The sequence below is a fragment of the Meleagris gallopavo genome, chromosome 10 (assembly GCF_000146605.3).
Source record: "Meleagris gallopavo isolate NT-WF06-2002-E0010 breed Aviagen turkey brand Nicholas breeding stock chromosome 10, Turkey_5.1, whole genome shotgun sequence".
NCBI lineage: Eukaryota > Metazoa > Chordata > Aves > Galliformes > Phasianidae > Meleagris > Meleagris gallopavo.
Window position 1 is genome coordinate 27378762 of NC_015020.2, and position 71910 is coordinate 27450671.

General features: G+C 42.9%; 1 long non-coding RNA gene across 1 annotated transcript; it reads left to right on the plus strand.

The window, feature by feature from the left end:
- Positions 1-11324: 11324 nt before the first annotated feature.
- Positions 11325-52633, plus strand: LOC109369345. Its single transcript, XR_004160827.1, has 2 exons — positions 11325-11426; positions 52463-52633. It is a non-coding gene; the product is annotated as an uncharacterized LOC109369345 (long non-coding RNA).
- Positions 52634-71910: the final 19277 nt, after the last annotated feature.

Genomic DNA, 71910 nt, shown 5'->3' on the forward strand with positions numbered 1-71910 from the left:
CACAGATGAGAATTTCAATCTTTCTGTATGTGCTCACATCTAAAATACCTATCTAATTTTGTCACAGTGTAGATTTAATAGAACTTGAAAAGGCTAAAAACAAAGTTCTTATAGATGTTGCCACTGTGTTTTGAAAATCTTTTTACTTTAAATGCAACAGAAGAACAGTATTTAGGTGGATATCTGGATTTAAAGGGCTCAGCAAAGTGCATTAATTTTAGCTTTTGAAATGGAAAATCCTTTCATCAAAAACAGTATGATAAATGCCAGACCCCATTTAACTGAAGAATCATATTTATGTAACTATCTGTGTATGAAGACCTAAGAACTGTTTTTATATTCTTGTATTTTAGATCTGCTACCAAGAACAATTAAATGTTGCGTCAGTTTTAAGTTGGGAAAGAATTCTGCACCTGTAGTAAGTGAGACATTTGTCATTTTTCTTCTTTTTTCTTTCTTTTTTTGACAGCTTTTTGGAAACTGCAGCCTATTTCTGTATGAAACCAAAAATGGGAGAGAAAGAGGTATCCCCGCATTCTTTCTTCAATATTTGGCATGAATTCAGTTCTGACTTTAAAGACTTCTGGAAGAAAGAAAACAAACTTATTCTTCAAGAAAGGTAAGTTTGTTTGTTTGTTCAAAGGCTTTTCTCAGGGAATGTTATTAGGAGCAATCACATGGAAACCAGTCACCATCACTTCATTAGTGCAGGGACATTCTCACTTTTTTTTTTCCCTAACAGAACTTTTTTTCCTTATAATTTTTTGAACATTAATATCAATTTGTGATAAAGTTTTTCAAGTCTGCTAACTGATGGTTATGGTAGACCACCAGGTAACTGCTATGCCTCTGTGAATCTAAGCAATAGGAAACTTCTTTCAGGTTTGAGAATTGATATTTCCCATTCACATATTTCCTGAAAACAAGTCAAGGCATTGAGACATGAAGCATTGTAAATATTTGTCCAATTAAGTTGGAGAAAATGGGGGGAAAAGCAGAGGAGAGAAGAAAAAATCACTTTGACCCCGCCTTAAGAGAAAAATCAAACTAAACAATATTGTAAATCACAGCCTTGTGATCATATGTTCTTGTAGCATAACTGATGTAAAGAAATATAAACATAGTTTTGAAAAATTAGCCACCCTGTCTGTCCCATATATTTAAAGAGCTATGAAGTTTGCTCTCATCTGCATGAAATATTACATTGTGATCATTCTTTGTATATAAAGATAATGCCACAAATTAATCAGTTCTTAAAAAAGTAATATATGCTATAAAAGAACAATTTAAACACGAACACAAAACCTGTAGACAGTCTTACATAATTCTGCATCTGTTAGCAGCTTGAGTGATCTCAGTGTACAGATAATGAAGCTACTGTTGTGCCTTCACATTAGCAGGACTGAAGCTTTAGGTTCTGTAAATGATTGATATCAGTTCGTGTGTAGGTAACTTAACAAGAATAGGTCTTTTTTCTTTTTCTTTTTTCTTTTTTCTTTTTTCTTTTTTCTTTTTCTTTTTTCTTTTTTCTTTTTCTTTTTCTTTTTCTTTTTCTTTTTCTTTTTCTTTTTCTTTTTCTTTTTCTTTTTCTTTTTCTTTGCTACTTTGTAATACTTTGTAAATATTTCATTCTCTAAAACATGATTTAAATAATGATTTAAATAATAATCGAGCAGAAACTTTGATGTAAATCAGTCACTTTAATCTTGCTTTGTTACTTTTCTCAAAGGAGAGGTTAATTATTAGTAGTTTAGTAATTATTAGATTGCCTTGATTTCCTGCTAAGTACAGCTTTTATAGTAAGGTAATACCTTTTGTCAACCAATCTGCATTATAAGCATGTGTTAGGATTGTCTAAATATGCCAAGTAAGCATTCAAATACTTCATGCTTGTAATTTTGGGAGTAAAACGTTTGCTTAACGTACATTGATTGCTGAAAGCAATTGCAGTGATATCAAATTCTTATGATTCAAAATTAGAATTCAGTTTCATTATATGAAATTGTATTAAATTGTTAACTTCGTTTCTCTTGAATGTACTAAATGTTGATATCAAAGGCCAACTTGCTGCATTTCACTTCTAGTAGTGCTTTCAAGGCTAAGAAAAACTTTAGTATTCACTCTGAATAATGACTGAGAAATGGTTTTGGCCCTTGAAGTTATCCTAAAGACTAGATTTCATCCTCTTGCTCTTACTGCTTGCTCTTAGACAGCGAAGTCTTCATGCTGTGTAATTTCTTAATTGATTTCTTATTTTGAGCAAATCAAATGATTGAATTGAATTAACTGAATAAGCTGAAATTAGGGAAAACGCTGTTTCTGTGTCAGCCAAAAGGTCAATCACCATTTAGAGTTGGTTTAGTGTGTTACTTTCAGATGGCTGGCTCGGTGATTGGGCTCTCTCGAAGGCAATGAATGTATGTTTTTAAATAAGTAAATGCTTCAATATTTTAGAAACGTAGAGTTCTTTCCTAATAAAATTAGCCTTAACGACATATTTAAATGCTGTAAAAGTAAATGTTTATTCTGATTCTCAAGGAAAAACTTTCAACAATGTGGAAAGACAAATTCATGCATGTGAGTAGTTTTTTTTGTTCTATGTCTGTTGTATAAATACATTCTGAGACTACAAGAAGTTTCTTTTTCTTATAATTGTGATGACAAAAAATAAGAGATTTGGCTGTCCAAATCTGATCACTGTGATTCTTGCACTGTTATTACTTGGTCAAAGAGCTTTTATAATTAAAATGGAAATGTGTTGTAGTGTGTTGGTTATATTTTGTTTCGCATTCAGTTTTCAGAAAGCAAATATTTCAGTGTGGGGTGTTATAAAGGTGGAGATGCAGAGCAATATGGATATGCAATGCATTTGTTTTACTATTATGAATGTATTTTTTTGCTGCTTTATTCACGTATTAAAAAAAATAGAGGCAGCTCTGAGACAGGAAAATAAGCCAAAACATATCCTAAGCAAAACAGGGAGCGTTTGTGTGGTAAATAACCTTTGAAAGTGCTCTTTTATTTTAACAGTTTCTGTTACAGCAAATCACTCATCGGGGATTATAATTCATGATAATTCTGATATGGAAGTGGAGAAAGCTGTTTCTTTGCTTAAAAATGTGCTTGTCTAGATTCTGTGAGTATATCCATCTCTGTTTAATATGCGTCTACAGTAGATGCTGTGTGTTAATGGTTGTGTGATTTAAACACCTGAGCGTTTTATTTTTAAACATCAGCTTACCTTTAGTCACTTGGCAGAGCTTGCTTCACTTCTTTTTTCCTTAGCTTTTTAAAGAACAAAATAGGTTTCATAGAGCTGTCAACAAAGCTTGATCATATTTAGGATGTGGATTTGCTGGTGATAATTGTTTATCAGTTCAAATGTTGCCACTAATTCTCCAATGTTAATGCATTCGTATGGTTCTTTGGGCTTTGTGTCGAGAGCCTTGTAGAGAGACAGATAAACATCAGCTCCTTGGTGTAACGGAGGACACGTTTCAGGCAATGCTAATGTGAACCTAATCTAATAGTTCCTCTGAATTTTTCTTTCACGCTGTTTATTGCTTGTCTTGGATTTATGCGGTTGCAAGATTTTAGCAATAGCTACTTGGAGATTATCCTGTTGTGGGAGAGTGTGATAGAACAAATTGCATTGGGTTGAAAAGAAAAAACTGTCCGCTGTATATTTTCATGTTAATTTTGTAACATCTAATTCTCATAACATAAAAGCCCCCTTTTTTTTTCCTGTTACAGTCCGAATTATGCTGTCCCATGGAGTAAGCCACTGGTCAACCAAAGAAGGCTGGGAGCCCCTGATCCTCAGTAGGGCAATCCTAGTCCTGACTTCATGGTCTCTTTTGTACTTGTGGTACTCCTACAGGCTCTGGAGTGTAGCTGTTTGGATATTTTGTTATCTCAGAGTTGCTTCTGTACTTTTAGAGGAGTTCTGCTTCTCTTGTATTGGCCTGGTACTGATCTGGGCTTTGTTCTAGAAAACTTCTAAGTCCTGTGGACTCTCTTAGTACACGAGTCTACTTAATGTGGAGTTAGAATTTTGCAAAAGAGGAGTTGGGGAACCACTGGGCAGGGCTCTCAGTGCTCCTTTCCAATTCATCCTTTGTAAATGTGTTCTGCTCCTTTACTCTTTTCCAAGCTAGCAGAGTATCAGCACAGATTTTTCTCAGACAACACTGTTAGCGTGTGTTTATAAAATGTGGAGAGCGCGCATCTTGAGATCTTCTCTTTAGAATGAAAAATTCCTTTTGCTTTGTGCTTGGCAAATTCAAAAGTTGGGGTAGCTGTTGAGGTAGGGATGCTTTGGATGAGACTTGAGAAGCATTGCTCTATCATCCTGTCCCCAGCAGTAGCTATTATAAAGGCAATAAAGACATATTAGACTGATGTGTGGTAATTTTTCTTCTTAAAAGAATAACTCTAATCCTAATTCATAATAATTAGATACTCTTAATTCCTAAAACATATATATCTTTATCCCTTTGATTACTCATGAGCTAATAGCAATTTGTATGCCTGTCAGCCTCACCTCCTCATTCCTTAAACCTCAGTTAAGCTTTGGAGAGAGACTTCATTCACATTGTGTTTGTTTAAAAGCTCAGTCTTTGTGGAGGGGGAAGCAGAGGTGCAATGTGGCAGCCTTGATTAGAAGGGTGGTTTCTAGTTTATCTCTTGATTATTTTAGCACTGTAATGAAGATGGTAATTGGATGAGTCTTTGGGGGAGTGGAGTATGGTGAGAAATGAAATTTCTAGTGAAAATGAGTCTTTTCAAGGGATGTTGTTCATTTTGCTCGAAGCCAGAATTTTGTTTTGCTATACATCCTCTCTCTTGGGGAAACAACCAAAGAGAAATAGTCATTGAGTAACACAGTGAAGGCATCTAGGCAGCAAGATGTTGATTATAGCCTACACGTGCTTGGCTGCTGGAAATCCACTCTAGTCTCTCTGAAGTCTGACAGACTTCAGTGGTTTGGTCATGAATCTGTATCCATGTATTCATGAGAAGCCTCACTCATATCTTGTTCCATCAAGATAGTGCCTGTATGAGCCTACAAGGGGTCCCCGTGTCAGTGTGGGGAGTGCAGGTGATGCATTCAGTCCGGTGGTCCTGTTTTGGCTAAGAAAGGCTTGGGTGTTGGTGATCTTTCAGATGTTGCTGAGTGCTCATCTGCCTTCATCTCAAAGGCACCTATACCTAAAAAAGTCACTGGCACACCAATATGCAGATTTTTCATGTGCTTCCAGTTGAGCCTTATTTGCTGAAGCCAAGCAAGAAATACCAACTCCTCCAGCTGTAGAAATGCTTATATGGCTCAGCATGGTGAAGGGCCTCATGATTACTGATCCGGTGGGGCTAAAAGAAAGGATTGTTGTTTCTGTCTTGATATTGTACATTTTCTAACTTCTCATAGTGTGTTGTGATGCTGCACTGTACAGCTTGGACACTCCCAAGTCCAGTCTGTTAGCTGGCATTCCTGCTGCAGTAGGCAGGAGTGGGTTTTATTCTCAGCCGCGTGCCTGGGATTTTTTGAGCGCAGACCTTTTGAGCACTTCTGAAGCACGTAGGATTCCTCTCTGCAATTGTAGCTTGGTTCTCCATGGCCTAACTAGCCCTTCATTTGAATCATGCATTTTGTTGTCTTTTGTGTTCTGTAGACGTTGAAGTCTGAAGTGATTGCTGCGCTGAGAGCTCCCTTGTGACCCAGAGTTGCATTTTCTGTGGAGATAAACTGGCACTTGAAATCATAAAAGAGAGATTTTTTTTCTTGAATTGTTCTGTCCTTCTGCCCAGCTCCATTTTACACTTCGTAGAAGCTATGATACTCCTTAGAATGGTTCACAGAGTTCTTGAATTAATTAATATACAGCTCAGAAAACAAACTCACTTTCTTTGTACTTCAGTATAAAAACAAGAGAGCCCAAAATTGATTCTATCTGCACAGCTAAGACCAGTGCTGCTTGGGTGTGTGCAAATCAAATGTTTCTTCATCTTCTTTAATGAGCTTTCTCACTGATTTGCAGAATATCAGCTAGGTTCTTTATTACACAATATAAAATTTCTGCAAGCCAGATGCACACCAAAGGTAACATTAGACACTGAGCAAATAATTGTTTCCTGTCACACTGCATTACTAACTGGGAAGAAGGAGTTTCTTAATTTGTATTTGCGCAGAACTAAATATAGCTCTAGCACATTTTAACTTCAGCTTTTGCCATTCATGTCCCTGAAAAATGCAGCTCCATGATTGTCATTTACTGTGGGTATGATTTTAGACATTCTTACTTTCTTGCACTCCCATTTGTGAGTGTTTTGGGAACTTGATTGAGAGGCAAACCATGCTCACAGAACGTTCTGTTAATCCTGGGCTATTACTGTCTGCAGGGACTATTGCAGAGCTTTTTTTCTCTAGTAGTAATTATAGCAAGTCTTGGTCACAACTCCCTCATTCAGCATTTAACAGGGGCCGGGTATTACTTAGACTTAATTTTCCAGCAAAAACTCTGATTTTTCTACCTTAAGCCTGTTATTTGTCACCTGTGCTACTCTGTAGCTATTCTGAAGTGTTGTGCCATCAGCCTTACAGATAAAAATAATAAAAAGAAAAACAACAAAAAACTGTTAAGAAGTATTCAGATTGTACTGACTGTACTTGTGAAAATCATACTGTGTTAGTAAGGAAAATTTGATGTTGTGGAAGGATGCATTGAGTAGATAGTTTCCTCTGTGGGAAGTGGGTGAACTGATTTCTGTGCCTTGGGTATGTAGAGACCAAGATGGTAATTAGTCATTCACCTGTGTCACTTCTTAAGTCTTAGAGGTGCTGCCAATGCCTGCCGTTCATCAGTGCTCTGCACAACTTCTCATGTTGTGGGTGATGCATGTAACTAGGAGGAGGACAGAACAGGGTTGCTGTTGCTAATGGGGAGGAGGAATCTTCTGTACCTGGCACTAGCTGTCTGCCTACACCTGTATCTCTTACCTTCAAAGATATCACTTCCTAAAAACATATAGAAACCTAAAGAAAATTGCCTAGGTTTGTAACAGCTTTCTTCTTGGCAGAGTGAGATTTATTTATACTGCTGTTTGTTGCTCTGTAGGATGTGACAGGCAATTCCTTGTGCCTGCTCTCTGTCTAAAATGTGAGTGATCGCTGGGAATGCAAGCGATTGCATTAGAAACTTTCCTCTCTCCAGCGGGTAGAGCTTAAGTTTGAACTCTCCCCTCAATGAGATCTTTGAAGTTTGGGTCTTTAAAACTGTTCTCCAATCCAAAGAACTAATAGCGCGGTTGTCATCCCTCTTCTTCCGAGACAGGCTGGACCAGGATCCCTTCAGAGGTCATTAAAGCTGTTGTTTCATCCCCTGGAGAGGTCGAGAGGGAATAACTCAAGTCATTATTCCCTGCCTCTCCTTCAGCAGCTGAGCAAGCTGTGGAAGTTGTGTGACATGAAAAGTGATTTAATCTCTGAGCAGCACGGAGTGGCCACAAGACTTGGCAGTGAGGGATCCTTGTGCATGCAGCAGAGGGGAGGAGAAACAGGTGGCATTTAGGAGCTAATTAATATTTGTGAATTACAGTGTGCTATTGGTAAGAAAACAAATCACCCTGCATCTGAATATTTATGGTGATGACTTCCAGAGCTTGGGTCACGCGGTTCTTTTCCAGCTGTTGCATCTCCTCTTTTGACACAGTGCTTTGTGCTGGGCTGAGAGCCTGGCAGGCTGAACAGATCATGCAGGTTGGAAGGAGTACTCTCCACAGTTCGGTATTAGTGGGCTGTGGGGTCCCACACATTTTAAGTATTCTTTGCTGGTAGAGTAAGCCATGCAATTTAGCCTAAGATTTCATCCCATTAAGAGCCAAGCCATGCACGGAGATAATGCTATGTTTGAAGAGAAAGCAGGTGTTAAAGGTTGTTCTCCCTCTTAATGTTGTGTGCGAGTGCTTTACAGTAGATCAAACTTGCCTAATGTGATCTTCATAATGCTTTCATTTAAAATGCTCCCTGTGGTTTGTATTTGTGGAACTGAAAAGAGCAGACTCTACTCTGTAGCTTGGTGGGGCGGGGTGTTCGATTGAACATATGTTCGCGCTGTCATTTGGGAAAGATAATGGGTTTTTAACCTCTGTCAGTGTTAGACAGAGGTATTTATGGAGCTCTATTAACACTGTGCCTAGGCAGCTAACCTTGCCGTACAGGTTTTTCTCAATTTGCCATTTTCTTTTGATAAGTTGTGGATTTTCTTGGCCTCCGACAGTACCTCTTGCTGTGTCAACCAGCATGGGAGCTTACCACGGAGCAAGGAAATCCTTGCTGTTGTCAGCACTGCGTGAAACGCTCGTGGCTACTGCTCTTGTGTGTTCAGTAAATATTGTTGTGTAGATTAAAAAAGCAGCTTTGCAGAGTTTCAAAAAATTGTTGTTGTTCCCTTCTGGGCTCAATATGCAAAAGCTGGGAAGCTGACAGGCACTAGCAGCAGTGCTTGTGCTTTCAGCTGCTGTGGATCCCAGACTTGGTGCAGAGCATGGGGCTGATGGATGCTGGGCATGGGGATGCTGCTGGCACTGAGCTTAACCCTAGTGTGGGGAGCAGTGCGTTTGTTTTAGTGGGGGAAGGTATCATTTAGTGTCCTGAAATCCTGCTGTTATGCCATCTCTGCTGTCACGTCAGGCTTCTAACAGTGTGAATATGGTAGAGACAACAGTGTGCTTCATGCAGGGGTTTATCTCCTGTGAACTGCCATTACCGCTTTCGTCACTGCTGATTACATTTTTCTGTTAATGTTTAATCCAAAATAGCAAATACTTCATGTTTGTGTGCCCTCTGCATAAGCAGAACATCTGTTTAGTGAAGGTGGCTATGACATACAAAACTGAATTGGTGTAAAATTCAAAATATATATGAGTCAGTCAAGAAGACACAAGGAAATTCAGTACTTAAGCAATCACTTGAACGTGAGCAGGCTGTGTTGTGGCAGGGTTTTTCAGGGGTCGTAAAGTGCACGTGACATGGTGCTGTGACAGAGTATTTTCTACCCTTATCTTAAGTCTTTGCTCTCTGTCTCTCTATTAATATTTGCAGTGTGGAAGAGGATTTTGGTGGCACATTTCCCCTTCCTTTTATAGAAGTACTGTCACCGTGGTGTGGCTGAGATAGTTGACTTGAACTGTCCCTGTGATCTAAGTGCAGAATCTACTTCAGCTTTTGGAAAAAGGAGTCTTTATTGGAGCAAGCATATGTGTACCCCATGAACAACTGCAGTTGTGTGTTAGAACTATAGAAAATGCCACAGGGTTTCCAGAAAGAAAAAAACTGCTACAAAAGAAATGCATAAAAATCGGTGTCATAGTTAGCAGCTGAGACTGAGACTTGTAAGGGAGGAAATTAATATAAATTGTTGGCTTACAGAAATTTCAAGCGTTTTTATGCATTTAATAAAGGGTTGCCATTTAAGTAGCTTAAGCATCCTTCTCTGTAGATAACGTGTCCTGGGATTTAACAAACCACTTACAGTTGGATGGATTCCACTCAGATGTGATTGCCATTCTTGCAACAAAGACTAGCTGATGAAGAGAATGAAAAGAGCCAGTACTGAAATGGCCATCCCATTAGTATGGGGGATGGGGGGGAACAGGTTTTTATCATCTTCCTTGGTTATAAGCAAGATGTTAGATGAAACAGAATCATTGTTTCTGCCCACAGAACTGTATAACCTAAGCTATTTCAACTCCGAAGAGGTGTTGGCTGGATATAGACTATCCGTGGAGAGATAGGAACTGGTAGGGCAAACCCTGGTGAGCTGGAGACAAAACGCAGCAGCACAGCCAGAGCCAAGTTTTTGGTGAGTGTGCTTGGAGAGGGGCATTTAAAGGAAAGCGTCCACATAGATATGCTAGTGCTAGTGGATGAGAAAGCTTGCTGAAAGAGAGGAAAGAGGGGCAACGTGGTCAAAATTAGGGAAAACATAGTTAGAATGTTGTAAGTAGGTATTGGTAAAGTAGGAGTTCATGTTTAAAACAGGAATGTGTTCTGAATGACTGCAGTGAGCGTGGCAAACGTGTGCCAGAAGTAAATATAGTAGTGTAAGCACTACTACAGAGTCACTGGAGTCAACGCTGCATAACACAAAATTGCATAATATATTTATTTGTGAAGGTTATTTTAAGTAGATCCAAGTCCTTGGGAAGGTGACTGTGTTCTGGCTCCCTAGGCTGAGGTTTCCACTGGGGCTGAGCCTGACCTGGTGGCAGGCTGCCAGCTGATGGCTGAGCTCGTCCTTCTCTCATGCTGGTTCTCGCTTGGCCAATCTGGCAGCCAGCCTGTGCACCTGCAGAGAGCCCTCCAACCCCAGAAAATGAAAGAGGGAGTTCTTTGTTGGCCCAGTTAGCTCAGGTTGTGAGAAGGGGCCTCAGTGGAGATGTGGCACTGAGGGACATGGTTAGTGGACATGTTGGGGTTGGACATGGCGATCTAAGAGATCTTCTTAATGATTCTCTAAGTGGGCCATGTTGCCATGCTGATGGCATGCAGAGTGGTGACCACAGGGGGCACTGGTGGGAAGAAACTTGTTGCTCAGTTGGATAGGATGGGAGGGAGTTATCTACTGAAAGTACTGGAGAGAACGCATTTTTAGTTGCCACAGTCACAAAGTGACAGTGAGCCACAGCATAATGCCGTGTTAGAGAGTGAGGTGGGGTAAGCAAAGCAATGGATAATCTTAAGGATGGAAGGGCCTTGCAAGAGAAAACATAACGAACTTGCTTCGTCTGGGCAGCAAAATGAGTTCTAACAGGGAGGTGGCATAATTCAGTTTTATCAGCAGGGGAATAAACTTCAGGGATGGAGAAGAGCTGTTTAAGCTACGGGATCAATGTTGGCATGAAAACAAATGGATGAAAACTATTTGGGAGTAAATGCTAGGCTCAAAATGAGCAGTGTTTTGGCTGTGGGAGGAATTGGATTCTTCAGCATGTCAGACGCGGGAGGAGGGGAGGAATGCTGTCAGTGTGCTGGAGATCAGCCTTTTGGTCGTGGCTCTTTGAGGTAGCCTTTGTTGCAGCACCGAGCTTATGATCTGTGAAGGAAACCCCTGCCACTCCACATCCACGTGGTGATGGGTTACTGTGATGGTGTCACGTCGGAGTGAGGATGGGACTGCTGTCCTGTGCTATCATAGGTGGGAATACGTGCCAAACCTGACTGTTTTTTTCACAGGATGGAGAATTCATGTCATTAAACAAAGCTTTAGCCTTTTCTGTTTAGTCTGTGAATTTCTCTGCTGTTACTGTTGTTTATGACACTTATTTTTGTTGTTTTTCTTTCCTAGGTATTTTTATGGCCTCTGTCACAGTAGCGTCTCAGCGTCTCGCAGGCATTTATGGATTTATTCTGAGAACGTTCCTGTGAGGTAGGGAAACATTATTACCTGCGTTTTACAGACTGAGCTGAGGCATAGTGAGATAAAGGTTGCGGGAGGAGTCTGTTGCACAGCCAGCAGTCAAACTCTGATTGCCAGCAACTTGTTTATTGTCCTAATCACAAACCAGCTTACCTGTCTTCTTCCTTTTCCTTTTTTCTCCTCTTTCTTTTCTTCCTATTAGAAGAAACCATCTGCAAATGGCTGGGACAACCTCTAGAAAACATGATTAGGTTTCCCGGTGTCCTTTTTTAACATTGTTACTTATGAGTTAAAATACCTTTCTAAAAATATCAGCAGATCTGTTTATGTTAAATGATTAACATGTTTAGACTTTCAACAGATAAGCTGTCATGCTTTTTTTTTTGAGTCAGTAACTCCTTTATCCTACCTGTCTGGGCTTGCAACTGTTGCATTCTTACCCTACCTAAGCTAATGCCATCCCAATCACCTAAAGCAATGCCAAGAATTTCATCATCCGTGCAAAGATGAGATTCATGTCAAGGCAGGTGTAAAGTTTCTCAAGCACATTTATGTATAATTACTGTTTAACTTTATTTTTCAGAGGTCTTTTCAAGCCAGTTAAAATGTTCACCTTTTGAGCTCCCAGATATTCTCCTAGAAATTGGATTTCAGTGCCTGATTAGTGATGCTGATCCCTTTCAAAAGTATTTCAAAGTTCGAAACGTGTGCGCACTGAAGTTTAATTTACATCATAAAATCAAATATCATGAATAACAGCTTGAAAAAAACCCACTTTTTTCTTCAAATAAGGAAATTTTAAGATAGATCTCCCTTGAGCCCTTCTTTCACCTCAGGTTGTTATTTAAAGTGTGACTTTACTGCCTTCTCTTAGAGCTACATGAGCATTACAAATTATGAAGACATCGTCAGGCTCTCACAATTAAATATTTTTATTGTCTATTAAAATAAGCAACATTATTAAAATGATAACATTGCAAAGAAATACTAATGCTACCTTTCTAATTTTGTAGTCTGTATAATACACACATTGAATTATATTTATGCTCTTTATTAACGTATATTATGTGTCATTGTGTCCCCAAGAATGAAACCCTAATGACTCATGAACTGTCTCAAAGTGTACTAAATAAGATTAAAGAGCTGGCCAGTGACCTTAACAGTCAATTAGGCTATGCATTACTCAACCCAATATTTGTGGAGTATAGAAGGGGAGAGAAAACTCATTAGCTAAGGTGCTGTTTGAAACAAACAAGATTTCTCTAATACCAGGAACTGGTCTCGTTGCTTACATGGAGACTGAAGCACTTAAAGTAGGTATGTGTGTCTAGAAGTACAGCAGTGTGGTCCTTAGAGGGTGAGGAAAGCCTGCTGGTAGAGCTGGAAGAGAGCAAGAGGAGAGCGTTAGCGCTCAAAGTGTTGTAGAATGGATTCTGGTGTGTGTGCAGGTGGCGTTAGTCAAACATTGGCAGTTCTAGGAGATGGTAGTCAGATGGTGGGATGTGCCATCTATCATGGGGTCACAGAATGGTGTGTGTTGGAAGGGATCTTTAAAGACTGTCTAGTTCCAACCCCCCTCCTGTGGGCAGAGTTCCCCCTCTACCAGATCAGGTTACCTGGGGCCCCGTCCAATCTAGCCGTGGGTACCTCCAGGGATGGGGCACCCACAGCTTGTCTGGGCAGTCTGTGCCAGTGCCTCACTGCTCTCTGAGTGAAGAGTTTTCCCTAACATCTGAACTAAATCTCCCTTCTTTTGATTTAAACCAGTTCCCCCTTGTCCTATCACTATCAGTTGGTCTTCATCTATTTTTATAAGCTCCCTTTAAGTACTGAAAGGCTGCAGTGAGATCTCCCTGGAGCCTTCTCATCTCCAAGCTAAACAAATTCTGTTGCCTCAGCCTGTCTTCACAGGAGGGTTGTTCCAGCCCTATCATCCTGTGCTGGGGGCCCCAGGCCTGGATGCAGTGCTCCAGATGGGGCCTCACAAGGGCAGAGCAGAGGGGGACCAATCCCTTCTCTCTCCCTGCTGCCACCCCGCTGGTGATGCAGCCCAGAGTACAGCCAGCCTTCCTGGCTGCAGGAGCACACTGCTGGCTCATGTCCAGCCTTTTCTCCACCAGGACCCTCCTGTCTTTCTCAGCAGGACTGCTCTCAGTCTGTTGACATACCTGGGATAGCCTCAGCTCAAGTGCAACCCCTCATTAGGTTCATGTGGGCCCACTTCTCAAGCTTGTCCAGATCGCATCTCTTCCTTCTGTTGTATCAGCTGCACCACTCAGCTTGATATCATGAGCAAACTGCTGAGGGTGCACTCAATATCATTGTCTATTTCATTGATAAAGATGTTGAAGAATACCGGTCCAAAGATGAACCAATGGGGGACATTGCTCGTCACTGGCCTTCAGCTGAATGTAGTGCTGTTATTGACCACAACCATCTGGCTGCAGCCAGCAGGCCAATTCTTTATCTACTGACCAGATTGCCTTTCATAACTGATCTCTCTGATTAAGAGATACGGATCTCTAACACTTGAGGTGTTACGCAAAGGTGGCATACATGGGAGGGCTTGTTGCAGAAATCTTATGTTTCACAGAAACAGAAGAGCAGGGAAGAACTTGTTGGCAAGGCATACTGCATGTGTTTTCTCAGAGTTGATTGCATTTGGATAGGAGGTTGAGCTCCTTTGGATATCCTCCTGTCTCCTTTGGATATCCTCCTATCCCTCCTATCCTTTTGTATAGGAGGGCTCACAGTGTGTGTGCCCACTGCATAGCAGTTTGTGAAGACCACATCCCCATTTCATGCAGGTCAGGAGAGGGGAGGTGGTGGATCCAGAGCATCAGTGGTGTTACATGCAAGCTGAGCTGGCAGCTTTGGTCATGCTGTTCTTCAACCCATCGGTGGTCATGTTCTGCTCAATTTCCTAGCCTTTCTTTTTGGATATGTTCAATTATGTATGTTTTCAGCCCACCCTGAGAAGGTCTTCTGTCATTCTTAATGTAAATTTGAGTTTTAGGAAATAAAAAATGGCAGACTTGGTCCGTGCAAAATGTGGTTGAAAGTACAGTTTGAGTGGCATGCAATAACATCTTTTAAAGTAAATAACTTTTTTGAGCTGAAATTGGACAGAATCTCACTGATCTAGGTCACATTTTATCTGCAGGGGTTTTTTCTAAAGTAATTTCCTTAATAAAGTCCATCTCATTGTGGGGAGGGGGGTTACAAGAGGACTGGAAGAAAAAAAAAAAACAGGTTATATTTGTGTTGTTCAGGTGAATGGGAGGAGAAAAAGGAAACCTTTTCAATCACGTCAGCCTGAATCTAAAGCATCTAGGGATGATTTTACAGGAGAGCCCCTGAAGATAAACTGTAACCTAGATTAGCAGAATTCAGATTAGGTTTTCAGGAGTTTGGAGACTGCGCTACATCCACAAGCAATCTTGACATTCGCTTACACTGGAATTACTGTATGATTGCTCTTTCAAGGATATACAAAAATATGTAAAGTTTCCATTTAAATGTTACAGTCTTGAAAATAGTAAACTCAAACTGAAGACTCTTTGAAAAGTTTAAAGCCAACAAAAACAACCACCTAAAACCAGCATTTTTCTCTTGCACTAGCTATTGCTAGCATAATATTATCTGTCTGTGTGGGTTCTGGTTTGGGGGATTTTTATTTTTATTTTTAATATGCAACATTACCTCTGAAAGTTGGGCATTAGGATTGCAGTTAAAGATGAAGCTTCTGCGTGATCAGTTTTCTCCATTCGGACATGGAAGTGTAAAGCAATTGTCATCAAACTAACATTCTTACAATTGTATAAATCTTTCTATCTTTGCACTGATTTGCACTTTGCAGTATGTGATGCTGTATTGTAATTTAAAGGCTTTTCAGTGGTGTGGACTATGTTTCTACAACATACAGACACAAACCTTGTGTGACTTAGCAATTTGATTGTGTGTTGTGCCACTTGGGCCTCAGCACAGTAATTCTTAGTGTGAAACAAGGAGCTGCTGTGTCTGGGAGTAATGTGGTGAGCAGTATTTTCTGGCTGTACGTTGAATGACAGCCTCCAAAGGGCATCGGCTGAATTCATTGGCACAGCTCAGCGTTCTACATAGGGGTGTCTATGGTTTTTTTGGGCTTAAAGTCTTTATGGCCCTTTTATCTCACAATGAGTGGAGTGCTTTAACAGCTTGGTGCCCAAAAGGCACAGCTGCTGGCGATTTACCTGGCTTCACACTATGTGCTGGAGATGCATGCGAGGAGAAGAGGGTGGGGTTTAAAGCTACAAATTTAGATGAGTAAAACTCATTTCTGCTTTGAAGACGTATGCTTTAACTGTTCTACATGGTTATATGTTTTCAGAAATGTATTTATGAAAACATTATCAACAGATGCTGGAGATGTTACAAGACTTAACCGTATTTGCAAAATTGAACATGAGCATTAGCCCTCTGGTCTTTTCATTTCCTTTTCTATTATATAATCAGCATATTGGTAGGTGGCTTTTGTTTTGTCGCTTCACATACTTAATTAATTTAGCTATCTGGGGGTTATGCAATAAAGGTAGAATCACCATAACTGGCAGCGTAACTTTGCCATCCCCTGTAGTCAGCACTTGCTAGCACTGTGGTGCAATGGGTTTGAATAGCTGCCATGCCATGTGCGCACTGTTTTTTTTTTTTAAACCCGAAACAAGTGCTGAACTCATTAAAAATACATGCTACATAAGTTAATGCGCATAAGAAGTTTTGGTACTGAGATCTCCTTTGAGGATACATTTAACTCTAATTAACTTGGTTTCGTTCTGTCTAGTAGAATAAGCTCGGTTGAAACCACCTAGCATTGGTTAGACTTCTGTTCTGAAGTACAGAATCTGATGTGTAGGGCATCAGATGGAAGAGCGTGTGGAGGTGCCTGCCTGGCTCCCAGCACCGTCCTCCTGCAGCAGCAGTTATCTGGGCCTCTGGGTGCTGCGGGGCAGCGCGGGATGGAGCCACGTCGTGTCGTACTCTCAGGCAAGGCTGTGGATTTCTAGAGAAACCTGAAATAATTGTTTTTGCTGTACTGTGATTGAACAATTGCATGATAGCAAGCTTCCCGTACTAAAATTGAGTTCTTCCATTTAGGAAATGAGGAATGGCAGAGTAGAATATTGTCAACATTTCATTGGCATAGCTTTTTACTCTCTTCATACTTCTCTTTTCTAGTTATTGTTAGTTTGGGGTAATTTCAATGCATTCCGCTAACTGTGATCTGTTTTTCAGTAGAAGCAAGTAGCAAGAAAGGGATTATGAATGGTTATGTTTGTATTAAAAGCAGATATAGGCATGCTCGGGTTGGACATACTGTTTTCTTGTGTGGATTTTTTTTGTTTGGCCTGGCAGTGTAGGAAATCAAGCTTTGTTGTTATGTCCAGTAAAACAGATTTCATTGAAAGATTATAGTATTTTGTGAGAGAAGATTTGCACTGCATCACTCAAAGAAAGTACTCAGATTCAGATTCTGTAGTAGATACTGTATTTTGTATAACTGGAAAGATGTATGGATTTGTTGTATTCTCTTCACAGCTAGCAAAAGAAAATATTTTTGTCTTTTTAGCTAGTACAATGGTTTTAGTCTTACAAAAGGATTTTCTAGATAGAAGCCCCAGGTAAAAAACAGATACTGGATTTAAAAACCAGGGGAGAAACAGACACCACTGGGCAATTTTGAATGTTCATTTCCTGAAAATTGGACCTTTTAAAGCATTTCAGGTTGGGTACACTAGAAATTGAGGCATTAAAACCACTAACTGCCTTTGAGAATGACAGCCAGAATCCCCATTAACGTTGTATGTCCTGCTTAGGGGATCACAGAGCAGAGACTGATGTCTGTCAGGGTGGAAAAGGAGCAGTTTAGGAAGTTATGATGCTTCAACTGAGATATGGTAACTGCACCTAGTTCATTTTGGAGAAAAAAAAAAGCAGAAATCATAGAGGATGATCTAAGACTGTCTGGTTTGTTTTGCATAGAAGCAGGCTAGCTATGCTTCTGTAATAAGTTGCTGTGTCTCAGCTGTAAGGATGATAATATCCAGTTGATGAAGGTTAAATGATAGCTATAACAGGTGGGTGCATTAAAATGTTGATGTGCTTCCAGATACCTGTCTGTTCACAGAGTGGTGGGACTTGCTGTGCTGGTTTGGACCAGCGGTCAGTCTAATTTGGTACCCTACCTCTAGCAATGATCAGCGCTAGATAACTCAGGGAATGGCACAGGAAATCGTGCATTTGGTTATCAAATGTTTTATCTGCTGGGGGAAGTGTTGTGTTTTTCAATAAACCAGCTGAAACAGGCTGGTTTAGTCACTGAAAAGTGTTCCTTCTAATATGCGGTTAACTTCTAATCTTTCTTTGAAGAAAAGGAGCTTATTGACGTTTCTTAATGTTTTCCTTTCAGACACTTGAGCTGAGAGTTGGTCTGTGCCATACACAGTCTCTAATCTTGGTTGGTTTTTTGTTTTGTTTTTTGAAACGTTCTTCTGCATCTCTGTAAAAACAGTCATGATAGCTGAATAGTCTGGGGCTTTTTCCTAACGTTATAGCTGAAAGATAAAATACTAAGTGGGTTTCATGTAGTTATTGTATTGCTTGAGCGTGTCTTCACATTAATTAAAATTAATTTAAATGAGGTGATAGGAGTAAAGTACAGAGTAGGAAAAGGATAGATCAGAAAAAGCAGATAAGATAGGTGTATTCAAATAGTCAGAGCCTGATGAAATTTGCCCTAGGGTACAGCAGCAACTAGCCAAGCAACCTTCGAACCATTTACAATTATCTTTTAGAAATTGTGAAGAGCAAGAGAGATCCTGGAGGACTGAAAAGGGCAGATGCAGTACCTGCCTTTGAAAAGGGGAAGTCCGGGGAATTGCAGGCTGGTTAGTCTAGCTGTGATGCTTAGAGAATTGGAACAAAATTTTTAATCAGTTTCTAGGAATCTGGAGGATAAGATGATGGTGAGGGACTGGGGGGAGCCGTAGTTTTTGACGTAACCTCTTGTGGCATTTCTGTGGAATAGGAGCACATACATATTTAATGATATGGTAAACAAGTAACTGTTAAAGATCATGTTTGGAGAGTAGTTACCTATAACTTGCTGTGAAAATCAGGGGACCAAGGTGGGTAGTATGAACACACCCCTGTTTGTCTTGGGCTGAGCTTTGTTTGCTGTTCTCTTCACTGATGTGGACAGGGGAGTACTTGCAGGATCTGCAAGTAAGCCCAAACTGAGAGGGGCTACAAGCATTGTGAAGCAGAGTTCAGAGTTAAGTGGTCATGGTAGACTGAAAAAGCATTTGGAAGCCTGCAAAATGCAACTTAATGAGCTGAAATGAGGAAATACCAAACAGGGAGGATATGGCTAAGCTGCACAGCTGTAAAAGAGTGCTTTGGGACATGTATTGTATGACCACCTATACATGACCTAACAGTTACAGAAAGAATCAACTCCATCTGGAGTGTATTAGCAGGACTATAATTAAATATGAGGTAATAATTCTGCCGTGGTCAGTGCTGCTCAGCCCTGGACGTGGAGCTGTTGGTTCACTGGAGAGTGGGGGCTGGCTGAAGGCTTCCCCAGTCATGACTGGGGTCTGAGTGGGGTGCAAAACATGGGGCTGCTGGGTCTACTGGTCTGACTTTGATGTTAGCTGTATTCTGTTTGGACTAGGGACCCCTCCCATCTGTCCTATTCTGTGGTTCAGTAAACTACCTGCATCCTCCTTTGCTTGAGAGGATGAAATTTTGGAATGGCAGACCTCAGGTCACTGTCTGCATTCTTGTAGGTAACATTAATCAGTGCTTCGAGAGGGCCAGATATTATTAAGGTTGTTTCCCTTTGAGTGGAGTCTCTTAACATAAAGATATTTGTTTACTCAATCAAGTTTCAAGAGGAGGCACTGTAATCAGCTGTGTAAATTTCCTCAATGCTGTGGCATTTTCTTTTGTTAGTAGCACGGGACTGTTTTCTAGGATATACTGGTGGTCAGCATAGAGCCTTTAAGAAACCTTTGCATCGAGCGCATGGATTGGATTGGGCTGCTCAAAGGAGATTGTAGCCTTGTAATGTAATAAACATTTCCCTAATCAAAGAAGCTTGTTATTTCCCATCATAATAAATAGAAGACATGTGATGAGTGACTTCAGCATCTATTTCTTAATGTTTTGCAAAAATAATAGCTGTGAGCTCATAATAGTGATATGCAATCTGTAACATGTGATGGTTAAATATTAATATACATTGGCTGTGTTTAAAGATCAAGAATGGCTCTTATGTAATGAAATGTTAACTTTGTTTTAAGCTCCATCCGGTTTTGTAAGGTGACTTCCAGAGGCAGGGTGCATAGCCATTTGAGGGGTAGTCTGTTTGCTGAACCTTATCGACAACTTAATGTAATTGTTTTTCTTGAAAGGTTTTTCAGGGTTAGAACACTAAGAAATTAACACAAAGGTTTTTGCCGAGGGCCACTTTAATTGCTTAAAAAAAATAGCCAATCTGCTTGACAGGCAACCACACAAAGCATTCACAAAGACCAGTGCTCTGTCTTACTCAGCTGTCTCCTTTTCCTTAATGACACTGATGGTGGGTGCTTTTTTGTTCCCGTTTGGAACCAATTCCATTAGGCTGGCAGGGGAATGTGGCTGAGGAGCAGCAGCTGTACGGGTATCTCCCATGATAGCTGTGACAGCCTGTGGGGTCTGCGCAGCCCTTGCCGCCTGTCCTGCTTGTGGGACAGGCCTTCCTGGCACAGTGGCACGGAGACTTTAGACTGTATGCATAATCTCTGTTAATTGTGTTAGATATTTGTTCTTCTTGTTTAATGTTTGTTGAAATCTTGTAAATGAAGTTACTACGGTCTGAAATTTTATGCTGTCCGAGTTTGAAATGATCCAACTTATTTTGTTCACTTTCTTTTGAGCCGTTTCTTGTGGTGGTTCTGCTTTGCTGGCCTGCATGCAGAGATGAGAACAGGGCTTTCTCCTGAGTTTTGCTTTATGGTCGTTATCTCCAGGTACGAGTACTGCTTTATGCTGTTGTGAAAGGTGCATTGTTCAAGTGAAGATGTTTCACCTGCACCACGGTTGGGTTTTCTGGAAATCTCAATCTGTTGATCTCAGGAGTACGAATTATTGGCATTGCTGGAATCAGATACCCTAACTGATGAGGTACACAAAGAGGAAGGTCTGATAAGATGTATGCTACAGATGTTATGACAAGTACGTCATATTTTTTAGCTGGATAGCAGAGTGACTGATTGGCTGTAGACGTTCCTGACACTGCCTGACAGAAAGGGTTATTTTATCTGAAAACAGTGCAGTTACAGATGAGAGAGCTCCTGAAAAACATCACTCACTTTTACTAGCGACATCCATCACTTCCTAATTATGGCTGCTCTCGGGTGGAGGAGCAAGTTCCTGCCGGTGTTCCTCCAGAGCTGCTCTCCTCACTGCCACAGCAGCATGGGTCAAAGCTGGTCCTCCCTCTGTGGGCTTACGGATTGAATTAATGCACAGAGGTGTCTGTCTGTGTCAGATAGTATCCCTGTGTTACAGCAATGGCCATGGCTCACCACTGTGGAAAGCGAACAACTTTGTAGTTCAGCCACCTATTCTGCAGCACAGAAGATCTGTTGAGCTTCTGTTTGGAAGTTTCTGTTCTTTGAAAAGCTGAATCAAATCAGAACAAGTTGTGAGTGCAGTGAAAAGAGAAACCTTTGGTACTGCTCAGAAACAGGAGAGAAGCTTTGATCATTCTTCTCTACTGTGTGTGCTTGTGTGTGGCTTCCCACCCCCACACCGTGTCCCTGCAGCCCCAGGACATGCATCCTGGAGCTTCATGACCAGATGAAGCTGCCGGGCCATCGCCTTCGAGGTTCTTTTCCACAGTTCTAAGTCAGCTTCACCTCTCACCTCAGAGCTTACCGGTTCCGGTGCCATGCTGCACTGACTGCTAAAGCCTGCTGCTGCCTGTGGGACGGGGCAGAGCTCAGCCCTCCACCTCTTCCTGACAAAGGAGCAGATGCTGGCAGCTGTGCCCATCGTGCAGTGGCCAAATTGATGGGAGGCTTTGTATCTACGGAACCCTTTGCCTGGCTGTGCGTCTCACACCTTGAATTGCCCGAGCCTCCTTCTTCACATAACTCAGATGCTGGGCTCTTAAGAAATGTATTTTCCTTTGCAGTGCTAAATAATTCTCTTTTGGTAGGCTGACAGCAAGAGCGGTGCAGGAGATTTACTTTTTCAGTGTGGTACTGTTTACATACGGATAAAAATAACAGTTGGTTGAAGTATTGTTTGCTTTTATGTATATGTGCACCATGTGTTCCACTCTTTCTGCCTGGAATTCTTTCTATTTACTTTGTGTGGCTCATCGATCAGAGCATAGGCATGGAGATGCTGAGGATACCATGGTGATAGGGGTAGCGTAGGTGCCTGTGTACGTGGTGTCGTCAGGGAGGAATAAGCGAAGGTTTTCAAAACTGTTGTTTAATTCCAGTGACTTTGTAGATGGTAAAGTATTTACGCTTGCTGGAATGGCCTGTGCTGCCCTGTGCTGCCTTTTCTCTTTGAATGCCTTGCAGCCTTTTCCTGGTTGCCAGTAATTGCAGTAATTAAACACACCTGGTAATGACAGCAGCCCCAGTGCACCCTCTCTTTCTGAGGATGCTGATGTCCTGAGATTGGAAGCACCCATTGCCCTTGCATGCAGCCCTTGATTTAAATCTAGGCTCAAGGTGAAAGCTGCAGCTTGTAGATGGGCAGGAGGGGAGAGCTCTGTGCCTTGGGTGGTGCATCATGGCTTCCTCCTGGGAAGTGGAAGGAAGGAGAACCAAGGTCCTGCTGAACTCAGATGGTGCTTATTGTTTCACCTTTATTTTTCACTTTGTGCTGCTGAAGTAGGGCTGGTTCTTCACAAGGTGACCCAAAGGTGCTGTCTCTTCTTTCTGGTAAGAAAAAAATAAAATAAGTGAGTGAAGAGGTTATTAAAATAATGTAAAAAACAGAAGATAGATTTAGTGATGCTGTGGTCCCAGATTGGCCAGAGCTTCGGTGGCCAGATACCCCAAGTGCTGATAATGGATGAGCAGTGCCTTTGGATTTCAGGTGCAACCATGGAGCTCCAGACCTGTATGTTTAATAAACAACAGCATTAGAAATGTTGCTGAGGTTCTGGAGAATGAAATGACTTGCATTAATGGCTAAGTTTTTCTTTTTATTTCTTTTTTTTTTTTTTCTCTGGGAAAGCCTGATTCAGAGTTCAGTTTAATGGGTGGGAAAAGTCAAGTGACCAACCAAACAGCAACAACAACAAAAAACAACAACAACCAAACATCTGGAATACCCCTTACCCAATTTTTAAGGGCTGAAAGACTGAAATGGATCATTATCCATCAATTCCCCAAAGACTAATTTGTGGGGAAGGTGGTGCCAGAGCAGAGGCTTTTGCAGGGAAAGTGTGGGAGAGGCCATCTGTCAATATTGTTCTTGCTGCTTTTCCACTGCTTTTACAAATTGGTAGGCTGGGAGTTGTCTGTGCTGCAGGTAAAGCCTGTTTCAAGCCCTTGTGTGCTGATATTTTATTGAAGTGAGACACGAGCGCTCCAGGGAAAATGGCACTGTGAGATAAAGCACTCTGATACATTGCATATAGCTTAAATGTCATCTTACCAAAAAAAAAAAAAAAAAGATAAAGCAGATGTTAATTGTAAAACTGTACTTCATGTACATTTTTCTTATTAGAGCATTTAATTCAGCATATCTGAACACATATGACTGCTGTTTATCCATCCTAAAAATATTTCTTTGAAACAGTTCTGTGATTATGCAAATGCATGGTTTTAATAGAAGGGAGAGTAGATTTAGCAGTCTCTGATTAGAGAGAATATTTTCTACCAAGATGAGCAGTCTGAAGTAAGTTGATGTTATCATTTGTTTTGAAGGAGAGAATTGTAGGTCCACGTTTTTTTCTACCTTTAGATAAGTAGTTTGACTGGAATAGCAGTTTTAATCTGTTTTAATGATGTTTTTCCAATATGAAAGGGGCCAGGAGATGCGTAAGTCTAAAGGTCTGCTGGTAATTGTTGAAGTGATGGGAGCTGTTTACAGAACATACGGTGACTGGGTTGTTGCCTCTCGCTGTGAGTGTGCGCATGACCTTCGTTCGTGGTTTAAAGTGTAATTAAGGAGTACATGCCTCTATGTATTTAAAAACAATAAAACCATCCCATCTGTAGACTGTGAGGTATTTAGGGATGGCAGGCACAAATGAAGCATTTCGGTGAGCACTGGTGTTAACTGTTAAGTTACTTGGTGATGTTCTGATGCCTCTCTGCAATGCAGCTGTAATGGTGTCACATTAAATCTTTTCCTAAGCGTTACCTCATACTGGTGAGGTCATGGCTGGTTATCTTATCTATGTAAGTAAAACTGTCATCTTTTCCAGGTGACCCCAAAGAAAAGAAACTAAGAAATCCTGACCTGCCATGCCTTCTGCCTATGGTGCGTTCCAGGCCTTGTGCAGGCTTGGTGCAGAGTTATTTAATAAGTTCTGCTTTTTGTCTTTCTTTGTTGGCACAGTTCTGTGCCTTCAACATGTATCCAGTTGTGGAAACCTCAGAGAGAGGGACAATCGTAGGCAGTTCTCTTCTGCAATCCTTTGAGGCTGGCTTTGTAAACTCATTGTATTGTTTCTGTGTGGAGCCAGAGGTGGGACCCGATGGTCCTTCTGTGTCCCTTCCAACTCAGGATATTCTGTGATTCTGTGATAAATGCCTAATATTTCTGGGAATATCAGGTTTTACAGTGGTCGCTTTGCAGTAGATGTGTGTCAGGGGCACTCACCAGGCAGGGGCATTGCTGCCAAAATGTCCCTGGCCACATCCCAGGGCTCTGCAGTGCGTTGGCAGTTCTCTGGGTCAAATCGAGTGTTTGTTTGGTACACCGAAATAATGTAAATATTTCTAGTAAGGTGTTGGTGTGTATGTCTAGAAATACGTATTTATTTAGCAGCTGCTGTATTTGAACCACAGGCTGTGAAAAGGATAATATAACACCTTTTAAATAGAGGAGGCGAGGAAGGGAAATTCCTGAATTGAGCCTCTGTTGGGTTGTGGAACTTGATAACCAGCCGTCTTAGAGTGTGGAATGAGAAGGGCATCACTAAATGGGGGGTAATGGCCTGAAGACAAACACTTTCAGTCTTTTTATAGCAGAATATCAGACTAGTTGGAAAGAAACTGAAGCTCTGTTTAAAAAAAAAAAAAAAAAAAAGTTGAGCAATAAAATTATCAAGAGTGGGTGTTGTTGTTCTCCCCTCACTACAACTATGGTTAGCTGACTGCATGAGACAAGGGCTCTGGTATGTGATTGGTTTTTTTGTTGGCCTTTTTTTTTCCTGAGGAAGGAAAGAATTCAAGGTCTGTTGTCAGTGCTGCATGTTAACTGTGTTGCAAACTTTCCTTTCTAAGGGTTGGTGATAAATACAAAATTGACAACTTCAGGAGAATTGATTAAAGAGAGATTTTTTGTTTCATTACCTTTTTTTCTCCGCCCACTTGGAGAGATGGCAATCTGGCCAAGGATCTTTCTCATCTCTCTTCTCGCTGCCTGAGATTAATGCCTGGACCATTTTAAAGGCCGAAAGCAGGAACAAAAGTTAAAAGAAAACAAAGTCTCATTTTCAGTTTCTTTCCCAGTTATTCATTTTGGATTCAGCACATGAACGACTTGTAGTTCCCTCTGTGGCTGAGTCGCGGGATCGAGCCTACAATGGAGGCATTGTCATCACCTTTTCCTCCCTGCTTCTCTGTGCAGTGAAGTTGAAATCCTGCTTTTGGCATCCAGGCTGTTGCTTTGGTGACCAATTTTGACTGCACAAGCATACATTGTGGTCTCGGTGAGTAGTTGAAAGAGTGTAAGGAAAAAGATAAATGTGTTCAAACACAACTGTGTTTTGCAAGCTTTCGAGGTGATTCAGAATAGAGTTGTTTGCGTATTTTATTTAACGTGGGATATCAGTTTGGTGTTAGGAATTCAAATGTCAGTGTAACAAATCCAGAAAATATAATTAAAGGTGATTTAACATGCAGAATGCTGTGCCCTTTACATATGCATTATAATTACCTTTAATTTTTGATAGAGTTCTCAGTTTCACTGAGCAGCACTGTTTGTCTGCAGTTATTTAATTTTAGAAATAATTATGCTAGTTGCTTAAAACTTTTCTTCTGGAAGCCTAAAATGGAATCCATCATTCGGGCTGTAGTGGATGCATCTTGGTCTGCTGATGTTCCTGGAAGTCTTCCCGTGCATCTAACAAGTTGTTAGGTGTTTGTAGAGTGGAGGGAGCTTTATGCCCGTGACATTTCAGATGTGAAAGAACAAGAAAAATGGCAAATTCCACAAGCACTTGGATGGAGCACTTCTTGCCAGGTAAAGCAAAAAAAGAAACAGCAGCCAATTTGGAGTGTGCAAATGGGTAGTTTCAGGGAGAAGAGTGACTTGTGCTGGTCCAGCAGAGTTTTTTGCACTGCCTTTGAATGCTTCTAGCAGTGATGTTGCAGGATCCTTGCACTGATCCCCTCCGCTCTGCTTTGTGTGGTTTGTGGGGTCCTTGTGTTGGTGATGTCTCAGTGTGCAGACAGCCAGGCTGTGCAGCACGCACTTGGTAAATGACAGCTGTAATGATTTAATGACGCCTCTCCCATAACGTGCTGATGCCGCAAGTTACTAATGCTCTCCGTGGGCTAACAAGCCTGTCCATTCGCCACGCTGGGCAGGCTCCGTTGTTTGTCCTTTCCAAAGATTAGTGTTTATGCTCCCTTGATAAAAGAAAAAGCACTCCAAGCATGTGTTCAAAGGGAGACCTCTCCTAGATCTGGCAGGCAATACAATATCGCTAATAGCTGCAGATACTTAAGTAGCCTATTTTCATAATCCCACAGGTAGTTGTTAAGAGCGTTTTCTCCTGCTGGGAGAATATCTGTCCCTCTCTTGAACTTGTTGTCAGCTCTCTCTGTATTTATGACCTTAATGGAGCTTCCAGCAATCATGCAAAGACAGAGTGGGCTCTAAGCACGTCCATGTTTCAGCATTATGTTTTACACCTTGCAGCACCTCACGCTGGTGTAGGTGAGTTCTTTGGGTCACACCTGTACTGGGAGCACAGACCTGTTGCATGCCCTCATAATGTTCCTTCTTCGGTGGCTGAGCTGTACTAAATTTAGTCTAGCTTTATAGTTGCATTTTGCTCATTTAAATGAGTCTATTCTCTTGGGCTAGATCACATCTGCTCCTGAAATAGTACTGAGGGCAGAATTAGTAAATCAGCCATTCTGGTGCGTTTTCCTGAAATCTGGTGCGTGAAAGAGAATAGATTGACAACCCAGTAACTTCTCACTGAGGTTTGTGGGCATTACTGAGTCAAAGGTACAGCGCAGGAAAGCTGCAGAGCACAACTTGTTTTCCTTGTACAGTTTGCAAGCACACTGCAGTGGTTTAGAATTGGGAGTATGTTTTAAGAGGAAAGGCTTTGGTGCTGGTCTGGGCTTTGGAGCTCAAGTCACATGGAGTTAAACCAGGTTGTATAAAGAGGATTTCAGAAACTGAAAATGAAGGTGATAAAAGAGTAACAAGTATATTGAACCTAAAGATTATTGTCTCTATTTCAAGTTACCTGGGATACGTATTCTTAAATTTGGTCAATAAGCCAATAGGTAGAAAAGTTGAAGATTCAGCCAGGAAGGACTAAGCCTTCAGGTTTGGAATTAAAAAGCATCTGTTGCTGAAATTTGAGCCTCTGATTATCACTAAATAAAGGAAGAGAGAAGAAAAGTAGTTTCATATTACTTAAATACTGAATATCTTGTTCTGTGGTTGTATGTTGATCTGTAATTTGTAGGCTTTAAGAAGGAGGGAGGAGGAGAACCTGGTTACAGTGACATTGTACCATTCTATTAGAGCTATATAAAAATAAGTATTTTGGTAAATTAGAACTGGCCTGGAGCATCTGGCGCTTCCCGATGGTTCAGGAAGCACAGGAAGTTGTCTAAGAATTGAATGCAAAGCATTTGCCACTGAGTGTTCTTCTTTGAGGTTGCTGGTGTGACCATGTGAATGGGGAAGTAGTTGGAAGAATATAGGGCACCATCCATGGGCTGTTCTCCATTGTTTGTTGTTCGTTGGTAAGGAGTTACGTGTTCCATCTCATCTCTGCGCTGCAATCAGCTGTGATTCCCAGATCAAACAGCAAGGCAGAGTACACAATCCTGGTCTGCTGAGAAAGGAGACAAATCCTTGATGGCACCTTTTTGAAGAGTGGTTGTCCTCATTAATAGATCTTTTTCAGATATAGCTCTGATACTGGAAGGAACTTGATCAGGGTGGATTGTAAATCCTGAGATCTTCAGTCTCGTTCATTAAATCTCTTTTAAAAGGTGAGGAAGCATGTGGCAGTGGCAGTTGCTCTGATCAGAAGAAGAAGTGGAAAGGCACGAGTGCTGTGCTGAAACATAGCATTTACCAGAAGATTCCCCTCTGAAGAGGCTGCGAAAGATTTAACCTCCTGAAAATGTTGAAAATGAAGGAGGAGCACTGCTCTGGCTGTGGAAGCATGCTAGTGCTTTCCTTAGGGATTGTTTTCTGCAGAGGACATAAGCTTTAGCAAATTTTTCTGATGTTATTGAAATATAACTGTATTCCCTGGTTGGGAGATTATTTTGCAAAAGAAAATCAATCTAAATACTGCCTTGAAATCTCTTTTAGAGGTTGGTAAGTACTTTGCAGTGTGCAGTAATTGGGTCACTGAGTGTAGTTAGAACACTTCTTCTGGAGGCAGTCTGGGCTTCAGCGGTCTTTACCTCGCTGCTCTTTCTTCCTAACCTGTTTTATCAGTGGCAGCTGCCCAGTGCATTAGACCAGGAGCCCACTTCAGGTTAAAGAGAACTGTATTCTTTTTGCCCCCCCTCTGCCTTTACTTTTGACTCATTATCTGTTACCTGATCCAACTCTCTTCACAAAACTGTACCGATGCGTGTGAGGAAGGGACTGGTCTTTGATGCTCTGGCTGCTTAACCCATCACCACTGCTGAAGGCTATGCTTCTCTAATTGCAGCCACAGTTACAGGAGATGATGTATTATGTTGCACTGGTGACTGGCAGCTTACCCTACCTGCTGGTCCTTTCTGTTCACGTGCAAGATTCCAGCTCTTTTCAGAAAACCTGCTATAATTTTCAAAGGACTGGATTCAAATAAAATTAGAAGTTTTCTGCTATCTTAAAGCATATGATTACATCATTAGAGGCAAATAATTCTTTTATATTAACTAGGAGTTTTGGGACAATGAAATCGGGTATTAAAAAAATAAATCCTCATTTTCTTCTGTAGATTCCTGGCAGTTGGCTTTCAGTCAGGTTCACAATGACTTACAAGTGGTTTTATCACTTAAAGCTTTAGGGGTAAACCCTATATTGCTCTTCAAAATGTTTACAGTGTAAATAGGAATAACCTCAAAACAGGTGGGTAAAGTGGCCCCGCAGGGGAGACTTGTGGGTGATAAATGTAAAGGAGTCTTAGTTCCTTTTAACAGAAAATGCATTCACCGATGTCTGTATATGGATTTTATTGTCAGTATTATCCTAGGATACAGCAGCTCATTCCGGGAACAGTGATTTGTTGGTTTCAGACAGGCTTTGAAGAATCTTTTCTCCTCCATTAAATCTTTTGCAGGACATCAACTTAATTTCTTCTAGTGGGCTGGAAGATGAAGGGAGGTAGTTAAATTTTTACACTTTGTAGTTTGAAGAATACTTTTCTTTTCATTACTGAACTTGAAGTGATTGATATTGCTGAAATCATGTATTTGTCCATATTAAATGAAAGCTGGCTGATCACTCCCTTCCGTGAAGAAGTAGGGGCCAGGCTTTCTTAACTTCAGAACAGATGTATGCTGAATCTCAAATAACTAAACTCATAAACACAAAAAGCCCTTGGATATAGGAATAGCGAGCATTTCCTAGCAAAAATAAACTTGGTCTCGTAACTACCTTTTTATTAAAGATTTCAAGGAAGAGAAGAACACCTTACCTTCACCAGGTCCACATTCCCTCACAGTCATGCTGTGTTTAATGCTCCTGATGGTGAGATTTATCGTTAAAAGGTGATTTTTTTAGTAATTTATACCGGCAGCATCCTGCTGTATTCTGTGATATAATTTGTTTTTTCCTTACCATCTCCTATCCAGAGATCTAAATGTACGTTGCAAAGTACCCAACGTTTGCCTCGTGCTGATGCTCCATTCACATTTGTTAGTCCTGACTCTTGTTTACAGATAGTGGGGCTCAGGAATGTGCAGGTGGAGCAGAGTGTTTGGTGTTAAGGCATGTCTTAAAAGAGCAAAAATAAAATACCTGCCTTGTTTGAGGCTGAAGGATTGGGAGGGTGCCTGGTACAAAGTGAAGTCCTTCTTACTTGGGAGGAGTCTGGGGCTTTATTTCCACTGCAAGCCCATCATCTTTGTGGTATTGCTTCATTCCCCTGGAAACAGAGCTGGGCCTTCTGCCTCTGAGAGGGGCAGCAGGGGCTGTTCCTTTGGCTTTGTCTGCATGCAGCAGCCAAGTGCTGAGCTCTGATGTCCAGGCAGTGTTCAAACTGGAGGGTTTGCAAGATGATAAAGGTAGGCAATTTTTTTCTTACGCGTAAGAGGCTGTTGTGATTCCACATGAGACGTGGGAGGGTGGGGGAGAATCAACATTTGCCAAATAGCAGGGGATAAAATCTGGTGGAATGACAGAAAGTTTCTGTCAACATTAGAGAATGGCGATGAATAAAAAATGAGAACCTGAACCCCCAAGAAACTGCTGGGGAGGGGAGGAAGGAGAGGAGGTTGCCCCAGCGTCCATTGCATCTGAAGTCAGTTCACCCAGATCAAGAAGTGTTTCTCGAGGCCATGTAAGCGTCTCTGAAAAGAACCTCTAAATATTCTGACTATTAAATTGCTCTTTTTGTGTGTGTGGGTATGTCAGGCATTTTGTGCAAATGCTGGGCCACCGAGCCTGCTGGCAGCACAGCAGCTCAGCAGTATGTGTGTTGGGAAACCAGTGGGTGAGAACTACTGAGCAGCCATAACTACTCCTCCCTAAGCCCTGAAGCCCACTTGGCTGTGGGGCCCAGGCTGCATGACGATGTCTGCGAAGCATTGCATGAACTGTGTCTGCTCATAGCGTGGTTGGTGTTGGTGCACATCAGCACTGCTCATTGCAGTGGGACGAGGTGACAGCAGCTGCTAGGAGCTGTAGGGTGGTGAGATAACAAGTGGGGCTGGTTCTGACAGTCTGAGGGGAAGCTGAGCAGCAGTGGAATAAAACCAGCTCTAAGGATGGTTTTCTTTTGTGTCTCGTTGGAGGAGCTGTTAAAAGTCTGAATTCCATCTTCCTGGTGGCTGTTTGAGGCAGGCTGTACCTGCTGGCATGAGCCTGCCTGTGAGAGCTCTGAGGGTTGCTGGTGCTGCTCCTCTTCCCTCAGCCACTGAAGCAAAACGAGTGGGAGGTCTGTGAAGCCAGATCGGTGCTGAGAAGGGAAAGCACAGATCCCACTGCAAGGATTTAAAAATATGCTGTAGTGTAGCATGGAAAGGCAGAGCAGGAAGGTGTGACTGGATGCCGCAGCCATAAATACCGGAGCTGAAGCACAACACGCAACTCTCGGGGCACAGGGAGGAGCAGCAGTGCGGCCCCTTCCTGTCCTTGTGCCTGGCTCAGCTTTGGAGTGGCTCCTCCTGCCCAAGATCAGCAGATGTGCTTCAGTCAGCCTGGAGGAAGTGTAATTTCTCTGGGGTTGACCAAGGCCAGGCTTACTGATCTAAATTTGACTCCTGACCTGCAGTACTGCACATTTGAGTTTGAGGGCTGGGTGGCTGTGTGGATTACAGGGTCTCTTTCCCCAAAGCCGAACAGACAGCTCCAGGGTTACATCTCAGTGTTTTGGGCAGAGACTGCCAACATTTGCTGGAGGGATGCAGGTGTCTTTTGGTTGGCGGTTGCAGAGGAGATGCTGGGTGTTTCTAAAGAGAGAGTAGCATGCAGTGATGATATGGCTGGCGTGTGGCTCGCCATGCACTTGTCCCTCCTCCAAGGGATCCCTTCTGCTGTTTAGCATTCTGTGCACTGCGTGAGGACCTGGGCCTTGTTAAATCCATTTGGTTCTGATTGCTTCCATGTATCCATGGGCCGTGTCTTGAATTCAGCGCTTTGCATTACAAATCCACTCTCTAGAGATGGGCAGGATATATAGCTCCATCTGCCACGCTTAGTTAGAGCCCTTTTTTGTGGAGCCCTGCTAACAGGTGACAAGCGCAGCCCACTGGGATTCCAGCTAATTGTTAGTGTGTAATGATTGAAATGAGCACCAACAGGACCCTCTTCTGCAAGGTGGTGGAGGGCAGCAGGGCAGGAGGAGTGCACCTGAGCTGCAGTGCTGGTCCCGTGCTTGTGCCAGTCCCTGAGTGCCAGAGGAAATGCAGAGAGCTGGATGTTTCACAGGGAGAGGATCATTTTTTCTTTTGTTTCATGACATTTGGATGACAGCATTTTTGAAATGGTCATTTCTGCTGTTGCTATTAGGAGACAGCAGTTAGTCTAAAACCAGTATGTGAAAGTGCTGGTAAATATAGTGTTTATGCACCATCAGCAGAGAGGTGACCATTTTGATTTCTTATTTCATTGTTCTTCTGTTGAAGCTGAACCTCTGTTGTCACAGGGTTACAGGAGGTAACCTATGCATTTTTAGGCTTTTCGATTCTAGATTTTCCACTTTAAGAAGTGTTTTGCAACTTTTTTTCCAGCACGATATGATGAATTGTCAAACTAAAATGAAACAATTACTGGGATTTTAAGAAGCTGAAGAATAAAACCCAGAAAACTTTTGCAAAGTAAATTGTTGGGTGTTTTTGTAGAAGCCTAATGACAATTGTCAGCTTCTGCTGTTTTCAGCATAGCAGTATTTACTCTTTTACAGTTTCATAGCTCTTTAAAATCTGTTCTCACAATAGTGTCCAGGAGGGAGATGAGTGCTCTCACGGGCTTTAGAATTGGGAGTAGAAGGTGCCAATGTGTAGGCAAGTGGCAAGGCCACCGGTGTCCTTGGGTTGAGTTGGGATGGGAGCTCCACACTGCCCTGCTGCTGTGCTGTGTGCAGTGTGAAGGCAAAGCAAGTAGGGGTGGTGGAGCTGCTCAGAGGAAAATTACAATGCCATGATGACAAAATATGTGCACGGAAGCATTTTTACATAAATATAGGTACATAAATATAAAATATGCACAAATAATGTGTGAATATGAGGTGTATACATCATGTATGAAAGTCTTTTGGAAAGAACCTCTTAGCAGGTTTATGCTGAAGTCAAATGAAAACAAAGAGAGCTGCTGGCAAAGTAAAACCTGGAGAGGCAGAGTGACTGAGGCTGGTGGGGGTTGCACATTGTGGGGAGGAAGGTGTCCAACAAGGGCTATGCCTGACCCACTGCCGCCTTTAGGGAACCTTCTCTTGGGGTTTTTCACTTGCAACACTGTCCCATAGCACATGCAAAATCTGGTCACCCAGTCTGGGAAGCTTCAGGGAAGGAGACTGAATTTTATTCAGAAAGCAGCAGGGAGGCTTATCATCCACCTTCAAGTATGCATTTTGTTCTGTGTTCCTGATGACTTGGACAGCTGAATCTAAAAGCTGCTCTTGAAAACAATACATCGAGAGATGAAAGTTTTGAACAAGGACTCTGGCAGGTAGCTCTGAAATATGACTGTAGTTTAAAACTGTTCAGAAACAGCTGTAATGACTGTAACATCATCTGTTGCTGTCAGAGTGAAACACAATTTCTTCCTCTGTGGGGAGAGGGAAAGTAGCTGGTTAACAGCCAGAACCTTACCTCTCAAGATCCACTTCTTAGATTAATACACTGAGGCAAAAAGTATGGCTTTCTTGAAAATACAGATATTTGAGCCTTCTTTATCTTAGTTGCTTTTCTGCTAGGGTTAATGAAGTGACTGACAGCTGGGTAAACTTAGAGTATCCATAGGTAATTGTATTAAGAGTGAAATCTGAAAGAGCTGGGGTGGCTGGCAGCCCCTCTGTGGTCCTCTTTTCTCACTGCTCAACTGTGAAAAATGGGAGAGAAGACAAAAATGTTGAAGGCTGTAGGTTGGTGTTTACCTCCCAACTTCTACCAGAAGTGCCGATGCCCCTCTGGTTGTTCACTAGAGAAGGTGATGCCAACACAGGTTGCTGAGTACGGGCAGCCAGAGGTGTCAGGGCTGCAGTTCTTGCCTTAATGGAAACTGGTCTCTATCTTGACCCTGTATTTCTGCTGGTCCTGAAAATTGTTCATAATGCTTTTCAGAGGAAAAAAAAAAAAAATCTATCATGAAATTGGATATGGATTGGTATATGGAGGTCTGATGGGAAAAAGATACACTGGATAAATTTCGTTAGTGTTTGTACTCGTAAAAGTTCATTTCAGAGACTGTAAAGGATGAGAATCACATTGTTGGAGGTTTATGGTATTACATGAAAAAAGTGCCTGCCTCTCCATTTCTGGGAAGCTTGATGTTCAAGCATGTAGCTTCCAGATTATTACTGAGGCTATATTGCCACCCTCCTCATTTCTGAGGTGATGTTTTGTGTTTCTAATGCATGTTTTCATTTTGATTCATTCTAGTTTCACAACTATGGCCTTAAGTAATCACTCTGAATAAAGCAAATCCGTTTTGGTTGCATCAACAGGGCATTTAATGTCCACACAACTGCTAATCATTCTTCAATTTGTGCAATTAGAATAAAGCTCAGGTCGTAAGTGGTAGAAATATGGGGGAGTCTGAAGCTGCTGTGCTGTCATCTGTTCTTGGCTTGCGTGCTGCAGAGGGGATTTCTGCCTGCTCTGGAGCCTTAATTAAGTACCAGCCCTATCTGTGCTTTGCTGGCGGTCCTGATTCATCGGTTGGTCTGGAAGAAGATGCAGCCGTGGCACGAAGGACTGGGGTTTGTTTCTTGCTAGTATGTACTCATCATGCTAAGTGCTCCCATTGATTAGAGCAGCGTGCACACAGCTGCAAACAACACGGTTGGTGGTTTCTAGGAACGCTCGCTCTGCCATTCAGGAAGCCCTCGTCTTGTTGCTTGAGGACTTGATTTTACAGCAGAAGTGGAAATGTCAGGCGCACACGTGCTGGTGCTTGGAGGGGCTGCCCCTGTGGCTGTGCTGCTGCTGTGCCCATGTCCCTGCAGCACAGATGGGCCCTGGGGCTGTGGGTGGTGAGGGCTGTGCTGGCGGTGTGTGTGTCCTGTCATTTATCCCTGACTTGTAAATGGCAGGTGAAAAGCTTCAGCTAATGCGCCTTTAATAATTAATTGGTGTGTACAGGCACATCTTAGAGCCATTTTCATTTTATATGGCATGATAGACTTTTGATTAATTACCCTGGCTTGTAGAGTTGTAATAGATTAGTGCCTTACTTAAGGGGAGGAAAGGCTGTACTTCTCTTGTCATTGACCAAATGCTAATGGATCAGTAAGGTGATGCAGTTGGCAGTGGTGCATGCTGCCCTGCTGATACTGCTCCTCCAGCGTGCAGCCTGTTGTGAGTACATGCTTCTCACCCCCTGGGCTGGGGGTTGGACTGGGCACACCACTGAAGGCACTGGTGGCATAGAAATGAATTATGCTTGCAGCAAACTAACCTGTAAAAGTTAAGTTCCTTCTTTGGAAACCGTCTCAGCTACCGAGGTTGTCTTGATTGTAGGTGACATCCTTTTGGTTGTTTTTAACCATATTTGAACACTGGAAAATGTGTGAGGAAAAACAGCAAGGGGATGGGATCTGCAGCCCTAGGCAATGAGGTATGAGGGCCAGCCCAAAGGACAGTCAGACCCCTATCAGTGCTAGGAACTTAGGGCTGGGTTTTGGCAGAGTATGCTGTAATGGAGTTTCTACCATCCTAAACTCTGCAACAAGGCCTTGGATGCTGCAGCTCTTCAGTCTGAATGGTGTGTGCGTGTTTTCATTGAGTTCAGTAAGGAAACGACAACAGTGCAGAAGTCTGTAAGGCACTCTTTGGATGTAATTTTATTTGTATAAATGACTTCTCTCTCTCTCTCTCTCTCTTCTTTTTTGTGAATGGGCAGAGTATAAATGGCTCTTGTCAAATAACACTGACCTGGGACAGTTTGTATCTTCTTGTTACTCTATCCATCTCCTCTAGGTAACATGTATCTGAGACAGCTTTGGTTCTGCTTGGCAACCTTTAATCTACAGCAGGGACATAGCCTGTCCTGAAATACCATCTAGCTGGAAGAAAGATTAAAAGTGCACTTGAAATTGGGTCTGTGATTGTTGTGTGACTGTGTCCCATGCACAGTGGGACAGAGCCTGGCTGTACTGCTGTGTGACTGCTGGTTGGGCAGATGGGCACAGAAGCACAGCAGTCACAGTGATGCAGGCACCTGGGCTGTCTGCTAAAGTTTGGGGTGAGGAGGAAGATGGAGAAAGAGAGCAGCTATAAAGTAATGCCATAAAAAGTACCCTTCTTGTCCTTGCTGTGAAACGCTTGCGGGCCTTCTGGCTGAATGCAGTGAGCAAAGAACAGCCTGTGGTGAAATACCCGTAGCAATGGTCGTGCTCTCCTTGCTTCCTGTCACCTCTTTAACTAGGGTGAAAGAGAGGACCTGCCGCATCCGTAAACAAGTCAGCCTGCCCCGGCTGTGACACTGCTTAGGAGAGGGCATCTTCTGAAATGTTGAAGTTACATCAGTAACTTCACAGACAGTGTGAGCTCGTCTGCTCTCCGATGTCAGACACGTAAAACCTGAGTATATTTAGTTCTGCAGGAGGAGATAGTTATAAAAATCAGTGCATTAGGAGAGCCTTGTGTCCAGGAAGGCTTTTTGCGAGGGTCGTGCCACGCTCATGAAGTGACCGATAGCCGTAGCAGCGCTGGTTCTGCTCACTGTTGCCCTCACTGTTCTTAGACTGTGTGAGTGGAGATAAAAGGGTTTGCGGTCTGCCACTTTCCCTGCTAGTTAATAAAGTTAAGGGACTGTTTTGATTCTCTCTGCCCCCCGTTATCAGTAGCTGATCACAGAGTGGCTTGGAAGACTTCGTACAACTCAGGATTCAAAGCCGCTTGGATAAACTCGGGGTTTAATAAACAAAAGACTGATGAGATGGTTTGCTGCTTTTCTCTGCATATCTGCCTAAGGCTTTTAGCTGTCCAGGAAAATGACGTACTACATCAAAATAGTTATTGGTGGCAGGGTTTTTTTAATATTTCATTTCAAGAAAGTTGCTGCTAAGGTTTTTCCTAGCTTCTGTTACACTCGAGTAGTTTAAGTCCTGTATAAAAAAGCTTTAACAGTCTGTGGTGGTAATAATGAATTTACAAACTCCCTGGAGACAGAAATCTTTGTGTTGATACTAACTGGAAAAGTCTTAAAGGTAACATTAAATAACATTTTAACACTCTCTGCTGTAATAGGACTTTGGCCTTTTCATTACCCCCTCGAGCCTGGGATGCTAATGGGGGAATTGCATGTGAGACTTGTGGAATGTCTGAGATAATTTACAGGATTCTACAGGTCCTTTCTTGTGGACAAAAATACCTAAAACTTGGACTTCTTCAACTTGTAGAGGAGCTCAAATTACAGTACTTACACACAGTGTACGACTTAACTCTCAGCTTGCTAACATTGTTGAGATTGACTGCCCTGAAAGCTTTGGAGGATATGGGAATGTGCGTTTACAAACTCAGAGGGGTTAAGAAGGCTTGTAGTTAATCCAAAATACAAAAATGCTGCAGCAGCAGAATTGCTTCAAGCTCTTTTAAAAGTCCTTTCAAGTTAAGATGACATTGCTTTTGGTTTAATATAATGAATTCAGCAAAGCAAGAAGGCACTAGCTGTACTCCTTGTTCCCGCTCTCCAGTGAGGAAAGAGGGGCTTATAGGATTCTCATTCGGCTGAAGTAAGTTTGGCTTCCATGTAGCGGGATAAATCCAAGCAGAATGCTTTCAGAAATAAAGGGCCAAGTGGATGCAGTTTTCTGCCTCCAGTAACTTGCTGGAAACTCTCTTGGTACAGCTGTTGGAAAAGGGTTCAGGGATGGTGGGGTTTTCTGGGGCAGTTTAAAAAGAAGTAATCTACTTTTCCTGGTTCGTTCAGCTGTCTGCTGAGTGGTTGGGTTGGTCTGCATGGCAGTGGCTGCCTGCGAGTCTGCTTTGCTGCTAACTTGGGTTGTCCTTCCTCATGTGTCTGTGTGCAGGTAGGAATGTGTGTGGGCAGGCAGGGAGGAAGGCAGAAGCATGGAGCAGTGTCTGGGGGCTCATGATGAGCTGCACGAGCTGCTGGGTTCCTGCAACTGTGCTGTGTGATCTGATGGTGTGGTTTGCTCTTCACTGGTGGAGAGGTGTGTCAGGTCCTGGCTGCCCATTTTAGCCCTTGTGGTTTTCTGCTGCCTTTGCTCTGGAAGGATTTCCTTTTTCTGGAGATGACCAGCTCTGTTCAGCTTGCCATCATGGAGGGTATGTGCTTTTTTAAAATTTACTTTTCATTTGTGGAAGTTCTATCAGACAGCACAGAGCCCCTTAGGAGACACAGCAGGTGGATGGCACTTCCATCTGGACAGAGCAGGGTGGCTGCATTGCTGGGTGCTCTGAAGCCATTCCTGACTGAAATGAGGTGGTTCCTATGCAAGAGGAATACCTATAGCTCCAGGCTCATCTGAAGGGCAGCCCAGAACATCTCTGCACTGAGCTCTGTACTGCTGAGGCTCTACTGGTGCAGGGCTGCGATGCCTCAAGCTGCCCTTGGTGCAGTGCAGAGGTTAGTCTGCCAAGTGCCCTCTCCCTAAGCCTGGCATGCCTCGTGAGGAGCAGCTTGTTAGCTTCCTTCGTGTTCTCCTTAAAAGGGCTGTAAACAAATTGACCCTCATAAAGCACCAGCATGCATAATGCCTGTGTTTTCAATTGCTAGCATTTCCCAGAGCTGGATTGCTGCTTTAGCCCTGACGGTACCCTGGGTAGTTTGTTCTTCCATTTACAACGCTGATCACGGATACTTTTCCAAATGTCTTTAATGTTAGTTCAAAATACGGCTGTGTTGCTCCTGCAGGCAGAAAAGATGCCAGCTGTGTGTGGTGAGTGCCTGCTCTGTTGCCTGCTGCAGTGGGGAATGGCCCCTGTTCTCCTGGTGCTGTTTGCTGGGAGCCTGGAGATTCAGTTTCACTAAAAGACAGGGAACACATAGTAAAGGGAAAAACAGAAGGCAGATACACGAGTCAGTTACAAAGCCCTTTTCAGGAGCCTTTTCTTTACTCTGAGAAGAGGAAATCACCTTGTATGCTGCGTGTGATTTAGATTTGATATTTTTTCCCCTCACGTTTTGACTCAAAGAACTTCACTTTTGAAATAATGTAATACAGAAAAAAAATTTAAGCCTCTTCTGTCACCTAAAATAAAGCAAATGCTCTGGGCTTTGGACCTTTGCTAATTGACCTGTAAAATGCTGTTGATGGGACATCTTTCTTATATAGCGACTTTTAAAACCTTCCGTAGATGCTAACCAGGCAGAGGGATTTAATTTAGTAGCCAGGGTGTAAAGGAGCTGACATCTTCTAAGAAATTTCTGGGACAGCATCCAAGTCAGCGGGACATGTCCTGGAATTTCTGGCCTGAGATTGGTGGCTGTCTTCAGTTCAGCCTTCCTTCTAAGTGTTGAGTAGATTCAAAATATGCTCCATGCCAAGATGAACTCATTTTTTCGAACAGTAAGCGTTGCTGGCTTCTGCATGAAGGAGAGACCCCTTCATTCCCCTGGCTTCAACCCATTCCATTTTTGAGTCTTTGCTTCCTGGTGTGTGAGGGTATTTTCTCGCACTGGGGCTGCTGTTACCTTCCCCAGCAGCGCTGTAATGTTGGCAGGCTTCACTTCCAGCAAGGCTCCTGCAGTACTGCAAGCCCTGTACTTGGTGGGTGATGCTATCTATAGTTTCCAGAATGGAATGCTCTGATGCAGAGGGAGGGGAATGAGTGCATCCCAAAGGCACAGCTCCTTTTGCAGGACTGTCCTGACCTTGTTTATTTTGGACTTAGGCACCATAAAATAGCTTGTTAATTGCTGCTCATTTAGAATTATAATTAGGTGGTACCAGATGAATTCTGTAATATTGCAATTTAAATGTTATAAAAAATTGTGGGTTTTAATACTTTATAAATTGGTTAAAATTTAATTTAAAGTACACTGATTGCAAGCTCTTTGTGTATCTGCATAATTATTAAAAACCACAAGGATAAAAGCAAAGAGCTCTCAAGAAGAGAGTGTGCCTTGCATTGTGTTGCTGGGAGGATTTGAGCGATGCAGCATCCATGTACTTAATGAAGGTCAACAGCAAAGGCCATGAGCTCCAGTACCAGATTTGTTCAGTAGGAAGGGAAATGTAGGGATCTGCTCACTGGGGTTCTATGATGGGAAGAGTGAGGTGCATCTGGGTTTGCTTATTGGCCCTTGGCAGCGCATGGTGCCTTGCACTGAGAAAAGCTCTTAAGCAAGCAGGCAACCAATCATAGAATCCTTAGAGTTAGAAGGGACCTTTAAAGGACATCCAGTCCAACTACTCTGCAATGAACAGGGACGTGCACAGCTAGATCAGGGTGCCCGGGGTCAGATTCTGCCTTGCCTTGAAAGCCTCCAGGGATGGGGTATCCACCACATCTCTGGGCTACCTGTTCCACTGCCTCACTATCCTCACTGTAAAAGGCTTTTTTGTTATTTTCAACCTAAATCTACGCTCTTCGAGCTTGGAGCCATTTCCCCTTGTCCTGTCACCACAGACCCCACTAAAGAGTCTGTCCCCTTCTTTCCTGTGGCTCCCCTTTAGATACTGAAGGGATGTTATCAGGTCGTCTTGCAGCCTTCTCTTCTCCAGGCTGAACAGCCCCATCTCTCTCAGCTGGTCCTCATAGAAGAGTTGTTCCATTCCATGGATCATTTTTGTGGCCCTTCTCTGGACATGCTTCAACAGATCTATATCTCTCCTGTGCTGAGGATTCCACATCTGGATGCAGTATTCCAAGTGAGGCCACACCAGCACAGGGTAGAGGATCACCCCCCTCGCCCTGCTGGCCATGCTGCTTTTGATGCAGCCCAGGATGTGGTTTGCTTTGTAGGCTTGTCTAGGATCTCTCTGGAGGGCATCTTGTCCCTCTGGTGTGTTGACTACACCCCACAGCTTGGTGTCATCAGCAAACTTGCTGAGGGTGCACTCAATCCCTCTGTCAGTGTCACTGATGAAGGTAGTAAAGAATACTGGTCCCAGCACTGACCCCTGTGGGACACCACCCATTACTGATTTCCATCTAGATATTGAGCCATTGATCACCTCTCTCTGGACTTGATCCTGCAGCCAGTTCTTTGTCCGTGGATGACTTGGGACTTAAAAAATCTGTTACACTGTAGATTGTTATTACTAGATTGCAGCTACCATGGTTAATAGAATGCTGAGTACTGTACAAGCGCAAGCATGGTTTGGCAGTTCAAGTTGATGAACTTGAGCAGATGAGCTTCCAGAAGGAGTGTTATTAAAACTCCTTTGAGGCACTGGTCTGCAGGTAAGAAAAACCTTGGACATCTGGTGACACTGCATATCCTAAAGTAAATGCCTAAAACTTGGAGCACACTCACTGTATGTTGCTGAGGGCCTTGGAGCACTTGCTCGTTGGCAGCTGAGGAGTTGTTCTGGCTGCTGTTGGTGTGCTGTATTTGGATGTAGTGAGCAAGGTGGTGTGTCTCATGCTGACTGCCTAGCAGCCGTGTGTGAACCAAGGACTGTCTCCTTGCCATGGAATTGTGCTTAACCAGGTTGTGCTTAACCTTTCTTTTGTTTTTCACTGAGCTGGGTAGCATCTTTCCCCTTGAAGAGCTATTCTGCTTTTTTTGCTGAAAGCTTTTGCCTTCAGGATTTACATTCTGGCAACTGACAAAATTAAAATAGCTTTCCTCCTAAGTAGTGTAAATTGTACATTGAATCAGATTTCATTGGCTCCAAGTATGCTCTTCAGCACACTAATGTACGAATGGATTAAAGAAACAACTAGTGGTAATTTTCTTTCCTTAGATTTTACTGAATGTTATTCCAAGTAGCTGCACTTTAGGTAGACCTACTCACTTCTACCGAAGGGCATGTACGGATGATGGCCTGGAAGGAGAGGGGATAATTTCAGTAGCAAAGCTGTGAGGTTCCTGGATGTGGCATATGGGTTGTCTTATTTTCTAAAGGTCTTTCCATCTGCTATTGGCAGAAGACTCCATTGCAAAAGGGCAGGTTTTCTATGAGGTACGTCGCTTTTTTTCAGGTGGATCTTTTATTAGAATTCAGCTTAATCTTGACTCTGCTATTTGCATGATACCATTCCACTGGTACAGAGCATATATACATAAAATATATATAAATATTTTAAGGCTACCTTCTTAAAGAAGCAGGGGTGATTTTGTTTGTTTTCTTTTCAATACCAAAGCTATGGTTGAACCAAAAACAATGCATGATGTCTAAATAAAAAGACCATATACATTTATATCAGATGATGTGGTGCATGGGGTCCATAGGAGGTACGTAGGAGGGAACGGTGACAAGAGTGCGCGGGTGGCCGTGTGCCCTGCTTACCTGACAGGTAATGCTGTTTACTTTGAATGCTGCGTGGTTGGGATTTCTTTGAGGCTGGGAGAGGCAATTGCACAGGCTCATTAAAATGTACAGAATATTTTTAGCCTCCCACCTTTTCTCATCTCTTCAGTCTGCCGGAGATGAGGTTGTGCATCCCTGATAAGGTGCAGGCCTTGTGAATCTGCAGCACCTGGTGCATCACTACCTGCAGCCACGTGCATGCTGCAGGGTGTGCTCCATGCCTGTGGGCTCACTGCAGTGTGTGCAGAAATGAGAGCAGGGAAATACTTTTACTTGCTTGACTGTGCAGAGTTCTGGGATTTGTTGCATGGTGTGAAAGCCTGGTCTGGCCTGGGATGCTGCTAGGAGACTGACTTGTACTATCAGTGCAGGATTTCTTAATTTACAGATCTCTTGATTCTTCATCTTAAATAAGCATTGTGTTATGCCTGGGCCTTGATGTTTATTTGCATGCCTTTAATATGTCGTGGACATGGGATAGTGGGGGGGGTTGCTCTGAAGGTAGTGCCTCCTGCTTTATTTTGTTCGCCAGGATGTCAAAGGTGGGTCCACAGAGAGGTGACATGTCAATTCCTCATAGAAGGAAAAGTTCAAGATTTGGCCCTCGATGGGTAGAGTGATGCGCACTGTCCTTTGGGATAGGAAAGGGCTGATCCTTCTCGATTTCTGGGAACCCAGACAAACCAATGACTCTGACCACTACCTCACAGTTCTGACTGAGCTGAAGGCTTTGAACATACAGCATCAAGCCGTAGTGGAAGACAGCCTTTCTCTTGCAACACTATAAGACCAGGTCCCGTTCCAGTTTGAAGACTGTGGAGCACGCTGCCAGCCTTGGCTGGACTCTCCTCCCATACCTACTCTATTGTTGGTATTGTTGGTCTCCTCCCATACCTACTCTATTGTTGGTATTGGGCACCTTCTGTTGTCTGTCTGTTTGGGCTGATGAATGATGGGCTGTGTGAGCAACATTTTCGTAGCGACAATGCTGTCATAACAGCTGTGAAAAGCTGGGTCACCTCTGCTGGTGCAGATTTCTGTGAGCATTGTGTGCAGGCTCTTGTTTATTGCTAGCAGAAATGCACAGCTAATGGTGGCCACTGTGTTGAAAAATAGTGTTTTGTAGTTGAGAATTTGCTCTATCAAGTAGAGTAATAGTGCTGTTTGTATCTGTTATAGTTTCCATGGAAATAAATAGGAGGCATTACTTCTGGAGCGATCTATGTATGTGCTACCTCAGAGGGTATTTTATTCTCACACGGGAAAGAGAATGAGCTTGAGCAGGGAGGAAAAAAAGAGTAATCATAAATTTAGCATCTTATTGTAATAAGCTTGATTGCGTCTCTGTTTCTTTATAGGTTACAGGAACAGCTTTCATTTTTCATACAGAATGCAATTGCATGAGACTTGTGCTTTCATAGTTGTTGCTTATTAGTTGCAGAGGGAATTTCTGGGTGCTGTCTTCCATGGTAACAGCCACATGCCTCCAGAGCCAGAGGACTGCAGGATGCTGGGGGCGTTCTGCACAGAGAGAATTCAGTTTAATAAATCTAATAAGCTCATTTACCCTACTGGGCTACGTTAACTACCTGCATATAAACTGAGCACACAGAATGTTTGGGCAAAGGTTAGAGAAGCAGTTTCTTGGAAAGGCTAGCTCTGGAGCACACCAAAGCAGCAGCTATTCTTATTTTAGCCCTCAGTAATACACACAATAATAGGGTTCAAGCAGTATCTGTGGTTGAGGCAGTAATAGCAACTAAGATATAATTAACTTCAAAACCCTTTAGGAGGGAACAATTCCAAAATGTAGTGCCGAAATGTTCATAGTTTCACAAAATGAGAATTACAGAAAGTTTAATTGGATACATAAACCCTCCAGTATGGCATAAGATGTCTTCTGTGATGGTGTTAGGGAGAATCCTGCCCTGTGGCAGCCTGCTGCTGTGCCTCCTCCTGTGCACTGGAGCTGCAGGACATGGGCTTAGGAGGGCTCTGGCTGGGGCTTAGTGGGGACTGGCTGGGGCTTGGGTCCAATCTAATGCAGTGATGCCACCAGCTGTTCTAGTGGTTGCTGTGTCTAGCAAGGATGGCTGCTGAGATGTGTCTGGGAACTTGCTGGAAGCTTGGTGGACCTGTGAAGAAGGGTAATTATCTGTGTTAGCAGAATCAGAGCAGTAAGTCCTTTCTATGCTGCCACCAATGGTGGTGGCTGAGAGGTAGTGGATGGAGGCTTTGTTGTGCACGCTTCCTGTAGCCTGGTTTCAGATAGCTCCAGACACGTGGAGGTGCTCGGAATTAACATCTATCAAGCTGCTGGTGAAAATCAGTCAAGTTAAAGTTGCTGGTGGAATCTTTGTGCATATCTTCATGAGCAACCATGACCGTGGTGCACACAGCGCAATGAGTGCTGTCAGTGGCTTGGAGATCAAAATGTGAGAATGACAGCTTCAGAATGGAGAACTTAAAGAAAGGGAGCAATACTCAAAGAATGTCTAAATTTAAGTGTTAAGAGCAGAAAACAAGTGGAGAGAATAGTGCAATAGTTCATTGATGTGGTTTGAAACCATAATGGAACGTGAGAAAGAAAAGCTGGAAAAAGAAGTTAGCAAGGCTGGGAAAAGTTGGCATTAGCTCGATGGCAGGTTTGAGGAGCTGCTCGAGCAGGAGTGCTTCAGAATGTGGAAATCCAGCTCCTGTGTACTGTTAGTAGAGAGTAGAAAGCATAATAAGCATAAAAGAGTTGAAAGATCCAAGATGGACTTTGGAGAACTAACATCTATAAGTAGAAGATAAATAATTTAAGCAAATCATCACCCATTGTCTTGCATGAAATGTGGGCTTACCAGATGATGGGAGGTTAAAGGCGGCAATTAAGGAAGAAAAGGTACTGCTAAAAAGGGAAATGACTTCTTTGCATCAATTTTTAACTGCTAAAAACGTAATGGAGGACTTAGCACTAGTACCGTGCCCGGCCTTTCTAAATATAAAAGATAAGCAAATTTCAGAAATTGAGGTCTTGGCAAAAGCAGCTTTGGAATAAGCTATTAATCTGAAAGCATTAACTGAGCAGACCCTAGTAGTGTGTTACATTATATAAAACATAGCTGAACTTACAGCAAAAGTAAGGGATTTTTCGTTGAAAAGAGACACTTTTTCAGATGAAAGTTCTTTATGTACCTTTTACTGTGGTTGAAGCAAAAATAGAGAAAATAACAAAACGCTTGAAAGATCATGTTCTTGTAGGGGCTGCCTTTCATGGATTCTCTGAAGGAAAACCATCCCAGTAGTTGCTTGAAATGTAAATGCTTGAGATGCAGTGAGCAGGCTACAATTTGTTCATTATCCGGAAGAACCCTGGAAAATTTCTACACTGAAGCCACTAAAGGGGCTGAGTAGATGTGTGAATAGAGCAAAAGCATTGTTATTAAGTGATTGAGTTTGAATTACGATTGGTTTAGAACTTAGTTTCATCTGAAACCAGCATGCACCGTACAAATACTTGAAGGACAGATTATCCCTCGTCTGATTCATCATTCACATTCTTGCCATTTGGGTTGGAGTCGTGTTGGTGCTTGCAGGATGTGTCTGATCAGCTTTGCCTGTTCCTGTCAGTCTGAGATGTGGAACTGATGGGTTCAACATTGCTGAAGCCAGATGCAGGAGCAGCAGTGCTCCAGCTGTGCAGTAAATAGCAGTCAGCTGCAGTGCCTCCTAAGCACCAAGCCCAGGAAGATGGTATTCCTCTGCTCTCCCTCCCTGTTATAGTTCAAAACCTGCTGTGCATCACGGGTGTGTGAAACTTGATGCTAAGGAGTTGGGATTTAGAGAAGAGAACTTGGTACCTTGTGATTTTAATCATTTCATTGTGCTGAATATAAGCCTATAATTACATGGCCATTTAAATTACGAATATATTGTTGTGTTTGTAGTCATTGGTAGAAAAAGTGCAGAGATTCTTGCTTCGTGGGAGTGGCTGATACAGAAGCACGTTCCTCCCCTTGCGGAGTTGCCAGTAGTGAAGGAATAGCTGAATTTATTTGTAATTTCTGCAGGATTTCACGCTGCCGCGAACATTGCATGCACCTGGTTGTGCGATTCTGTCTGTTCCATAAACACAGTCAGAGCTCTGTTGAAAGGGTGATATGCATGCAACAGTTAGCTTCTTTTAAGGAGACTTTACAGCAGGCATTAAGAACCTCAGCACACAGATAGGGTGATCTACAGTGATCTGTACTTAGCGCTCAGCGTGAATGATGGCTGGGCTTGCGAGACTCAAGGCTGATCTATCTTTTAAGTGGACGTTTTGACTTATCGCTGTAGTTATTTAACAGGGCCCTTCATAATCCTTGTTTCAGTTGAAGAAATCCTCCTTTTTATTTAGAATTGTCTGCAGGCAGCAACGCCTTTAGAAAGGAGTATCTTTGGAAGCAGACGTGGCCAGGAGCTGGGTGTGCGTTCTCAGCCTACGCATTCCAGCTGCTCTCACCGTGGGTCAGCATTTGGGCTCAGGGTCCCAGAGGTCTGCAGCCAGGCCAGCGAGCAGCTCAGGTCTTCATAGTGTCTCTAAAACTTTGCCGAAACAGGGGAGGAAAAGCTTTTTCAAGTATCACTGGATTGTTCATTGCTGTTGGATATATCCCCACGTCCCAGCACCACACCGATCTGTCAGCATTCAGGATATTTTTTTCTGACGTTATGGAACATATATGTATTTTTTTTTTGTCCAATTTTTAATTTCCATCCAAAGAGATGATGAAAGATTTTTATGCTGCGGTTTGTTCTCTCTTTTGTCTTCTGCTTTGTAGGATTTACTGAGAATATTCAGCACAGTTTCTTTTGCACTGTCTCATTCCATTACTCACAGTTGTATGCCCCTGGCTAATTACACTCCTCCACTCCTTTCTTGGTGTTTGTATCCTTCGTGTGCTTACAGATGGTTATCAAATCCCCATCTTGCTTAGCCAGTCTGTCTAGCACTTGACAGAGATTTTTTTATCCTTCCTGGTTCTTGAATTGCTTTGCTCATCCCTTCTCTCCAGATGGTTGGGAGTTTTGGATCTGATGCTCCAGCTCTGTTCACACCTGGGGTCTGGAGGTGTGATGCCTTTGCTGGTGTAGCAGTTGCTTTAACTTTTGGCCACTTTACTGGACTGCAAGTTCATATGAAGTTCTTCCCCAAATCTGTGTTAGTATTACAGTCTTCCCTGTAACTCTCCAATGAATTTCTCTAATGCTTTCCCTGCATGTGGGAGGTTGGAGTGAATGAGACTCATTTTGTCTATTTTGGCCATATTGCTCTACTCCCCAGGTCTCTTTATATTGTATTTCTTGCAGAAAACCACAAAGAAATCTATGCTAAAGGAATGCTAATGTAGTGAAGTAAAACGTTCAGAAGTCATTAACTCTCATGTAACCGTGCTCCTACAACTTGTAATGTGTGCAATATGATGACCTTGAATTATACAGTGCATCATGGCTTTCATCCTCATTCAGAGCGCAGCTGAGAAGTTATATACAGTACGGAGCAGTTGAGCTGTAGCCAGTGATTGTTCTCATCTTTAATGCAGTAAATATCTGCCTCGTAGCTCTGTGCAGCACGCAGCCCCTCCTTGCATGGTCAGTTCCTGATTAGCATCAGTTGTGTGACCCTAGAGTACTGCATTGATCAGGATCCTCAAATCACACGCAGATCACCTGCCTTTCAGGGTATTTGTCTAAAAGGTAAAGCTGCCCCTACATGTTCTTAAAGTCAATGGGTTTTCTTTTTTTAATTTGTGCATGTGGTATAGTTGGGAGAAGCAGATAGGTTAAGCCCTTTTTTCGCAAGTGGCTGGGTGGCACCCACCTCATGTCTTCTGATATTCCATCCTTGGTCTAGAGAAAGTGTAAGAAGTTTCCACCTTGAAAAGCAAATGCGATTGTTTCAAGCTTCTTTATGAAAAGATACTGATCTGTCTCTAGGTCAGACAAGGTCACTGCTTATGCACTGGCCTTACCTTCCTAGAGGATCTCTTACCACATCTCCAGCAAATACAGTTTCAGTAGTTGTACTAAAAACTGAACCTGGCAGTTCTGTGGATGTACTGCAGGGATTCGTACAGAGAACAGTTTTTGTGCTGACTTGTTAGATACGTAAGGTTGCAAATAGCTTCAACGTGCAAAGCCATTCCAGTGCATTGGTCCCTCTTTTTGGAATGGGCCTGCTTATTTTGGGGATGCTTTTCTTCCCCATGCCATTCATGGCTAGTGACCCACACAACACTTGCTTCAGTTCAGTTTATTTTCCAGAATAGTTCATAGAGGACATGAGCTATTCAGCACTGCTTTGCAATTCTTCTTGACTCTGTAAAGTTGACTGCTTTTTCTAATCTCTTTGCAGTTTCCTGTGGGACGTGCTCATTGCCAGCATTTCCGAGTACCATATGAGCCATTGGTATTCTTGGCTCTGTTTTAAATGAGTCCAGCTTTTTCTGCTTGTCTGAAAGAATCAAACCATGCAGGTTTCAAAAGTGTTCTCGAGACCTCCTCTTTTCCATCCACCTGCCCTAGGGCAAAATCAGCTATATTTAAATTGAGTTGGCTATTTCTTTTTGTTGTGCTTTCCAGCTTTCTAGTTCTCTGCCAAACTAGCGCTCGGTAGTTCTAACATTGAGCTTGGAGCAGAGAATGGAGTTTAGCAAGAGAGAATTTTACAAAGCCATCTGGAATGTTTAGCTGCAGCCTCCTTTTGCCTTACATGGTGTTGGGTTTATGATACTGCCAGGACCAGATGCAGAAGTAGCAATGAGAATGTACATCTATGTTTGATTTGCCCAAGCTCCCAGATGCAGTCTCGGTTGTCGAATGTTCAAAGCAGTGAGGTTAAAGGGAGCCTTCAAAAGGAGGGGTGGGAGGTCATGTGGGGCACAGGAGGTAGCTTCAGGTGCAAGACAGAGCAGCTTGAGGAGGCGTGGCATTGTCAAGGCAAAGAAGACAGTAGGGGTCTAAGAGCATTGGCTGATTGCTTGCTGTTGGACTTTGTTCTACCAAAGCAGCTCCGATTCTATAAAATCTGTTTTGCTGATTACCAGTGTCTACCAACATTACTTGGTTTTATAGCTTTTTTTCTTATAACACGTTTTCCTTATAATGTCTTTCTGCCTTAAACAAAAGAAGCCTGTAGCTTTAGTTCAAGGTTACTGTTCAAAATTATCAGTGTGATGTTGGCTTTTGAAAGGTGAGTTGGTCTTCAGCTCACATTCTGTCACCTTCCTTTGAATACTGGGCTGTCCTCCAGGGAGAGAACACCTCACTCCTAAAAATAAGAGAGCTGAACCCCTTGGAGAAACTTTTTTCATATTTTCAATTTCAAAAGAGAATGACAGCCACTCAGATTTATAAAATTTTAAAACATTCCAATTTAAGGGCTTTAAATATTGTATGTAGACAAGTTTCTCATAGATAGCAACTCTGGAGAGAGGAAGTAGAGATTATTCCTGTTAAGAAACAAAGGTGCTGTATTAACTTTGGAGGGACAGACAGCAGTCTTGCATAGGACAATCTGGTTTATTTTACTAGATGGTAAATTATTATAAAGCACTAAACATTTGCAAAAAGATCAAATCTATAAGGCATCTGGTTAGAGTAACTGGCAATTCATCAGTTTTGCATGATGTACATTGCACGTATCTTATGGGTTTCAGAGGAGAGTTATAAATCCATCAAGCTGGAGATGGGAGCGAACTTGATCTTATTAGCTGAAAAAAGACAGAAATCAAGAGACCTATTCTTTAGCTGAGGTTTTTGTGTTCCTGAGATTTATTCCTGAATGAGGGTAGTGGCAGTGCCATTCACATGACTTCTGAGTAATCTGTGCTCAAGATACACCATTAGATCGGGCACTTTTGTTGTTAATGGAAGTGAATGAAAGAGGAAAAGCTCTCTGAAAGCTATTCATCCCCAGTCTGGTCTGATACATACCAAAGATGTTTTCAGCACCACCTGTAAAACATTCTCTAATCTGAAAGAGTTTAATACACATCGTTTGTTTTGACACAGTAATTTCAGCCCTCTGTTTTTTTTTCCCCAAGAAGAGCGGCAGCTTAAGATTCTGGTGCCTTCGAGCCAGATGTAATGCTGCTCAACGTGTGCTTCAGTGAGTTTGTGTCTCCAGACTGCACAAATTAGCACTGGATATAAAGAATTTAGAGCTGTAATCTTCACTCTTAATCCGGACGCTTCTTCCCATTCCCCTGTGAGCCTTATCTGGAGGGCTGGCTGACACTGGGCAGCCCGCCTGGGGGCTGAACTGGGTTTCCTGTTGAAAATAGAGCTGATGTTGTTATAAAGACACAGCTGCCTGTCTCTGATGTGTAAGATGTGTCACTGGCGCTCTTAGTAATTCTTTGGCAAGAGAGAGAGGAGAATATGGAGGCTGAAGAGCAATGGAGAACCCAGTGTGGCTGATATGAAGAGCCTCTTTTTCTGTATTCAAAATCTTGCTGCTGAGCTCACTTGGATATTTTTTTTTCACTGAGATAATAAAAGCGGGATGAGATGATCAGTATTCGCTCTGCATCTAGGTTAGAACTAGGTTATTTTGTAAAGTATTTTCAGATGTCTTGGCTGGAGAAGACATTGCATAAATAAAGATTTCTTTGTATTGTGTGATATTATAACGTGTGAAAAGATTTACTGTGCAAATACGGTAACAGAATGAAGAAGAATCATGATCTGCTGTTTGTTAGTACGATGCAATGTAAATATTTGCCTAGGTAGATTCTCTTGAGATTTTGTGTGGATTTCCCTGAACGCTGTGGTTGCTGGCATTCTTTGAACGCTCTTTGTCAGAAGTAAACGTGTTCATAACATGTAATACACACCTCCATCAAAAGCTTTGTGGTTCTCGAAAAAAAAAAGTAAGCTGCTGCTCTTTTCAAAAATCCTGCAAAACATAAAATTGCTTTTTTTTTTTTTTTAAGTCATATTTAACATATTTTTCAAAAACCTCTTCCAAAACTAAGATGTATATCATTCCATGTACAGGCTATGCACTCAGATACTTTGCTTGAAGAACACTTACAGAGTCCAAAATCATGATAATTACATGTACACCTCCCGGTGACTTCACCAAGGCACTGCTGGTTGTGGTCCTAGAAAGCCTTCAGGTCTGAAGTCGTTGCCCCTTTGCCCTGCTGCACGCTGCTGAATCACAGGCTAAGCTATGCCACCGTGAGATTTATTTTGCTATTAGTGCCCTACTGGTAACATTCTGTAGTTCTTGCAGCTTAGCAAAGGCGAGACACACTGACATATTTTAAATGGCTTTTGAGCCTGTGATGAGATGCCTAGTGCTGAAAGAGTGAGCCACTGTCCCTGCGAGATGTTGTCACTTTGAGAGAATGGGGCTTACTAGCTTCTTTAATGTCTGATTGAACAGGCGAACCTTAGTCTCTTGTCTTTAAAGTAAATACAGTACATTCTCATGAAAAGATAAAGGATGTAGACACACAGAAATACTTTTTTTTTTTTTAAATACCTGTCTTTCTGGTTAGGTTTCAAGGAATTTTTTGCATTTCTGTATCCAAGCAGATCTTCAGGTTGAGCCAATTACTGAGACTTTTTGCTTTGTTTTGGAGATGGGTAATTCTGTCCTTTTAGATGGTCCCTCCTATCCCTTTTGAAGAGTATGAAGCTTAGCTCTTTACTTTAGGTAAACCTTATCTTTAAAGGCATTTCACCATTATTTTCTGCTGGCATCCCATTTGCCCTATGAAATGGGAGCTGACTCTGTTCAGCTGCTCTGTCTCCTGTTTAGACCTAACTGAGGTGCAGGTGCAGTTGGTGCTACAAAAGGATGTCCTTTTCTGTACCAGTTGTTCACCAGTCGAGCCGCGCTGAACGTAGCTGACCACAAACCACCATATGTATGCAACCGAGCATGTCTCCCTTGGGCAGACAAGGAGAGTTATGTGAACTTAAGGCACTGTTTCTGGTAATGTGCATCTTCAGAACTATTTGTTGTACAAACATAGTGAGAACAGCTAAAGGATATATTATCAGGCTGTATTAGAAACGGGATCTGACAGCAGACTTGAAGATGGTGATGTTTTTATGGCTCGTGTCCCTTAAAAACAGCCTACTGGATTGTGGAGTATTAGTGTGACGCTATGCTGGTCAAGCGGGAAAGATAGTCAAATTTCATTTGTATTTGTGTCTTAATTGTGTCTTTACAGTTTAGTTTTGCACGTCAGCAGTTAATGCATGCATCATATTTAAACACTTTTCTTCATCTTTTGGTTTGCAGGAGTAAGTCTGTGTCTGTAACGCTGGATGTTCTGACCACTTGCCTCAGACTGAAGAGGACTTGCTCTGCTTTGGAATATGGTGCCTAACTTCTGCGTCTCAGTACTCACTGTGCTAGCAGTCATCCTGTGCTGCTTGATGCTGCCTGAACCTGCTAAAGCAGGAGCTGAAAGTAAGTAACATTTATTTTTTAAAGGCTTGAATGTGTTGCAAGTTTTCTTTCAACAAGTACTGAAACTTCTGGGTATGTACTGGCAACACTGAGGACGAAGGGATAACCCTCCAAATCTTGTTTTCCAATGTGTGCAGTGAAGATAAACAGTATGTGTGTGAAGGGGCACAAATAGAACTAAAAAGGCTGGCAACATTTATTCAAGCGCAGGACGAGCTTCTGTAGTAGCTTCAGTAGTAGCTGCAAGATAACCTGACAGTTTGGTTGCTAACGTGTATAGATGAGTAAAGAAAATTGGGGGGTGGAGGAAGAGAGGGGTACTGGGGTTGAAGCAATCCCTGTTACTTTATTTTGTTCTTTTACCAGCTCTTACAGTTTCTGTAGAACTGAAACATCTCTCCTGAATCAGTGGGTGATTGAAAACTGCTGGGAAAACATTCAAGTCTTTACTTTCTGGTGTAGCTGCCCTCCACCTGTAGAACAATTGGAGTCAAATGTTTCCTGTGGTGGTACTTGAGGTGCTCTGCTCATGTCAGGTACCTGAGGAGAGACGCATGTTCTTAGGAAGTCAGCCTTTGTAGCTCTCTGCTGGCAGCATGGAGTGGGGCAGCCTGCTATGAGCTGCCACGGTACTGGGGTTAATATTAATATCACACGTACCTGCGTGTTGTTGAGAACTTCTCTGCTCCAGCATATAATGATTTTGGAGGACTCATTTTTCAGAATGGCCAAACATTCACATGTTCATTGCAGGCTCTAAGGCAGCTGTGAATATTCAGTATCTTTGAAAACACCCTGGGCCCCTGAGATGCTTCAGATGGAGCAGGGAGGTGAATGTGATGCACCTCCTGAACTGCCACCGGCCATCTGCCTCTCACTCCAGCTTTAGTTGGTCACCAGGCTTTGTAATCAAGATGTAATTTTGTGAAAGCTGAAGGAGGTCTCCATACCATTAAGAGCCTGGCTGAGTGGAGAAAATGGACTGGAGTTCTTCAGTGTCCTTGACTAAAGGAGGAGGAGTAAATTTGGAGAAGCTGGAGAGGGGATTTAGGATTGATGTGAAGAAAGATGAAAATTCACTATTCTTACCATCACTAGAGGTGCTAGAAGATGTTTATCTAGATTATTTTAAGTCCATGTTCTATATCCCATTTTGTATATATATTTATTATATATACAAGTATATATTTAATATTTTGAGGTATGAAAAAATTTTCATTATTGTCATCCTGGTCTCTGCAAAGAATAAAAGCATTCCTCCATCAGCTGTGCACAAGCTGGTGGAGTTTGAGACATCCTAGGACAGTTCTTGGTCTAAGGATAATCTGTAGTGGATATGGTTTGCCAGTTTTGTGGAATGCTTCCACATGCTTAAAGTAAAGAAACTTGGCCCTGTTTCACAGGCCCAGATCCAAATATTGATGTCTCAGATGTGCAACACTTCTGTCTTGAGAAGCAAACATATCAGTATGTATGCCTTTCTCTCTGGTGCAGACTGACTCTGAATTACTTTATCCTAATCTGCAAGGCAAATCTGGAGGACAGTGACCTTTTAACTGCTACAGCCACTGTAGATTAACTGAAGTCTTCCTGAATGGAAAGTGTTGCTCTGTGTGTTTTGGCAATTGATACATTCTCTTGTCCCACTGACTTTTAACACCCATGCTCCCAGTGGCAGGGAGCTGTGTGAAGGCCAGGTGACTGAGGGAACCTTTGTGTTTATGCAGTTTCAGGATGAATTTCTTGTTATTTTGTATACTGCTGTCAGTGGTGGAGATGGGCAAAATACAGTAGTGGAGATGGTGTTTGGGAGTCCTGGTAGAACTCCCTGGTGGGAAGAATGCACGGTGGACCTTACTGCAAAAGGTAGAAAGGGATGTTGATAAAGAAGCACCTCATATGTCCTCTCCTCGTTTTTGTTGTCCCCTAAGCATCTTGATGGCAGTTTACTTGTCTGAATGGATTCCTGATGGAATTTGGCTGTGCCCGGTGTATCACCGTGATTCATTCTTTTTCCCATTGTGGTACTGCTGGGAGACAGCAGAAGGATGGCAAGGCTCTGGATCACGAATTACTCCAATTACTCTGTTTCTCCAATTAAAAGTAATGCAGTAAGGGGAGCACGATTATCTCTGCGTTCCTAGAGTCAGTCTGCAGCATCGCTTTGGTACTGGTAGGAAGGGTTGCTGCCTCTGCCAGCAGCTGGGTGCTGCAGAACCTGGGCGTCCCTACCTTCCCAGCCTGTGCTTTGTAGCTGTTGTTGTCACAACACATTCAGCCTGGCTGTTGGAGCTTGCTGACAATTAGGCAGCTGGCAGACAGCGAGACGTTAACGCCTGAGATAAAACAGATTGAATATGTATCGTGTAGTGGAATTAGCGGCGGGTGCACTGCAATGCTGCTCCTGGAGCTGAGTTCACAGGGCTGAATAACGTCAGCACTGAGGAATCGAAGGGGCATCCAGAGGTTAAACACACAGCTCCCTGGGTTCCTCCCTGCAAGCAGGATGGGGCCGGTGCTTTCGGGGCCTCTCCGGTGAGGGGTTTGGAGGAGAAGGTGAACAGGAGGGGGAACGTGTGGGGAATAGTCGATAGAGAAGTGCTAATTTGGCAGAAAGCACTTTCAAATCCTCTCCTGCTTTTACAGACTGCAGTAAGAAATTATTAAATTTTCTCTGTGATCTGAGTGTGTTTCTGTCAGTGTGACCCTAATTCCATTAGAGTGGCTCAGCGCTGATTCAGGATGACTGTTTTACACTTTCTCCCTCAGCTTGCTTGTGTTTTTTTATGCACTCTGTGCATCCTTGTCTGTCAGCTTCTGATTGTGCATGGGAAAAACGGCTTTGCAGATTTCATTTAATGTTCAGTTCAATTGTCAGCTAAAAGATGCTCTTTTCAATCCTTTGGAAATATGTCATTTACTCTACTAAAATAAATAAATAGCAAACAACAACAAAAAACCCTCTCAAAACAAAACGCTGAGAAACCAGGGGAAAAAAAAAAAATCAATATCATCATCAGCAATGTGTTTTGTTGTTGGTCTGTTTGCTTAAAATTAGGCTTTATATTTGATGTCCTGAGCGAGACTTCCATTAGCCAAAGGAAGAGATTAGGTGACCCGTCCCCAGTATCTTCTAACCAAAGTCACAGAATTTCAAAGATCTAAAGGAAGAAATGCTCTTCAAAAGTGACCTTGTAGAAGGAAGGAACCAGGGCTGCACTTTGAGCAACTAGGTGTGAAGTGAGACATGGCAAACAAACAATTTGTGTCTGATTTCTAAAGATGGAGCAAGCTTGACTTTTGTTTAAAGGGTGTGAGGGTAGCCTGCAGCAGTGGGCTGGCGCCTGTAGGACAGGTCCTTGCCCTCCCACATCCTCCTATGAGTGAGGATCCCAAATCTGAAGCAGCTCAAACCTACCCTTGGTCCTTTCTATCAGATAGTTGTGTATGTCATGCAAATTCTTCCCATTAACCATATTTCTTGGATGCAAATTGTACTGAGGAGACACCTCAAAACAAATAGGAAGCTGAGGTGCAAAGGCTGAGAAATGGGAGAATACCATGCGCTTCCTAGACACGTGATTCCAGATGAACTCTGTTTTGCCAGGGATTTTGCCTTGCAGGTGAAGTGCTGTCCAGAGGTTTTGGATGGAAGAGCACTGGAGCTTTTGCTATCACTCGCTTCTCTTGTGCCCCAGCTGTGTGTCTACAAGTACTGCTCTGCTCCTGCGACCCCGGTGGAGCTTTGTTCCCCAGTTCAGCTCTGCCTCTTGGCTTCGCATCCCAAACAGTGGCCCAGTGGCAGGTGCTTTGGACCCAGACCTTTGAAGTTGTTCTTTGCAGAGCTGCATGGCAGGGTCCCATCCAGAAAGCTGGACCTGAAGTTTTTCCATTGCTGCCTTACGTCTGTTTCCGCTTCCTCGTTTTTGTTTGTGTGCCCATCCCCAAACACTGAATGTAGTGATTAGGTGTAATTGGTATGATCAGATCCAGGTATTACAACACAGGTAAATACTAATTTTCTGCAATTCTGCCTTGACTAGCTTGACAAATTCAATCCGTGTAAAAAATTGTTTAGGAAAGCCCCTGTAACTGAGGCACTGGGGTTGCATCGTTAAGGGGCAGGCAGAAATATTAACTACAGTCATTGTGCAGCTTATTTTTGCTGTCCTTACTCATCATATATATTTTTAGGCATAAATGGTTCCTCACTTTTCTGTAAAATATCTAGGTGCTGCTGGCTTGTAGCCGAACACTGCAGATGTAAAAGATAGGAAGGATGCTGTAAAAGCAAATGCTCTGTTGAGGGTAGACAGCAGATATTTCTGCATTTATAGCCATGTCCTTTTTTGCTCCAGCACTTGCAGAACTCCTGTGAATTTGTTTGGATAGCTACCTACAACAGGTCACAGCATTGCAATTTGTCTTTTTTATTTATTCTTAAAGCCACCATCACTCATCAGTCAACGTCAGGTGCTGGGTCAAAGGTGTGCCTTAGCTCCATAGCTCTTATCCAGCAGTGGTCATGACAAAGACCTATGGAGAATGTAAGAACAGCATCAATATTTAGCGATCTCTTCCTGGCGCCATCTTCCAGCCCCCAGTGATGGGTGGCTCCTGAGCCCAGGGCTGTGATGCAATTTCAGGCAGGATCTTGCTTTTGAAGAGCTCTGGGCATGTTGTCACTCATCAGTGGTGTTGTGGGGCTGCTGGTTTGCAGGAGGTCTGACTGTAGGCTCTGACTTGTACCTTTGCACCAGGCTCCTCATGTCACACACCTGCCTGCTATCCGTGGCATTGAGATGGGGCTGGGTGGCCAGGGCTGCTCTGCTGCCTTCACATCTATGCAAGCTATTGGCGTGGTGACAAGAGCTGGAGGCAGATATACTGAATACACTTTTTTGAGAGAGAATGTTCTATAAATGTGCTTATTGGCTAGGTGATATAGAAAAATAGTAAAGCGACCTGCTTAAAATTTTATCTCCAGTGTAGATTCATAGATTGTAGGTCCAGAAATCAGATCAGTGTAGACTTGTACTGTGACCTGCACAATGGAGGCTGTGTAATTTCAGAGTAATTTTTGCATCTGCTTTTAACAACTGCAAATGATCTAGCACATTGCTTCTAAGAGACTATCAAATCATGATTTGAAGACTAAATGGTGGAGGATTTACCCATCTCCGGTGTGATCTGGGAAAATGGCAAGTAGTCATTACTTCTACAAATCTGTATTTATTTTAGGCTTAGTCTGTGTGTTTTTGGGTTCAGATACTGGATGCTGTAACCTGTGTCAGCTAGGCTAGAAGTTCATGCTGCTTCATGCAGTCTCCCTGAGAAGCAGCTTAGAATGTAAAAGTTAGACAGTCTGAAAGTTTGTCCTTCTTATTGTGGAAAAATGGATTGGTCTTGATTTTTCTTATCAGAGATCATATTAACAGGTCTCCACAAATCCTCTAGAAATGTTTTTTAAAGTCAAGAGACCAGCATTGAGAAAAGATGTACCACCTCGTGTCACGCAACAGCAGCAGTTCTTACTCCTTTGCCCATAGCTTTGAGGTGGAAACATGGTCCTCTATGATGACCTCAGAATCCCTTCTGAAGTCTCCGATTGCCATTTTGTTCATGTGACTTGGGTTCTTGCCCTTAACTTCATAAAAAGATAAGACTGGATGGGACTCTGAGTGCCTGGTCGAGCTGTAGGCATCCCTGCTTATTGCAGAGTTTAAGGTCCCTTCCAACTCCAAGGATTCCGTGAAAATACATTTTGCTGGATTACAACTTATCCACTTACCCAAGAAATTTGTCCAAGTAATCGACCCTTGCTGTTATTTACTGACTACCAGTCTTGCAAAGCTCATCCTTCAGTTTCCAAATGTAGTTGCAGGCTGGTTGTGTGTATTCCCAGATGTTAGTTAGTTGTGACTGCACAGGCTGCTGTGAATACTTCAGGGAGATGCTTTAAAATATTCTGTATTAGTGATGGTGGCATCCTTTGAGATGAAAAGGAGTGCTGGAAAATACTGATTAAGTAATACTATTTGTCATGCTGTCATTCTTCAGGTGAGGAAAAAGTATGAGGCCTGCTGGAGCTTGCACTGTTTTAGCTGAGTAGTTGTAAAAAAAAAATAAAAATAAAAATAAAATAAAATAAAATAAAGTAGTAATATGGATGCCTTTTCTTTCTCTTTTTTTTTTAGTTCTTTATCTGTTCACTGTGTTGGCACTTCAGAATGATATTGTAATACAAGATGAAGCAGCATGATTTGGTGAACAACTACAAGTATGAAATTTGCTCAAAATGTTGTTCAATCTTTTTTTTTTGAGGCTGTGTTATGTTTTTTGTTTTTCTTTAAGTAAATCTTTTTGTTCATGGATGTTTTTTCTCTTGTAAGATGTCTGTCTTTGTGAAAAAGTAACTGGAAAGCAGTGGTGTACTTTTAATTGAATGCTGTATTTAGCCCCTTGTGTGAATCAGTGCTTTGTCTATGCTGAAGACAAATCTCATTTATTTTGTTGATCTGAAAACACCAGAGGGTGCTTGCTGGGAGCCCTAAGTCTTAGAAGTGTCTTTTGCCTCATGTGCTTTATTGACGTATGATTAGTGGATTAAACCAACGCACATCTGATGTATGACAGATTTACACTGGTGTGTGAACTGCAGGCTGCAATGCCAGACTTCGTCCTGAATGTTGGTTTCTTTCAGCCAGAAAAAGTTTGGGCTTTTTCAGGTGCGTTATAGCATGAGGCTTTTATAATCGGGGCACTCCATGTAGTGTTAAAGAAATAATTACAAAATATTTTCCACTTCATGCTATACATGCTGGAATGAACCCTGCTGTGCTTTTCAAGTTGTTCTTCATTAGATGAATTACTGTTGTTGCCATTTTTTTCATTAATTAACACTACGGTTTCCATGAATGCATTTTGAAAATTGGGCTGAGTCTTATGAATAGCTTCTGGTCAAAACATAAAGCAAGTGGAAAGGCTGTTGCAGGCTGGTGGCACCAGGATGTCTGCTGTGTGTAGCGTGCTGGGTGCTGTCAGCATGGCAGGTTCCTCTGCTGTGCGGGGTTGCTGTGCTCCAGTTGATGCTGGCTTCTCTGGGAATTTGGTCCCATAGAGAGGACAATAATCCTCAAACCCACATTTGACACTGGTTAATGCTGCACGTTTAAAAAGAAGATTGTACCCTGGGGATCCTTCTTGTCTGCTTTTGATGCTTTTCTCATTTTTTTAAATTCTCAATAATTTCTACCTGTGAAGACTGTCCTGGTTCACCCCAAAGGTGAATGATAAAAGCCCTTGCAATTTAATTGCAACGCAGGGAGGAGGAGACGATGGCTCTTGAGCCTCAGTACTTGGGTATTGGAGTGCAGAACACCTACGTGTTTTCTTTCCGTTTATTTTTAGACAAGTTCACTTCAAATATTAACATATGTGTTGTTACTTCTGGTAAAGGTTGCTTGGAAAAATGGGATCCAGAAAGACCAGGAAACATGCAGCAGCTTTAGCTTTACTCTCCCAGTTCTGTTTGCCCCTGAAAAACTCCATTTGTAATAACCAGTTTGAGTCCTGGCACCAGCACAAGTGTGCCTGGCAGACAGGATGGTACATTGTCACCAGCTTGTCAAATCCAGTCCGTGGCTTGTGAGGGTGGTAGACGTGCACACATTGCCAAGTTGTAGCTTTCAGTGAGGAGCTCTACGTAAGGCAGAGATAGTAGCTCGCTGGTTTTTGAGCTAAAAACTGAAGTCCTCTGTTTGGTGGTAAATGTGAGAGTTACCGTGAATGGATTTCAGTCCTTGTATTTGACAAAAGCCAGCTTGGAAGCAAGAGAAGGCTGTAAGTATGTTTACTTATGTAGTGTTCAATGAATCTTCCCTCATGTAATTAAAGTACTGAGTGATGAGTGGTGAAAATCCTGTGAAATGCCAAAATGATTAAAATACCTATGTGACGGGGATGGCTACCTGTTTTTCATCTTATTTAGCATCAAACAGATAAGCTTTCCGTGGTTTCAGAATGGAAGAAAACCCTGACAGAAGCAGGCTTCTCTCATTCATCTACCATTCTTTGATTTACAGGGCATTTAATAAGTGATGGGGCCATGGCAGCAGGAGGAGGGAAACGAGAGGGAAAATAGAGAAAATACTTTCATATTCCCTTGTAAAGCTCTGGGATGCCTTGTCCTGGCACAGTGTGCTCATTCTTGGCATGCTGAGCACAACGAATTGCCTGGGGCTCTCAGGAGGGTGGTAAGGGCAGTCCAAGAGCTGGAAGGGCTCCCTATGCTCCTGTTCCCTGTAAGGAGAGGTAATGGTCCTGGCTGTTGTCTTGCCGTTTGTGTGTGCTGTGCAGACTTCCAGGGTACTTCTGTACGCTCTGTTGCACGCGTTATAGTAGGGGTTATGCAAAGTTCTTTATTATAAGCTGTTTGGTTTAGCTTTCTGTGAGTTTCTTTCATGGCTGAGATGTGCCTTGCTTGGTTTTCTGCCAAAGCTGAAGTTGGGGGGCTGTGGTTTATGAGTTGGGCGCTTGCTTTTTGGCTCTTCCTGCAGAAATTGTTTGGATGTTTTTGAAAACAGGGAAGATTTTTGCTTCTGTACCCTGTAATACAAGCAGTAGTGTTATTCATAGATAAAACATCTATGAAAATGTTTGACGTTACCACAGGGAGGGAATTTCACGCAAAATGTTAAGTGCATGTGGCTAACGAGTGCTGTCTGAGCTTGTACACACCTAAATCACCTGTATATTCGTTCTGTGAATGAAGGCAGAGCTGTTCTAATCTCAGCTTTTTGGAGACCCAGAGGTGATCCTCCAGCTCCAGCAGCACGCAGTGTGACCTGGTCAGGGAGGGTGAGTTCACACGCACTGTGATGTTTGTTTCCCAGTACATCCCTCCAGTTGAGACAATTGTGTAAATACAGAGTTTTCTTTGTTGAGCTTGTGCTGCGCTTCTGAACTGTGTGATGTAATCATTGCTGGACTGCATCAAACTTGAGGCCCATGTAGCTCAGAATTGCTCCTCCGTAGCTTCCAGCAATGGCCAAAAAATGCAGCGTCTTTAAGGGAGGTGTGAAAAGAAAGACATTCTCCTCTCTTTTCATCCCGTTCAAATTAGTTCCCATTTCATATCTAAAATTAGGTATTGTTGTAAGAAACTGCATGCTTATTATTGCTTCTCTAAAGTGTTATTAATTGCAACAACTTTAAATATTGTTACATCCACATAGGCAAAGGAACAATACCCAACGTAGATTTGTCAAGGTCGGATCAATCTAATTTTCTTTAATGACAGGATAACAGGCCTTGTGAATGGAGAAGCAGTAGATGTCATTTATCTTTAGTAAAGCTTTCAATACTCCCTCGTGAGACTTTTTCTCATGAAACATCTGCTCATAGGGGTGGGTATTTGGCAGTTTGGTAGCATTCAGCATTTGCAGTAATGATCTCTCTGATAGAATAGAGAACATGCTTATTAAATTTGCAGGCAGCAACAAGCTGGGAAGAGCAGCAAGCATGTTGGAGGACACCAATAGAATTCAAAATGATCTTTACAAATTGGAGAAACTATCTGAAAGGAAGTGTGTCAATAAGGGGAAATGCAGATAGATGTTTGAAAATAGGAGTAATCAGCTACATAAATACAGAATGAGACACAACTGCCTAAACAGCTGGTAGACAGCAAAGTTGTGCAGTTCTAACGGATCAGAAGCTGTTCAGGAGTTAACAGAGTCAACAGTGCTGTGCTCTTCTGGGAGATGCAACATCAGTGCCATGTAGAAATGAGGAGTACTGTCCCAAAGACCTACTAGATGATAGCCTTTCTGCTCTGCTGATGTTGATGAGGTCTCCAATGAACAAGGAGAATGCGCAGACTTCCTGCCTGGTGCTAGGAGAAGAGAAGGTTCTTAAATGGGAGGTTCAGGTCAGGTGTCAAGCAAAGCTTGTGAACATCAAGGAAAAGTGGAAATACCTTTTTTTTTTTTCTTCTTATAAACAACTGCACGTCAACCTCTGGACATTTACGTAGTGAGTGAAGTCCAAAGACTTTGAAAGGAGAGTGCCTCGTGCTAAAAGATAACTTATTTCATGGCTTAGTTGTTTTGGTTAAGAAACAAGCTGTTTGCTCACTGGAGCTTCTCCTGTCCTGTGTTTTGTGTAAGAGCCATGTGCTTCTTGAAAAGTTTTCTCAAGAATAGATCAGAGGAAACTTTATCCGTTTTTTTTTTTTTTTTTTTTAATTTTTAATTGATTTAAATCAAGATGCAGGCTGTTACAGGAGCTCCTGCATTCTGGAAACTCTGGCTGTTCTGTTGGGATGTTTTTGCCTTCAGACTTTGGCTTCAAACTGCAATTATTTTTCACAAGACCGAGAATGAAGTCTGTTGCCTGTTATGAATAATAGAGTATGGTAATATTACAGCTCTATATGCAAACTCGGCAGACTGGTGGCACAGCTGCTAAGCATTACGTTTTTAAAATATGTACAATCTTTTGTCAACAGAATTAAAAACAGGAACATTACACGGTTTGTTTCTGCACGAGGGTGTTTTGTAAGGAAATTTAATGATGAACTGTTCTACATTTTGACCTTTAAAATTTTTTCTGAGCCTTTGTGCTTTCTAGTGAACAGGGGAGATTCTCAAATTAAGACGTGGAATCCTGATGGCGCCTCTGACATTTCCTGGGCCTGGCTGGGTACCTGTGCTTGATTAGGTTTGTAATGGCCCCACTCTGCCAAGCTGGAGCCCCTTGTCTGCTCTGCAGCTGAGCTTTCTCTAACACGACTGCACTGTAAACCTTGTTCCAATTAAAAGGTGATGCTGTTCTGGTAATGGAAAGTTGTTACTCTCCTCTGATATGCATGCGACTGGAAGTGGTGTAGGGAGGTGTTATCACTGTTGTTTTTGTCGTTCTTCCCTATCTTCTATCAGTCTTCATAAAAAAAAAAAAAAGTGAGGAATGCAGCATGCCCAGCTGTCTGAGGGTGAATGTGAATCAGAGAGATAAACCTTCAGAGGGGGTAATGGGCCTGACTACAGATGATCCTTCAGCACTCCGCTCCCATCCTGCAGCCTCTGCTGCCTGTGGAACCGCGGGCAGTGGGAGATGTTTGCAGATACAGTAAGGAATGCGAGGCAGCCCATCTCCTTGGTGCTGAGAGGGGACTGATGCTCACTCAGGCAATCTGCTGCTGCTTCTCTCCTACCCATGCAGCAGGGAAATGGTGGGAACAGCCATGAAAGTGAGAGTGCAAGAAATAATGAGTACACGTGAAGAACAGAGCACACTTATGTTTTCTGAGTTTCCTTCCCAAGGAAAGTGCCAGAATGGCTTTGCTGTCTTGTTGCAGAGCGCTGAGCTCTGCTCTCTGGGGACGCAGCAGGGCTTGAGGAAATGGCATGGAGCTGCATCGGGGGAGGGTCAGGGAAAAGCTCTGCACCAGAGGGCAGTGAGCATGGAACAGGCTGCACAGGGCAGTGGGCACAGCCCCGAACTGCTGAGTATTGGGACACTGCTCTCAACCATAGGGTACAGAGTGGAGCGAGGAGCTGGACTCCATGATCCTTGGGAGGCTCTTCTAACTCAGGATACTTAGTGACTCTGTGACCAGCCGTGGTGCCACACTGCCCAGTAGCTCCTCGAGTGCTTCATGTTGTTCCCACCGCAGCCTGCAACCTGCAGCAGATCAGTGATTGCCTCTGTGCTGGCAGAGGGTCCTAGAACTGATTTATTGCTCTTGTTCAGCTTTCAGTGAGCAGCAAATGCGTTGCTTAATTATTCATGGCAGATGTATTATTGCAGGAAATTAAGGCATCAAGGAAACAAGTAAAAACTATTACAGGATAGAGCTGTAAACAAGGTAAGGTGGAAGGAGATGCAGGGGGCCAGTGCTGAGCTGTTATCAGATCATGCTCAGGAGTGCGTCCTGCGTTCTGAGAGTAACTGGTTAAATTCCCAAATCTTCTAAGTGATAATTCATTGCACATAATTAAATATTCTATTAGCTAACAAGCTGGATTTAATTTGTTACATTTGTCATTTAAATTATCACATTTGCAAATGTGTGAAACCTTCCTGTTGCTCCTTTCAGCGTCTCCTTTTACATACAGCTCTTTACATCTTCAGCTTCCTGGAGGGATTTGTGTGTACCTTGTGCAGGTCGGTGAGGGCAGCCTTTGCACCGAACAAAGAGGCTGTAGGTCTCTGGGCTGCTGTTCTGCTGTGGCACTGGGTGGGATGGAGCTGTCACAGAGTGGTATTTCTTCTGAAACTGCTCTGCAAGAAGTCATGTGTGTGCCTAGCCCCTTCCAGGTGCTACCAGGAATATGTTCACAGATTTGTTTCCTAACACTGGTGACTCTTGCTGTGAACCCATTCCCTCTCACTGCCCAGTACCCTATAGTCACACAGGGAAGGAGTGTTGGTTTTGGGAAGCACTGGCACCTGGGTGGCAGGTGGTACTGATGGCTCTCATGCCACCAATGGAGTGAGTTTCTTTAGTTAAAGTTGTGCTGCGTTCCTGTCAGCCCTTCACCTCGTGGCTTTTGTGGCAGATGTTAAATATGCACTCAGTTCTGCTCCCCACCACAAAAAGAAAGCATAATTGAGAAGGAAGTGGTTTAAATAATAATAATATTTTTTTTAAATATATAAAATAAACCCTTTCAATTTCTCTTGTTGATGTAGAATTATTAGCTTTACTGAAAAGAAACTACAAGGAGCACCTCTGAATGTGTGTACCCTCAGGCTTCCAGACTTTCCATTTCATTATCGCTCATAAGCTCACCCTTTTGGTGCATCCGTTGTAATTTTGGAGCCCTTCACCTTATAATTTCAATTATGTGGTTGAAAAGTTATAATATGAAAAAGTGCTGCTATGGAGGACTAGGATGAATGCGAAGGCAAGCAAAGAGGTGGTTCAGCACCATATCACAGGGCGTCTGCAGACAGGGTTGTGCTTCAAAATACCTTTTCTGTGGCTCAGGTATACATACACAAACTGGCAAAAGTTCAGAAGTTGTCATTATGCACAGCCTTTCAAAAGTAGTGACAAAGTAGCCTTGTGTGATTGCATTCCTGCGATGGGAGTTGTTGGAGTCTGTTTGCAAACTGAGACTCTTTGGAGACTGTGAGTATGGGAGATGAAAGGAAAGTATTCTCTTTGTCCCGTAGGGTTAATTTTCTTGATTCTTGAAGCACGGTGCACGCGCAGCCCATATACAAGTGGTGTGGATATACGCACGGTGCGTAGACAAATGCCGCAATAATGGGGTAGGAGTGGAGCAAAGAAGAGATCTTGCAAGGATCTGACACTAAGTGATAAATGTTCAGGAATGCGTTGTGAAAATTTGCTTTTCTGTGCACGTGCATCTTAATATTGCCCAAACAGAGCTTGCAGACCTAATCAATTGGTTCCCGAGCTGTTTAGCTTTTTTAATTACTCTTGTCAAAGTGAAAATGATGTGAAAGGACTTGACTGTGCAATTAGCTGCTAAACATTTTCTGCAGCATTGAGGGAAAACAATACAGAGTCCCAGAATAGCAGCAGATACAGCTGAGGAAAAAAATCTGCTTCAAGAAGAAAAAGATATTCTAATCACTAATCTGAATGAAAGAGATCTCCCTGATAATTTATTTCTTAAATATGCATACGTTAAGGAGCGCAAGTAGGAATCTGTCCGGCTTAGCAGCTGTTGACTGAGTGCAAGGTTTGTTCTGAGCTGGTGGCTCCCGCAGCCTGAGAGTGCAGCCCTGTAGCAGAAGTGGCTGTGCTGGGAGATGCCCCACTGCTGCCCATGGGCTGCAGAAGTCTGGGGAGAAGGGAAGGTCTGTGCAGCGGGCTGCTTCTGCGGGCTGTGCGAGCCTGATTAGCACTCATTCAATCATCTATAGATCATCTCCTCAGACAAATTGTTTCTCTCAACAGCTTTGCACTAAACTAATCTAGGCATTTAAAAATAAAGAAATGAGGCAGTGCCTATAAAGAGCTACCACCTGGTGAAGTGGAGCAGTTGGAGCCTGATTAATGAATCCCACATGCAGCTCTGTGTACAGGATGGCCCCATCCCTGCTGCGGTGCCCACGGTCAGTCTTCACCCAAAGAGCTTTTGGAAACAGGTAAAATACATCTCAGATTGACTGACAGTGCCACGAATGGCTGGGCTGAGCAAAGGGGCTCGTTCCCCAAGAGCAGCATGAGGAGGGCAGCCCAGCAATCCTCTGTTGTCTGTGTTGGGAAACACTTTAAATAGATTTGAAGGTTCAGAATTTCAGTGCGGCTTTTTCCTGTATTGATAGAGGTCTTTGAAGTCACTTGAACATTTTGCTAAGCATCCATGCTGGGCTTTCAGTTATCTGCAGTGGGAACTTGATGATTTCTGATCTTCATTAGCTGCGCACTGGAAGGTCAGTCCTCACGCAGACGCACATGCCCACAATCATTTATCCTGCTGCACCAGGACGTGCTGCTGGAGAAGGAAATGGCTTCCTTAGGATAGTGAATAATTTCCCTCAAAATACAATGTATTTACAGGGATTTGATTTCCAGTATCGTACACAGATGGGAACAGGGGAGAGGCTGGGAAGCAGGAGTGGTAGGGCTCAGACAGCAGAGGAGTATTGCTTTTGGGGCTGAAAGGGCATGTTGACTTCTGGTAGGGGGTTATAGCTAGAAGCAGTGAGGTATTGTGAGTGTAGCAGGTTATTTTTAATGATCATGGAGCACGTAGCCTGGGTCTGTGTATAAGCTGGCTGTGCTAAAATCACAGAAAGCCCCACATTTCAGCTTAGCTACATTTCTAGAGAGAGCACTGGGAGAACACTAAGTGTGCAATAGCTCTTTTTTGTGTATGATACCTTCTTGGTTCAGTGCATGTGATGTAAGGGCTCTGGGAGTCAATGGTCTGTGTGCAGCGAAGGGAACCAATGGCGTGACTTGCTGCTTTCTCTCCCTGCAGAAGCAGGGAAGCATAATGAATGGGACGGGGAGAGCAGCTCTTTGTGCCTCAGAGCTCGAGTTCCAGAAGCCATGAAGATGCCATGATTTTGAAAAGGGAGCGAATCTATAGAGGAAGAGGATTTTTTTAAAGGAAAGCAATACAACGCACCCAGATCACAGAAGATGGTGCTGCTTCAGCTGTGTTCTGAGAGCTTTCACTGCAGGGACACATTACGTTACTTTACAGACCGTGAAAAGTTTCAGATTGTTTCCAGTGTGTGCGTGCCATGTTGTGAATGTTGGTGCTGAGACAGGTCCGACAGGTGCAGTGAAGAACTGCTTTCTGTTCTGAGACTTGATTAAAATTGAGGTTGGGCTGTTAGCGTGAAGATTCCAAGCTGCCAAAATGGTGTCTGGGAGGGGAAAAGGTGCTTCTGCCTTGGGAGATTTAAATAGTGCTTCTCAGGACGTTGGCAGATGGATCACCGTACTGGCATGTGAGAAATGTTTGCAGTTGTTAAGGTACGAGAGGTGCTGCAGACACGCTGGCCTTCACCTCCCTTCTCTCCTTTGCTGCTTGTGATTTAGCAGTTTGGAAGTTCTTTGGAGAGTTAGATTTTGTCCCTGCAATCCTTTTTAAATGATGAATGATTTTATAAGCAAGTCCTCTTGACTGTGGATTGGCAATCTCAGTAAATTATTTGGTGGGATACTTAATTTGAAGTTTCTTCATTGCTTATGACAAGATGTTTCTGCTGCTGTCACTGCTGATGATTCATAGCTCGAATGAAGTGCTTAGCTCTTCACAAAACATGTAACAGAGGCAGTCCTACTCGTACAGTGCATCCATCCTGGGAAAAAAGATACACAAACCTTCTGAGAGCTGTGTTGGGTGGTGCTGGGGCTGCACGTGAGGTGTTCTCCAGGAGTGATGCTAAAATGAGTCAGGGGGAGGCAGGGGGGTCATCCTGATAGTGAGTAGAGGGGAATGTAAGGTGTCATGTTAGTAATTCCTTTATCTTCTCTGGAGCCACACATGCGAGCAGTCAGCAGCCTGAGATTTGTAGGTGTGCACACCATGGGGATGGGATGCTTGTGGCAGTCTGGTGTGACTTTGGGGCATTGTGCTGGCACAGCTGGATGCAGCACTGCCTGAGCTGTGCGGTATCAGGATGGGAGAATAGGAAGTGGGGAATTGAGAGCCCTTGCTCTGCTCAGTTAAAGAACATAAAATGGAGTATAGAAGTACTGGCACTATCCAGATGTGACCGATACTGTGCTTGGTGTCTCTGTTGCAGCAGAAAGCGATCCCTGTTAATGCAACGGGGGCACAAACCTTTTAAGGGCAGAAGGAAGGAGTGGCTGTCTGCCTAAATTCCTGCTGTTTTGCTGTTACTGATGTTTTCTCTGTAAGAGCTTCAATGAGGAAGCCTGACAGATGGCAACAAAAGGAGCCATGCAAACAAGGGCACTCCTGTAAAATAAACGCCGAGCTTTAACTGTTTCAGCAAAGCGTTCAAAATACATACAAGAATTTGGGCAGAACTACACAGGCATAGTACGGTGGTTACGTGAAATCTCAGAAAAAGCAGCAGAGGTTGTTTTTTCCCCCGCCAAGCTGAATTCCAGGGATACCACCGTCAGCCGCCTTCCCCGCGAGCAGCTGCGTGCCCTGAATTCTGATGGGCAGCTGGGGCTGGCCGAGCTCCGCCAGCAGCTTCCTTTGCTTTTTGTTCTTTTTAAAGAAAATTCTCATATTCTTGGTTCAGGCTTTGCATCGTAGGAATGAGATTTGAATGGGCCGGAAGGGCTTAAGTGAGGGGGGATGTCTGGCTGGGTGGGGCTAACAGCGTTCAAGGGTTATGTGCTGGCAGCCAGCTGTGGGCAGAGGAAATTCAAGGAATTACTTCAAAGTTTGGTTGGGGTTGAGCCCTTGGACTGGTGGAAGGATGGATTGGAGGAGCCTGGGGGGTGGAAGAGTTTGGTGCTGAGACTGGGCGAGGTGTCACTGCGAGAGGAGGAAGTTTTAGGTAACTTGGGCAGATAGTGACATGGGCTGTTTGTAAATAGACTCGTGACTTTTAAACCTAAAGCTACTGTGTGTTTGAATGCACTTACGGCTGGAGTGGGCCACAAAAATGCATGCAGATTTTCTTGTTCAATGTTCACAATATTCAAACCACTGCAGTTGTTTTGTTCAAAATTTGTTTTATGGGATCTCTGCAGCATTTAAAAATCAAACCAAGACTTTCTCTCCCATGTTTAACCTTGACTAAAGAAACACATAAGAGAACATTCCAGTGTGTGTTTCTGCAGGTATAAATTACATCATTTACATTATAAAGACAAAAACCTTTTAAAGTCAAAAGCAAAAGGAGGTGGAGTTGAAAGGTGAGCAGCTGAACCCACACCTCATTACCTGATCCCTGGCTGCTGGGCTTCTTACCCGGCTGTGCTGCTGCTGTGCTGGATGGGAGTGCGAGCTGAATGCACACTGTGTCTGATGGGATTTGTTGTTGGGAAGTCACCAATGTACTAATGAACGCCAACTTGATTTGGTCCTCATAACACCTTCTGATATGCCTGTTGCACTTCTGTCTGATGTGCTGACGGAGCAACCAGTCTTCCTTTTTTTAATATTAAAGAACAATAGCAGCTTATTTAACACTGCGAAGAGGCTTCAGCAGCCACACACTTTGCTGCAATAGCCGTGGTATTTCTGTGAGCTGCTCCACATCAAAGCAGCAGAGCAGGATTTCTGTGCCTGGCAGTGACCTGTGCAGCGCTTTGCCCAGCAGGCAGCTCCTCACTGCATTGCCTGGCAGGGTGAGAAGAGGGCTTTTATCTGAGCACTTCCTTAGGAAAACCTTTCTTTAATGTGGACTTCTGAAATCAAATGCCACAATTTTTTTTTATTTTTTATTTATTTATTTTTTTTCTCACTTGCCATAAAAACATACTTGGCAGAAATAGAAGGCACTTAAGTATAGGGAAGCTTGCTAGGGAAAGTCTGGTGGTTTCTGGGAAACGAATTGCTGTGGTGTTCGTGTTTGCCCTTTTGGAGTCGCGTTCCGTGCAAGCTTGCATGTTTTTGATGTATCACAGATGTTTTAGTGCTTTTAATCTTTAGGGAGCACCAGCTCATTGGTTCAAGTTATATTTTTATGTATTGTGTCATAGATATTCTGAGTAATGAGTAATTTATTGTCTCTGTTAATGGGACGTGTGATCTGGATCAAAGTTCTCTTGAAACCTCCATAAGCTCTTAGTAGCCAGCCTGTTATCTGTCAGTGTTAGCCTATATCAGTCCTTTTCCCTACAGGAAATGAATATGTTCAAACACCAGGCCAGGCCTGATTCAGTTCCTTTCCTATCTCCCTCTTTTGGTCATGTGTTGCTTTTATAGTGGGGACAGTTGGCATGCCATATGCAATATGCGTGTTGGGTCTCAGCTTGCACTTCAGACCTGCTTGTTTCCTGTGGATGCTTGCCCAGCAGTGCTTTTCCCAGCAGAAGAACTTGTTTCAACTCATCAATCCCAGAAGCTGCCCTGGTTCTGGTGGGATTCCCTTTGTGGGGCTGCACCAATGCGATGGCCCCTTGGCCACGTCCCCTTGGGAAGGTTTTCCCTCTTCACCTCTTCCCCAGGCAGGGCTGCACACGTGTCCATAGCATGTTCTCCCTGTCTCAAACACGGGTGAAACCATTGGTAGCCCATGCGTTTTCTTCCTGGAAGTCTGTTGGCCAAGCTGTTTGGTCCTGCTGTCTGCAGAGGACCCCTTTTGGTTCCAGTAGTCAAGAGGAGCCTTGGGAAGCAGGTGGAGCGCTGGTGACCGCTGAGTGAGTGGGAGGTTGGGTTCTGCTACTGCCTGCATGCTTCACTGGGAGGAGGAAGGGCTTGGCCAGGGTGCTTAGCGTGGCACAGCCTGATGTGGCCTTCGGGAGTGTGAATTGAAGGGCCTCAATGTTTGTGGACAGAAGTAATTACTAACCTGTAACAGTTAGTTTCCTTATGCCGATCTAGTGATTTGGGTACATTTTGAGCTATCATTAATGAATTTAAGAAACAGTTGAGTAATTTTTGATTTAATTAACACTAATCTTGCGATTCAAAGTAATATGTTATTTTCTACCGTGCTTTTTCAATGTTTTAAAGGTTGGTAAGGAGAAAAAGCAGCTCAACAGACCACTTAATGAAGGATAAAAATGATCAGGTCATGCATTTTCTCCTTGTTTTGTTCGACCATTACATAATATATATCCTGTCATTATTCCCACCCCATCCATTAGCCATCGCAGTTCAGAAATAAACAAAATCCCTGCTCCCTTC